Raw genomic sequence first — 71802 nt, forward strand, 5'->3', positions numbered from 1 at the left:
TTTCTTTCAGGAAAAATGCCCTCAGCTGTCAGCCCTACAGCCAGAGGGTTGTAGGTTGAGCCTCCTCGGCAAGGTGCTCACTCTCAGTCCAGGCTTGGTCAGTGACTCTTTCCCATTGTCATAGTTAAGGCTGGCAAGGAAAAGCCAGGAGCCATCCCATGACTCTTAGTGATGGGTGTGTCTTTCTTTCTTATTTCTTTTAAATGGTAGGATGAACATAGTCAAACTCAGCTGTAGATTACTTTCTGATGCCTGTTAAAAACTCGTATCAAATTATTTCATAGTTAAATGCTCTGTTGCTGAGAACCTGGAGACAGTCAGTGCACCATCCCCGGTCCTAATTTGCTTCTTAAAACTCCAAATTTGGGGAGGGAAGTCAGCCTCCTCAGACAACAGTCTTTAGAAAATACTGCATTTGTCAATAGTGTGTTGACATTCCTGGACATTTAAAGACATTACTCTTCCTGTAACTGCACCTTCCAGGAGTGTGAGGCTAAAGGGGTGTTCCTCCTGTCCTACTGATACCTCAGTCAGAAGCCACCACTTCCGCTCACCTTCAGTCTTTTGCAAATGCCAAGCTCCTCTCCCCAATATACAGGAGGCCTGGGGGAGGGACATGGTTTGTAGGATGGTGAGCAGGGTGGTTTGATTTTTTTTCCGTTCTTTGTTTCACCCTAGTGTGCTGGGTTTGGTTAGAAGCACAGTCACTGCCCCAACTCATGGGCCCAGGAAAGAGTGGGGGAAGGGACAGAGAAGCGGCGGCCCAGTGCTGTGTAGTAAATACTGCTGCTCTGGTTTGGGTGCAGTTTGTCCTCCGAGGGTTGTAGACTGAACCCTGGTGGGTCCTTTAAGATGTGAGAGGTGGTTAGGTCTTTGGGAACAGTGTCATCAGAAGGGATTAAGTAGTTACCATGGAGCCCTGATTAGGTCCCCTGAGGTTGTTATGAAAAATCTAAGATTGCCCCCTCCCACTCTCCTGCTTCCTGTCTCTCTCTCTCTCTTTCTCTGAATCTAAAGGAAGATTTCTCTTTTCACACACTGTCTCACAGTGAAGCCATCCTCTGTGACTTGGCGATCGGAAGGGGTCCTTGCCAATGCCATACTGCTTGGACTTTTAACCATCCAAACTGTGAATTACATAAAACTCTTCTTTATGAGGTACCCAACCTCAGGCATTTTGTTAAAGTCTTGGAAAGGGAACAAATATAACCACCTATTGTTGGGATGGGTGGAGCTGACCTTTGCTTTAGAGAATTCAGCATGAAACCCTCTGGCATGCCTTGGCTTGCTTTAGCACTGGTGACCTAGTCTGACATTTTAGACTTGACGTGGCAGACTGTATCTTTTCCTGCATGTCATTTAGCATTATGCCAGTCTGTCAGCAGAGATGATTCCTAGACCAACAAGCCCACACTGCTGACTGTTTCTTACAACAAACAGCACATCTCATTTGCTTGATGGCCTATGGGTAACCTCACAGCTCCTACCTTTCTCTCAGATCCACTCTCCCTCATGTGGGCTCATGGAAATAATAAGATATGCCTTCCCCCTCTCCAAAGAATACACAGAAGTTGGTTGGGGCAGAGGCATATCTTTCTTGCTCATTTTACTTACTTGTTCATTGTTCAAGACTCCCTTGATCAGAGGTTTACACTGGACCCTCCTCTCTTTAGAATGCTCTAGACCAAAGAGACGTGATGGCCTCCACAAGCTTAGTGCCCCTGACTCTAGAGAATTCAAATTAGTTGTTCTAGGCAGTTCTCTTACCACATTTTAATCTGGCTTGTTAAACTTCTAACAAAGACATCACACACAGACCTTTTTGCAGGCTCATCCAATGTCTATATCACAATTTTCTTTGAGAAAAGGGGAAAATAAAGTTCAAAATAAGAGATGCACGTGTGAAAGTATAACAGCAGAACCCACCATTTTGTATAACTGAGTTAATTAATGAACATATGTAGATAAGGAAGGCAGTTTACCAAGTCCTTTCTGACACACCTTCCATCTGACTAGGAAGTCTTCAGGAAGTGGACCTGAATATTGTTTCATTTTTTTCTGGAACATATTTCACGCCTCAAACTTCACCTAGAATATGGACCAAAAGGAAGGTTAGATACTTATTTTCTTTTCAGTGGAGCTTTCAGAAAGATTAGTTCTCAGAAAGCTGACAGGAAGATGAGAAAGAACCGCTGTTCTGTGTGCGCTACCAGACTTCCATGGGTCACCATGTGAGCTCTGTGACTTTGTCTCCCATTGTCTGGGAGCCACAGTACCTCTCAGCCTTACAAAGGAAAGCTCCTCAGACATCATGTGGTACAATACAGGAAGCTAACACCTCCTGGACCAAAGAGGAACTTCATCTGTCTTGACTTGTCAGGCCTTTGTGTGTTAGGATTGATGGAGAATTCCTCAGGGGCAAGCTAATGAATATGCATGCGTAATGGAGACACTTCATTAATGGCTTATGTAGGGGTGAATTGTTTTACTAATTTAGTTTGCTCACTGACACAGGTCTAGTGAGGAAGGAAACCACAGAACCTTTCCCTGAAGAGATGTCCTAACAAACTCCAGTCAATGCGGCATAATGCACTAGTGTCAACTATTGAATACAACATAACATACCCAGCATGGTGGTGCATGCCTGTTATCCCAGCTACTTGGAAGGCTGAGGCAGGTGGAGCAGCCTGTGCAACAAAGACAGAGAGACTCTGTCTTAAATGATTAAAATAAAATATATTGAAAAATCCCTTGGTACTTACCCAATGCGAGTCAATAATGCTGCTGATGTCATTGATCCACATCCATATTCTTACAGATGTTGACTTCTTATTCTTGAATATAAAAAGTACTGAGGGCCAGGGAGATAGCTTAGCTGGTAGAGAAGCATTCCCATAAGCCTGACAAATAAGTTTGAGTCCATGAGCTACACAGTGGGAGGAGAGAACCAACTCTCACCAGTGGTCCTTGAGCTCCATACATGAACTGTGGCATGCATGTAAACATCCACATATATGCATGCACAAGTAAATAAAGCTTGTAAAAAAAAATACTGGAGACTAAACGTTAGCCATAATTTTAGTGAACCGAAGTACTAATCAGTATACTGCCGTTTAGACAGTGACCAAACACTAATTCCTATGGCATTTGTACGTGTGACTGCTTTTGGAAATAATTCTCCTCAGATATCCATCTTAAGGACCAAAATCCTTTGTTAATATTTAATGTGACAAGCCTTCAAAAAAAAAATGGATTGAAACTTAGATACGACCACATTTCGTATCTTTTTCTCTCTTGTTTTGTCGTGTTGCTGAGGAGAGATTCCAGGTCCCATGGACACTAGATGAGTGGTGTGCTGCTGATTTACACCCCAACCTTTTTTGTTTGACAGTTAGATTGACTCTTCCTATATAGCCCAGGCTGACCTTGAACTCGTGAGTCTCCCCTCTCAGTTTCCTGAGCAGCTAACATTAAGTGGTATGCCACCATGCATGGCTTCTTGTTTTATTATCATGCTAGATTAAAGTACAATGGTTGAGTTCTGCCAAAACTACACTGAACTTGGCAGCAAGAAACTCTGATCCACGGAAACAGCTTCCAGCACACTTCCACCTGGACGTGAGCTTGTACAATAAACTGGACATTTTTAATGATGCGGTTTTATCTAAATGACAATAAAAAATAGTTTCCATGCTGCGATGGCTAATCTTGGCTCTCAGCTTGGTTAGATCTGGGATCAACCAAGGGACTTGTCCAGGTGGATCTATCTATTTGATGTTTCCAAAGGATTAACTGAAGGAACAAGGTTTTCCCCAAAGTGGCAGCATCTTCCAATGGCAGCTTAGATATAGAGAGGCATGAGGAAAAAGCAATGCTGCCTTTGCCCACAGGCCTTTGCTCCTTACTCCTGACTGTGTCCACACTGATGCTGCTGCAGCCATCCTTCATGGAGCTCAGCTTACAACGTGGACTGAAAGACCAGCACTAATAAATCCCCTTATAATACATTCTCATTCCACGGGTTCTGTTCTTCCAAAGAACCCTGACTAATATCCACACCTCTGGGATTTCATGAGCTTTTTCCCTACTGTCTTTCTAACGCTCTCCCATGCCTTCAACCTAACTTTTCCAAGACCCTTTTCAAACTTCTCTTTCAAACCACAGCTAAAAGTTCAGAATTAGAAGCTATAATAATCACAGTTATGACAAAAAATCATTCACAACTAAACAGTAACCTCAGAATAATATAGGTCAAAGGGTAGGGCTGAGGTGAAGACCTGAAGTGGACTGGATTTAAGGAACTCCACTCTGAGTGAAAACTGAGCGATCTGCTAAGTGAGAGTAAGCGCTCAACACTGGAATGGTGACTGGCTTGGTCTTATACAGGTTTTGTGCAGGCAACCACAGCTACTGAGGGTTCATGACTTCAGCAGTTCCTGTGAGTATGTGAGCAGCACAAGTCGGATTTGGTTGGTTATTAAAAATAAAACAAAAGAAAAAAAGAGGAGATAAAAGTGGGAAGGCTGGAGAGGTAAAGGGTGGATCTGGGAACAGTTGGGTGGAGGAATGGGGTGAATATGATTAGAGTATATTGTATAAAATTCTCAAAGAAGTAATAAAAACATCATGTTATAAGCAATGGATATAGGATGTGGAGCCTATTGGACCATGAAATTTTGACCCCTTCCACAACTGGCTGTAGACTGCAAGACAAGTCATTTGGCTCTCTGACTGTCAAATTCCATCCTGGAAAGAAGGGCACTGTATTTACTAATTTTCTATCACTACAATAAAAACCTGAAATAACCAGCTCATAAAGAGAAAAGATACATTTTGGCTCACAGTTTCAAGGGTTCCAGTCTATGTGTTATTGGCCCTATGGGTTTTGGTACATGGTAAGATAGCACATTATGATAAAAGCATCGGGCATAGCAAAACCATTCATTTCATGCTCAGCTTGCAAAAGAACCAAAGAGGAAGAGGCCAGGGTCTCAGGACCTGTCCCCAGTGACTAGGAGACATCTCAATAGGTTCTAGTTCTTAAAAGTTCACCTCCCAAAACACCAAACCAAGGATACAACTTACAGCACATGGGCCTGTGGGAGATACTCCATAATCCAATCTATTTGCAGACACTAATGTCTATTTTCAACCGAAGATAAATTTCAACCCCTGCTGCATGCTTAGGAGCTTAAATAAGATCTAGGATGTACAGGGGTCAAGAGATGGCCCAGAATTCCAGGAATTCTGGATGCCTGGTCTTATTTATTGCCTTCTCGAATTGCTCCCCTCTGCACTCTTCACTGTTTGCTTTGCTGCTCCGTCTTTGAATGCTTCCCCCAGCTTCACAGTGTATCCAGCTCTTTCTATGACTCCCTCCAGCTCATTATTTGTATGAAACCATCTGATTTCCCCAACTTAGATTTTCTTCATGTGGAGTTGCAGTTTGACTACCTAAGTTTGTTAGACCCATCATGAAGACAGAAGTCATGCCATGGTCTTGCTTTATGATCTTTCAAAATTAATTTAATATTTATAAATGTAATATTTATTATCTCAAGTCACTGAAGACTTAGAAGTTACAGTGTTTGGAATTACAGAAGGGAGACACATTAATTCATATTTTTCTCTTTTTAAAAATTGTGAATATGATGATGGTATATGTGTATGTGAGTGAGTGAGTGTGTGTGTGTGTGTGTGTGTGTGAGTGTGTATGTGTGTGTGTGAGTGTGTGTGTGTGTGTGTGTGTGTGTGTGTGTGTGTGTATGTTGTGGGGGACCATGTGTGTCATGGTGCATGAGGGGAAATCAGAGAACCCTGTGGAATCCATTTTCTCTGCCCTTACCTGAGTCTGAGCTCCAGGGATGGAACTCAGGTCGTCAGGCTTGTGTGACAAGCACTGTACGTGCTCAGCCACTTCACTAATGGAAAGAGTAAAGTTCTACAAAATTATAAATGATAAAGAATCAATTAGCAAGTGTTGGTATTCAAGTAACGAATACTTATTTACAAATACAAGAAAATAGGGGAGGCGCTGAGTTGCTAATTGCAGAACTCACATGAACTCAGCCTGGAGAGAAATGGTATGTGGGATTCAGCTTCTCAGTTTATGAGTCAGGCGTCTAGAAGCCAAGGCAGGTCTAGGTAAGGAAAAGAAGCTAAAATGTGATCCAGGCAGCCCGTTATGCCCGGCTTAGTCAGCTGTTGAGACCAACAGTGAAATGGATACTTTTAAATAAAATGCATGCATCCATTATAACATAAAAGGAATATTTTAATTAAAACAGGCTTTTAAAGAAATATACTGCACATTAACAAATGGGATGTATAGATATAATTGAGACACAATGGGTACGACCCTTTCAGTCATCTCTAGTTCTCTTCTGCCTTCCTACAGTGCTCTGTGGCTCACAATGCTTTTTACACAGGGCCATCTCTTATCAAGCAGGGACACTAGAAGTGGGTCTTTTTTTCCAAATATCATTTATTTATTTAGTATGTGTGACTTAATTATAACGATAGAACTTTATGCTTTCAATTAGAGCCAGTGAGATAGCTCAGCATCACACACACACCCCCAACCCCCCCCCAACCCAACCCCCCCCACACACGGTATGCCACAGAGCACATGCAGAGGAGGTCAATAGACACCTTTCAGGAGTCAGCTCTCTCCTCTTCCCTTGCTGACACAGGGTCTCTCTTGTTTCTGCAGCGGCTCCCTGTACTGCCTGGTAGGTGGCCTGTGAGCTTTCATGCTCCTGTCTGCCGCCCCTTTTACTGCAGGAGTCCTGGGATTACAGATTCATGTCACTCTGTCTGGGGTCTACGTGAGTTCCTGAGATTGAACTTGGATCTTCAGGCTTGCACACCAGCGTCTTTACCCAATGAGTCGGGTCTGCAGTCTGAGGTGGGTCACTCTTTTGCTTAGTGAAGCCTTATGAACATGCACTAGGGGGATGAGGGTGTGACTCTTGTGTATTGAGGCTGTAGTGGAACACTGGGACAGTTTCAGCTTTTACAACCTTCACTTGACTAAATTTCAAATGAGGAGGTTGAATCTGATGGCTGTTGGAGTGTTTTCTTCTCTGCCTGGTACAGACTTGGAGGGCGGATGTCCTGTCACCGTGTCTGATCAGTTCTTGATTGGGGTGCTATTACAGAGTCCTTACAAGGTAGTCATTGCACAGGCCTGTGGAATGATGGACTGACTGATGCCTGTCTTGGTGGGTGTAGGTGTGGTTGAGAGTCGAGTTTCACTTTAATCACTCCTAAAGTTGCTTTTATAGACTGTAACCATCCTGCTATGAGAACAGGACGTTCTGATTTAGAGAAGGCATCCAAAGCTTTGGGGAAGCCAGAGCGCTTGAGTAGGAATTTCTAGGTCTTGTCTGGGAAAGAGGCAGGCTTCCGAGAACACTTTTGAATGAAGTACTGGAGCAAAAGCACAGAGATGGAAGAAAGATAGGCGTGTTTATGACCTATGTGGTAATATGCTTCCTAGATGTAAATCCCTCTTTGCCTCCTCATGAGTTAAATGTTACTATCTGCAGAGCCACTTCGATATAAAAACTTCCCTGTGGTTGCCAGAATTCTGATCTGTTAAAATGTTAAGAGTTAAAATGTTGAGAAGCAAACATTAGTATGATGATTACTGTGACTTCTCATAAGACACAGGACAAGCCAGAAATCAGTGGAAGGACATGTTGAAATCGCTGCTGAGTGAGAGAGAAAGGAAGTTGACCTAGAATTCGCTAACTGGTAGAAATACCCGTCAAAAATGAAGACTAAAACAGAGAAGGTGGGGAGCCCTCCTAGATGCCCAGCAGCAGATGAATAGATAAACAAAGCAGGGCGATATATATGACGGGGTTTTCTTCAGCTGTAGAGAAGAGTGGAGCGCTGTCAGGGGGATGGGGGCATCACGTTAAGTGCAATAAGCCAGACATGACGTGCTTTCTCACCTATGTAGAATGCAGACTTGAGCAAGGGTCCGTGTGTTTGTTGTTGTTGATCATGCCTCTTTGCAGGTTAATTGACAGCCGGAAGCACAAACAAAACTGTGCATTTCCAGGTTGCCGTCCATGCTGAGGTAAGGTGTGCAGCAAACACCAGCAGCGCAAAGACAGGAGTCTGCCCAGCAGAAGGTCCTCGCTGAGGATTTTCTGTGGGGAGGGGGTAACAGGCTGTGATCAATTATGGATGTTGTGGCAATCACTAGGGCGACTGTTAAAAATGAAAATTTAAAAAGTCAATAGAAGGAGAAAACGGAATACTAAAGCCACCAAAATTTAATCCAAATTAGAAAAAAAAACATAAATAAAAGAATGAGAAACAAAAACCAGATGGGACTAATGGAAGTGAAATAGAAAATAGCCTCCTGAGCCAACTGTAATGGTTCCTGGGGGTTGGCTTCCTGCAGGAAAGTCCTAACAAATACTGCTACATCCACTAAATGACATTGTCGCAGCTCCACACAGACTCAATCGTCACATATATGATAATGTGTACTGATTAAATTAGTCTGAATGGGTTATTAATAATTTCCACCTAACATCTTGTACTCAAGAGGAAATTTTAGGGTGTTTTTGCCCAGCAGTATCAACAAGAGCCTTGGAGGTTCTGCCTTGCCACAGATAAAACACACCTTTAAACATTCTTTTCCCAATCCCTAAAGTGATTCTGATTCTGTGGGTGGAGTTTTACTTTGCTTGAGATGGGAAGCTCTGGGTTTGTCACTTATTTATACTCTCTTGTGCATGGCTTCTGACTATGGATGCCCTTGTCTCCTGATGGGCAGTGGAAGAGCTTAAACACTAGGCCGAGCTGCAGATCCTTTACTTGAACTCTGAGGTCATCCAAAAAAAATCACAACTGAAAGTCAAGTGCAAATTCCTCAATGAGGTGGGAGAGCAATCTGGAGGGTGACATGCGGAAGGACTGAGAAATTGTCATGGGTGCTGTAGACACAAGTAACCTCATCCTCAAAGCAGAGTTTTGTCTGTGATTGATAGAATCCTGGGACACGATAGGAAGAATCCTACGGAAGAAAGCAGTCGGAGAGTGATGCTGAGTTAGACTCTGGTGGAGGAGGGTTGATTCTGCTCACTTGGATTCTGCGTTTGCATTTTCTCACAGTCCTTAGGAATTATCCATTCTCTTGGACTGTACTCAGTGGAACACACTAAGTTAGTATGTTCTGGACAACAGAACAAGACGCTTTTCACCAGTTCCTCCGAAGAGAATGGCGGCATCCCATGGGGCAGATTGGAGAGCTGGTGTGGACACCTTCTCCAGTTCTGGGGCGTCAGTTTTAGAGCTGTTACCTGCAGAACATAGTGGGCTCAGAGTCTCCTTGTGTGGAGATGGAGACTTTCTTTAGAAATACCGTCTCAGGTGTGTTTCTGTTGCTGGTGTTGTAACAAGAACATGGGCAACTCAGCCTCTATGTGGTTGTTTTTCTCTATCTATAAACTGTGGAACATGATATTTACAATATGCCCAGCTGATGGGGAGTCTCATAAAATAAAGTAATTACAAAGACTTTTATGTGTGTGATAAAATAAAATTGACTCCATTTCTCCAGCCTTTAAAACAACGCACATTGAAGTCAATGTGCCATTTTACAATGACGAATGAAACCTAATTTAAATACCAACTTTAATCACTTGTAAAATTGAAAAGAAAAAGAAAATATCCAGGACTTACCTTCTTTGACATAATTGAAAACAAATACATCCTGTTTTCTTGTCCTCTAATGACCTTTCTGATAGTCACAAAAGCCAAGATATACCTACATCGAAAAAGGTAAGTGTATTATAGTTCTCAGAGGTGATTTTTAAAATCTCCCATGTTGATAATATTTCTGAAGAGACATTAAATTCAAAAGATAGACTCTCATCCATCTGTTCACAATGTCAGTTTTCTTCTTTTCCAGTGGAATTCTGACCATAACCATCAGATGACAGAAAAAACAAAAACAAAAACCCTCTCAGTTCTGATTTTACCCCCTGAGGTGTAAATGACAGTTTTGTGACTGCTGAAGGCAGTGTCCACGTGGCAGGAGGGTCCCAATGTCCACTGTCCTCCCTTCCTGTTGGCTTCAGAGAGGAAGCCAATCAAGCCGGCGATGGAGAAGTCAGTTATTTGATTATTTCCTGAGCCTAGCATTGGAGAGCTATATCTTACTTTGAAATGTGGCCAGCTCCCAATGCCTCTGAGCAACACTGAAACAAACACACCCACTGATGCAGGTCAGCAGCAATCCTAGGGCTCCACTCACAAGCCACACAGAGCAATCAGACCGGAACTGACTACGTGGCAGCAGCCCTCGTAGAAAGAGATGCATAAAGCGTTTGAGGTCAAGAAACCCAAGGCTATGGAATAATCTGCTCTTAGGTTTTCCGCCACGGTTCTGATTTTTAAAGACATGGGGATTCCCCGTTGCCTGTAGCTCATTAATCACAGTAGCTTTTGATTATGAAAAGTGCAGTTCCAAAGATAGTACTCCAGGACTTGGCAGGGAGATTCTCTGCCTGTCCTTTGAATGTGCCAGAACCCCCTGAACCCTGCCAACTCTGATTGCACTTAGTATTAATTGAAGATGCCGAGGAATAGAAGGCTTTCTGAGTTTAGCCACCTGGAGCAGATTAAAACCTTTGTCCTGCTGGTAAAGTGGTCCAGGGATTGGGAATACAGGGCTTTTTTAATCTTTTCCAAGTCAGGCTGTTTAGAAATACCCATACATCAAATGTTCATGGGTCTCATACGTTTTCCTTCTCAGGGGAGAATTCAATTACCAGTAACACGAAGTGGGATTAACTCATCGTGGTGAGCCATCTGGAGTAGGAAGGCCCACTGCTCCTGTAAACATGCTCAGAGATTTGCACAATGCTTGTGCAGTTGCTGAAGGCACTTCAAGCTGCAAATGATGTATTCTCTGAAAGACATTTCGGTTAACCTGGTGAAAATAAAATGCTGCTAGAGTCGATTCTAGCCTCCCTGTGTGCTGAAGTTTTCCTGGGCCATAATGGGCTCAAAGACCACCTCAAAAGTTCTTTTAGAGACAAAGAACCACTGAGAGAGCCTGAAGCTGCACTATAAACATTAACAGAAAGGTTGGTGAAATTGCAAATAGGCTGGCTTCCTTGAAGAATAAAGAAAAGAAGAAAAAAAAAAACCCAAAACAAACCAAAACAAACAAACAAACAAACAACAACAACAACAACAACAAAAAACCTAAAGTACTTCATAGGCTAAGGCAGGAGGATCCAAGCTCAAAGTCTGCCTGGGCTATAGCCCTTAAACCCAGCTGAAAGGAAAAAAAGAAAAGAAAGAAATTGAGATTAACTTTGGAAAGCAGAAGTCAAATGAATAGCTTCACTGCTCAATGAAAGAAGACCAAGTCATGAGGTTCAGGGGGGAGGTGGTCCTGGGCTAACTGGGGATGAGGAGAGGCAAGACAGTAAGGAGCATTTCTTTGTAGTCTCTGCTTCAGTTCCTGCATGCAGATCCCTGCCTTGGCTTCCTTCCATAGACGGTAGATTGGAGTCTATAGGCCCCAAAACCCTTTCCTCCCCTAAGTCGCTTGTGGTCATGACATTTATCACAGCAACAGAAAGCCAACTAGGACACGAGCAAGAAATTCTTAGCAAAACCATATAGCTCAGTTGGTAAGGTGCTTGTCATGAAAACGTGAGCACCAGAGTCCAACCCCAGAACCTACATGAAAAGCCTGCTGGAGCTGGGAGGTAGAGATAAGAGGATCCCAGAACAGTCACCAAGTGTAATTTAATTTTCAAACCTCAGGCCAGTGAAAGATCCTATCTCAAAAAGCAAGGTGGATGATACCTGAAGAATTAGGACACTTGAAGTTGATCCCTGGCCACGCTTGTGCATGTGTCTAATGTCACCATTTGGTATCAGAAGGTCTTAAGTACAAGGCCAGTTTATGGTACAGAGTAAGATCCTGTGGTGGTGCACACCTTTAATCTCAGCACTTGAGAGGCAGAGACAGGCAGATCTCAGAGTTTGAGGTCAGTCTGGTCTACAGAGTGAGTCACAGGACAACCTGGGCTACAAAGAGAAACCCTGTCTCAAAAAAAAAAAAAAAAAAAACAAACCAAACTGGAAAAACAAAAACAAAAACAAAAAACAACCTATCAACCAACCAACCAATCAACTAACCAATCAACAAACACCAACTAACCAATCAACAAACACCAACCCTACAGGCTCGGATTAAAGAGCTCAGCAGTTGCCTCGAATGGGCTTTATCTCTAATATTGAAAAAAGAAAGAAGAAAAAAACCCCTACAACCCACACACAAGCTAGGCAGTTGTTAAAAGCATTCCCTCCTGTCAGGCTCAGAAGCAAGGGGCCTGCTACTACTCTTTCTAGTCACTTTTATTGCATGCCTACATCAGTACAGTAACAAATTAAAGGCAGTGGCCAGGAAAGGAAATAAGGTAATGTGATGATAATATTATTTTTTATAGAAAATTGAAGAAATGCTTTAAAACAAACTGTTGCATGTAAGGAGAGGGATTGGCAAGGCTGCTGGAGAAAATACCAATATGCCCAAGTTTCATAGAAGCAGCAGAGGGTAAAGTGGGACACATGAATAAACCCACGCAACAGCAACACAACTTTAAAGGCTTCTACCAATCAACCTAACAGAAGAGTTCCTTTCTGGCTAATAGCTGAAATATAGAGAACACATAAATGAATGTGAAACTAACTACAGTACTCCATTCTGCACTAGTTTATCATTTTGATAATAAAAATTATTTAAAACAGCAATGATCTATCCCTTCATATCAAAATTCAGTGCAATTGTGGACAACATCTCCTTATTTCATGCTGTTAAATTTTACATAGAAAACAACTCTATGCTTAATTGGATGAATCAAGAACTAATACATTTTTGAAAAAGTGAGAATCATGTTTAGCAAATCCTAGAGTTAAATACAATTATAGGACTGAAGCAGTGTGGCATCAAGGCAGTGACAGATATTAGGCAATACAACAGAAGAGACATTTTCATGAATGGTTAATAAATGAATGTGTAGTAAATAGTTCTAAAAACATGGTCTCTAGTTAGAAAAAGGCAAAATCACTTCCTGTCTCACTCTACACATGCAAGTCAATTTTGTGTAGAATAAAAGTTTTAATCTCTGAATACAAAATAAGAGGAAAACCATTATTATATTAAAATAGATTTGAAAATCCATAAACACAATTTTTTGTTTTTGTTTTTTGTTTTTCGAGACAAGGTTTCTCTGTGTAGCATAAATACAAAATTTTTAAATAAAATGATGTTAGAAAAGTTAAGTTGGAGTCCAGTGGTGGTACACGTCTTGAATCCCAGCACTCACTCTCATTGAGTTCAAGGCCAGCTTGGTCTACAGGGTAAGTGCCAGGACAGCCAGGGCTACACAGAGAAACCCTGTCTTGAAAAAGCAGCTGTGGGGGACCCACCCCCACCTTTTTCCCCAAGGTACTTTTGAGTGAGGGATAAGAGATATAGATAGAAGGATAGAGGGGAGAGAGACAGATAGAAACACAGGATAGTCTGGGGAGGGCCTGGATCCTTATCTACTGGACCCTCTGGCTCTTTTAAAGGGCTTTTTAAAGGAATGACAAGGAGCAGGGCAAAAGACCTCCCCCTTGCTAGATCAAAGCATACCACACATCAGAGTGCAGACCCTTCCAAACACCTGGTAACCAAACATGTGGTCAAGTCATCTTCTAATGCAGCTCTGCTGGGTAAAGCAAGCTCAGATCTCACTAGGAAACCTTTGTGGGCCTCTACAATCAACCAACCAATCAAGGAACCAACCAATCAAGGAACCAACCAACCAAGCAAACAAACAAAAAAGTAAGTTGGGTTTACTCACTGGGTAAAACACTCAGTGCGCATGTATGTGGACATGAATTTGATCCTAGCAATCATGTTAAAATCTGGACATTGTGGCCTGTGCTCCTAATCCCAGCACTGAGGAGGACCTCCTGAGGGCTGCCTGGCCAGCCACTCTAGCCCAATGAGCAAGCTCCAGATCCAAGTGAGAGCCCTTGTCTCACAACACAAAGAGGACAGCCCTTGAGAATCAGCATCTGAAGTTGGCCCTGGGCCTCACATGCACATACACTTGCACCTGCATGCATACCCCTCCCCCAACACAAAGAAACCCAAGTTAAAACTAGACATGTCAGCACATCCTTACAATCCCGGTACCCAGGAGGCAGAGAAATGAGGATGCTACAAGTTTGAGATCAGCCTGATCTACACAGTGAATTCCAGGCAAGTCAGGGATACACATTGAGACTCTGTTTTAACAAACCAAAAGAGAAAAAGGGTGGGCAGGGAGGAAAAGGAAAAGGTGGAAAATAATACATAGTATACACATAGATGAATAAATATGATATCATGGCACGCAAATTATAAAGATAACCATCAATGAACCCAACTCCTTACAAACTCAGTCATTACATAGAAGATACAATGAGCCCTCTTAATTCTGTTAATACTTTGAGAAATGAACATTGAAAATGAACAAGATACCAGCATATTGGCAAAAGGTATTGTCTGTTAAGTGTACTCTCTGTTATCATCCTACTAATTTTCAAATTTGGGGTGAGTATTTCTTTGTACTTTATTGGGCAATTATGTATTGAATATTCAATCAATACTGAATTGTGGTCAGATGAAAGCAGACCATGTTTCTCTGAGGAGGAGGAGGATGGCTCAGAGCTGTCTCATTACGTTCTCCCAAACAGTTTTTCCTTTTTTTTCTTCAAGATAGTGTTTCTCCATGTAATCACCCTGGCTGTCCCGAAACTAGCTCTGTAGACCAGGCTGGCCTCAAACTCACAGAGGTCCACTTGCCTCTGCCTCCTGAGTGCTGGGATTAAAGTTGCACACACACACACACACACACACACACACACACACACACACACACACCCCGCCCCAAATAGTTTTAAGTAGAGAAGTCTATTGACTTTTGACCTGGTATCCCACTTTGGTGGTCAGCCCATCTTATTCCTTGGTGGATTTAATTATCATTCTGGTGGACATTCCATCTTATTCTTTTAGGGGCTTAATTAGCATTAGTTGTTTTTTTTTCCTCATGGATATAGTTGGCAGAACAGTGTGTGAGATATAAGGAGAGCTGATGTTGTAGAGCTTACTTAGCCTTTATTAGAAATTTCTCACAACCACACCCAGGTCAACTGCAGAGTGCATGTATCATCCTCACGGAAACACAATCACAGTTTAAACAAACATGGATTTATTTGCCTCTTATACAATGGGAAATTTTAGTACACACCACTCAGGGCTTGACTACTGCCCATGAAACCCAGACTCCATGTGTCTCCTATTTAACATCAGGGTGTGAGTCTTACCTTCATGCATACCAGAAAACTGTTAGTACTCCAGCCATTACAACTAACTCCTGAGCAGGAAGAAAAGGAAAGGGAAAAATAGTTAGGGCAGAGTCAGCGGCTCCCCAGCTAGCTTCCCTAGCAGCCTTCCAGTAGTGTTTGCTTCGATCTTTTTCCAGAAACATGTCACGTGATCGCCATGAGCAAAAAAGTGAGTACATTGTGACTCTCAACAAAACTAAAAAAATCTGTTTAAAATAAAGCAAGAGAAGCATGGCTGGCCAGGCTTTTAAGAGTCTAAGCCATCAAGTACTAAAATCAAGGGTAAATACTAAGTGAGTTTTGTTCAGGTTAAGACCGTATGGCTGGGAATATGAAATTAGCCCATGGTCTTTCTTGACGGTGAGTTGAACTTAGGCAAATTGTGAGGAGGACAGAAAGGCCTGCTCAGGGGTGAGGTAAAAGTTTTCAAAGCAGTGGAGAGAGGACACAGGGAGGGAAGGAGAGAGAGGAGCTTTCCTCTGTGTCTTCTGTGTGAAGAATGCTAGCTGATTCCACTCCTGGAAATGCAGATGTTAGAGTATTGGTGTAAACACATTGACATGTTGATTAACAGGAAAGAACAGAAAGTCCAGAAACAGACGCTTACACTGATTAAAAAATAAAACAAAAACCACTGATTATCTCTCCAGTGGTTGTGTGGGAACCTGAGGCCTCACACAGGCTAGACAATTGTTCTACCACCGAGCTGCATCCCCAGCCAAATACTGATTTTGACAAGGATTCAAAGGCAGGCAGTGGAGAACAAAAAGTGTTACCCCATTAAAACAAAACAAAATCTAACTCAGATGGGTAATAGACCAAAATGTAAAACTCAAAACTATAAAATTAGCAGAATAAAACAAACAAACAAAAAACACTTGTAGTCTTGGACTAGCAACCATTTCTTAAATATGATACCTCCAAGGCCCCACAAACTGTAAAAAAAAAAAAAAAAATGACAAAATGAATTTCAACAAAATTAAAAGCTTCTCATTCCAAGATACAAGTAGGAAATAGAAAACAGGACCCACAGATTGGAAAAGGGGAAATTTGTAAGGAAAATATTTGATAAAGGATTTCTACCCAGAGAATATATAAAGAAACTTGAAAACGTCATAACAAGTAATCTAATAATAAGTGGACAAAATAAAGTGTATAGATAATTTTCCACGGAGAGTTTGTGGTCCGCTGTTTAAGTACACGAAAAATGTTGGGTCATCAGACACTGAAAAATAATAGCGCACAAGAGACACCTATCACTGTGACTAGTTTAAGTCTTCCTGTGTAGTGATGCACTCCTATAAACTCAGTTCAGAGGCAGGAAGACCATCAAAAACAAAAACAAACAAACAAAACAACAACCAAAGAAAGGGCCTGGGTAATCAACTGTCGCAAGGGGTGAGCGAACAGGAACTTTCACACAGCAGCCGCTGCCCTTGAGACCCCGCCATTCCCTTCCCAGGTGTCCACACTAGAGACAACACCTCCATCCACCCAAAGACATGTACAGGAATGCTCCTGGCAGCTTTAATTTTGATGTGAAAAGACTAGAAACAGCCTAAAGTAATGCGTAACTGGCTGAATACAGTTTAGTACAATGGAATACTACTCGGAACAAAAAAGGATTTGTGCGCAATTGTAACACGAAAGGCCAAGCAGCCATGTCCAAATAAGTATGCTGAGTGAAGGAAGCCAGGAAAAAACCAACTGTCATTGGTACGATCGGGCTTTCACACACTCTGGAAAACAAACTGAAACCCAACAGGTTTTAGGCTAGGAATGATCCCAATCGGAGGGAAGGAGGTCCCTGCGGGAGGAGGCAGGAGTTGGAGGAGGCAGCGAGGGGTTGGAACCCGGTGTTCCGAGGCGGATCCGGAAACGCAGGGAAGGTCAAGGGCAAGCGGGTGCCAAGAGCAAGCGGAGAAGTTAGGGAGTGGGGGGGGGGTGACGCACCAGCCAGAAGGGAGAGCAGGGAGGGGGAGAGGAAACCTGGGCGGAGGAGAGGGACCCCGCGGAGGGGAGGTGGGGTAGAGTGGGAAGGGAACCCGTGACTGGCAGCGTCATGGCGCGCCTGCTGCGAGCTCTGCGGGGCCTGCCCTTGCTGGAGGTGCCTGGGCCGCCAGCGCGGGCTTGTGCGGGGTCGGGACACGGGGACTCAGGTAGGTCTTCTGTCGCCGCCGCCTCGTGGCTTTCGGTTTCACCGCCCTGGCTGACCCGGGGCCGTCTCCGGTGAGGCGTTGAGAACCCGGTCCCCGTGGCCCCGTGGCCCCGAGGCCCCTTGCAGCTTGAGTTGTCGAGCACCGTGGTGGGTGAAGTTGGTGTGTTGGGGGAGCACTGATCCGGCAGAGAATCCCCGGAGGGCACGAATTCACTCCCACGCTTGCACACAGTGCGTTGATATGTTACGTTTTAGTTGGTGCACGAAATCGTCAGTGTCCCGGAGCCATAGTCAGGGACCCAGTGGCGGCCAACAGCTGTCCCTCGAGCGCCCCCCCACCCCCAGCAGGAGTTGGTCCTTTGCCCTGTACACCCCCTTTCCGAGGACTGCCAGCTGCCTCCTGTCCTGTGTGAGCGGCCCATCGGCCCACTGGGTGCTTGCTTGCCTTGCATGCTGCATTGGTCTGTGTGGATCTAGGACCTAAGATGTGTGCTAATCATTCTTGTGTCCCCACAGTCATTATTAGTGGATGAGAGACAGAACGGGGGTGGGGTGGTAAGTGCTTTTGATCCCCATTTGTGAGTTGAGGCAGTTTTCCAACTTACCGGGGAGGAAGGAGTAAGAGTCATCAATTTCGTGCCCCTGTGGTTTGGCACTGGGCAGCTGCTCTCTTGACCTCCTTTCCAACCCAGTTTTATATTTTATGCTGCTGAAGGGTACCAATTCTTGTAGAAGTCTTTTTAGACCCTTGCTACTTTAGAATTTTATTGTTCAATAAATGTATGCCCCGAGATTGTGGACTGCTAACTGATCCAACACGACTTCCGGCTAGAGCTTTCCTCACTTCTTTGGTATCTCAGCGAGACCCTTTGCAAACCTCGTCGGCTGAAGCTGTGTTAGTCCTTATAGCTGAGTGACTTCAGCGGAAACTTCTTGGAACTGGCGCTGTCAGAAGCAGCCTGATGAATAGCCCTGGGAGCTGAGAGTCTTCAGCCACGTTAAATTTGGCTAGACACCAGTACTTAGCAGGAGCTGTGTAACTTACCAGACAGCCCCTCCAGGGAGTTTATTCGACGGAAATAATTCAAAAGAACAAAGCTGTATGTGCAAAGACCTTCTTAACAGCATTACTCTCAGGATGGGAAACTGGCCTCAACCCAAACAGTTAAGGACTACTTAAGTAAAGCATGGAGGTCCAGGTCAACAAACTGCATCCATTAAGAATGAGAAGCATGGTTCTGTGGTTACAGCCTCGGTTGTTCCAGCCTCAGCTCTCTGCTCCTTCCTGACTTTGATGTGTGAGTGGGGTCATCCATGACAAATACTAAGTAGGGGGCATAAGCAACATGTATTCCTTACAGTTTGGGAGGCTGAGAGGTCGAAGGTCAAGGAGACAGATTTGGTTGCCAGTGGGGACCCACTGTCTGACTTGGAGATGTCCCTCTATCCTGTGTGTGTTCATCTAGGCTTACTGCGGAGCCAGTGGAGACAGAAACTCACAGGGCTGAAGCCCCTTTCCTTTGCTTCCCTTTTGTCCCCGCCCCCCATACCTCTTCCAGCATTGGAGATGAAGATATGATGATCTTTAATGTGTATGAACTTCCCAACAGAGCGTCAAACTGTCGTGAGAACGGGTGCAAGGAGAACGAAAAAGGACCCACCATCATGGCTGGAGTGCACATTTCCAGGCGGTGGCTATAAATGGAGGGGCACAGCAGGCCTACCTATGGTGGAGGGGAATCAAAGTTTGGGAGTCTGCATCCCGGGCTGGGATTTGGAGATGTTGAGGGCAATATGGAGGCAGAAGGAAGCCTAGGGCAGGACCCCTCCTCCCCTCAGGCGGGTTTAGTAGTCATTTGAGTCTGTCTTTTCTTATTTGTAAGTTAAAGTGCTGAACGGTGATAAACTCCTTCCAATGTGGAACAATGGAAACATTTATTATCAGAATTAGGCTTTTGGTCTGGATTGGGTTTTGTTTGTTTAGTTGTTGTTATCCCTGTTAACCTGACCCAAGCTAGAATTATTTGAGAAGAGGACCTTCAGTTGAAAAAAATGCCATGAGAGACCACCTGTGGGCAAATCTGTAAGGGCATTGTCTTGGTTGATGATTGCTGTAGAAGGGCCCAGTCCTCTGTGGGTGTCTGGGGGCAGGTGGTTCTGGGGTGGATAAGAAAGCAAGCTGAGTGCGTTTGGAAGAGCAAGTTAGTAAGAGGCGCTCCTCAGTCATCTCTGCTCCAGTCTTCCTAACTTCCTGACTTCCCTCAATGATGGAGGGGGACCTGAGTTGTGAGATAAAATAAGCCCTTCACTCCCAGCTTGCTTTTGGTCATGGTGTTTTATCACCCAATAGAAACTCTAAGACAGCTTTATACCCACCTTAACTAAATATAGTTTTGTCCTAGATGCTTTGTGTACATGTGTCCATATAAATATAACAGGACAGAAGTAATAAAGAACAGGAGAAGGAGGAACAAAGGATGGACAGAAATCATGAAGCACAGTGACAGATTGAGGTTGAGCAGAAGTATCTGGAGGTCAAGGCCAGTCTAGACTACACAGTGGGTGTGGCAGACCTTATCTTAAAACAGATGTAAGCAAACAGATAATAGACAGATTCACAATAGGGAGCTCTATGCAAGAGAATTTTTAAAATACAGACCCCTCTGGCAGACAAAATTAGTGATACCTTTACAAGTAGCTATTGAAGGAGTTTAATAACTCCTCCCTCAAAGATCATCTCTATCCATTCCCTCACTGCTCCCAGCTGGGTCCTGATGGAAACCACTTTTCAGAACTAGCTAGCATGTGGCCCATCTGCACCACCCCTGGGCACATAGCTAAAGGATTCGAAGTCCTACCTCAGGGCTATTTGCATATCCATGTCTGCTGCTTCGCTATTCCCAATAGCTAAGAAATGGAATAGCCTAGATGTCCAGCTGTTGAATAGATAAGGAAAATATGGTATTGTTGTGGAGTTCAAAACCACCTGGAAAAGACCACCAGACTCAATTCAGATGGAAAAGACCACCAGACTCAATTCAAATAATAATTAGCCAAATTGATTAAAACTGGTAGCAGGGCCACTGTCTCTAAGTGCCATCTAGAGGTAAGTGAAGGAAACCTTTGGCTTTTAAAGATAGGTCCTCGAATATCTACAAAAGCAAGTTAGGGAGGCCAATGAGCTGTACTACTCTGCCAAGAGTCCTTGAATATCTGCATAAGCAAGTTACAAAAGCCAGAATCAGGAGTTACTCATATCATTGCAAGCAGATGGTCACTGCTGCACCGTTTTGAGGGGTGGGCAAGAAATCCAGAGCTTGGAGGAACCTGAGTCAGAGACACACAGCTATTAGATACCAAGGTGGAAGCCTATCATAAAATGGAGTTTCATTAGCCATCACAGTATACACTCTCACACACACACACACACTGGAACTTTATTCAACTCTAAAGAAAATGAAATCATGGTATTTGCCAGAAAATCAATGGAACTTGAAATCATTATGTTAAGCAGAGCATCCCAGACCAGGAAAGAGACCTGCCTCACACTTCCTTTCATATGTAGATCCTCTATTTTAATTACACATTTTAATATATTTGTGTGTGGGGGGGTCAAGGTACAAGTCATAAAAGTAGACAGAAGATGTGGAGTTGAGGAGAGGTCTTAGAAGGTTGTGGGGGGGGTAGCAGAATGTGTACAAGCAGAAGGAAGGTAGGGGACAGAGATGGGGAGGAGAATCCGAGGGGCAGTAACAAAGACAGCATATGTATGGGAATGCCTTAAGGAAATCCATGACTCTGCGTGATAATTTCTGTAAGTAATTTTTTTTTTAATTGCAAAAATGAAATGGAGGCATGAAAAGCTTTTTCAAAGTCACAGGACTAATCAGCAGATCCCAGAAAGGTCAGGAAGGGTCAGGACGGCCAGAAAGACTGATGTGCCCGACAGCAAAGGGGTTATTATACGCTCTCTAAGGAAAACTAAACCAAAAAATACTTGAAATTGTTTAATGCAGAAATGGGGGAAGAATCCACTTCCACTGTGAGGTACCTTGGAGAATTTGTTTGGCAGAATTTCCAGCCGGAGCCACTTCTTTGGGGTCAGTGCCCCAGGAGGAGCAGACAGGCACTGGCTCTCTGCTCAGCACAGTTCTTGTTAATGGGATTTAGCTCAGTGGTAGAGCCTTTGCCTAGCAAGCACAGGCCCTGGGTTCGATCCTTAGCTCAACAAACAAACAAACAAACAAACAAAACAAGCCAGGCGGTGGTAGCTCACGCCTTACTAGGGAGGCAGAGGCAGGCGGATCTCTGTGAGTTCAAGGCCAGCCTGGGCTACCAAGTGAGTTCCAGGAAAGGAGCAAAGCTACACAGGGAAACCCTGTCTCGAAAAAAACAAACAAACAAAAAATTAAAAACAAAAAACAAAAACAGAACAACAAAAAACCAAAAACAAAAAAACAAAACAAAAAAACAACAACCAAAACCAGTTCTTGTTAATGAACTGGGTGAGGAGGCATCTTGGGCCTGAGCCTTCTGTGAAGAAAGAAGCCACAGCGGAGAGAGCAGGAGCTGGCCTCGTTCCTCGGGGTGACATGGGGAGGGACAGTGCTTTATTTCAATAAAACCAATTCCCTCCTTAACAATGCAGGGTCGCTCACGAAGTCCAAGCTCTCGCTCAGCAAGACTGACTGGCAGAGGAAACTGACCCCCGAGCAGTTCTATGTCACCAGAGAGAAGGGAACTGAAGCGGTAAGCGGGATGACGGGCAGTATTCTGTTAAGATGTTCTGGGGGCGGGGGCTGGAGTAGAGGTGCCTACACCCCTTCATGGACACTGTGAGGATCTGGTCAGCCTCCAGCAGTCTCTATATTAGGCCTACAGTTTCCACCCACCTAAAGAAACGAGAATCCTTCTCCACCCTTTAGTGCCACGCATGCGCTCTACTGCCCGATCCCTGCTGACCAGGCCAACATCCTCAATCCACCTCCTTGTATCTACTCCTCTCTTCCTGCTTTCTCTCTACCTTTCTCTCTATATATATCACACACTATATATAACACACACACACATACCCAGACCCAACTCAACCCCTGCCTAGGCTGCCTCTTCCGTGTTTTCTTTCACAGCAGTTGCCCCCGTGTTCTCTGTTTCCTGGTACTTGCTCTGGGTGCCTGGCTAGAGGAGGCATTCAAAACAGGGATGCCGGTGAATGTTGTATTGGACACACCCAACTGCACCGGTTAGTCTCAGCCTCTGTTCATTTCCACAGGCATTGTGCTGGCACTGTGACTCACCACACGTGATGCCAGGACCAAAGTTAGCCACTGGGGTTTTACTGTTGAGCTGTTCCTGCGAGATGCTTTCACTTTTGAAGTAGATCCCCTGGGCCTTCTTCAGTGTTGTGTGACCAGACTGTTGGTACCCATGCAAAGTACAGGCAGCTTTGGTCCTTTAAACGTGAACGCAGGTTCAGACATCACAGCCAGCAGACAAGCTGGCAGATCCTTACAAATTCTTGGGAAGTGTTTTTTTGAAGTTCTGTTTTTGTTCAACTTCCTGTGGGTGGGAATGAGACTTTTTCTCACTGTTGTGAACAGCACAAGGGAAGCACACATGATGCATGTCCTAAGACCAGCCTAATTCCCAGGTAACCAGCCAGGCGGGGTTTGGTGTGTACAGGGAGCCTGGAGATAGTCTGCCAGATGTTTAGGAGAATAAATCTGTGGGCTTCTGAAGCAGATGGTGCAATATCCTTTGCACTTGGCCCTTTTACAAAATGAGCATCATCCATTATTTTAACTAATGTTGTAAATCCCTTCCAGTTGCTCCATTTCCACATTTAACTTTAGAATTGTGTATAGCTGGAAGAATCAGCCAGCTTCGTTAGTCCAAGGGAAGAGAGGCTCCCAAAACCTCCTAATTGGTGACTCCTAATTAAAATTCAGTTGCACGTGTGTGTGTGTGTGTGTGTGTGTGTGTGTGTGTGTGTGTACTAGTCAGGCAATGGTGGTATGTTAGCAGTGCTTGCAGCCAGTGAAAGAATTTTCACCCTGGCTGAGTGATAACCAAGAGTCAGGTATCAACAGGAGAGGAGTTAGTTTCTCGGGTCCTTCTCTGCCCTCTGGGTCTGGTCTCCCTGCTTTGAACCCCACAAGGAGGATCAGCTTTCTTGCCCTGAGGCTTCTGATTGACATGAGGCTCCAGGAGACACCATGAGCCTCAGAGAACAGGGTAGAGAAATCAGTCAGGACCCAGCATCCTCTCTATGAGGTAGCCCACATGTGCATTCCTGGCAGGCTCAGCCTTACCAAAATCTGGTGATTGTCTCTTCACTTGCCCCATAGGCCTACTGGGGATTGTGTCCTCACAGCCACCAACCCAGGGGCTCCTCACCTTTTTCATTGGTTTCCATTTTCTCTGACTCCTCCTCTTGAATAAGATTACCTGCATGCAGCATCCTTTCAAACATGTCCTCTGCCTCTATCATGGGAGAACAAATAGAATCAAAGGAGAGGGAGCTGTCGCTGGTCCAGACATACTTGAAATCGCAGAGTGGTGTTGACGTTCATTCTCTTTCTGGCCCTGTTCCCTTCCCCTGTGCGGGCAGTCATTTCAATTCTGGCTTCTGGATCCTCCCTCCCTCCCTCCCTCCCTCTCTCCCTTCCTTCCTTCCCTCCCTCTCTCCCTTCCTTCCTATCCTTCCTTTCTTCCTATCCTTCTTTCCTTCCTTCCTTTATCCTTCCCTCCCTCCTTCCCTCCCTCCCTCTCTCCTTTCTTTTTCTTTTTCCCTTTCCAACTGGAGTAATAGCACCACCCAGGCCTGGATTAATGATTGACACCCCCTAATCTTCTCTCTTGCCTCTGATATCTCTTTGCCCTTCCAGTCATTTTTGTTTTTGATTGTGTATGGTTGTTTCCCCTCCCTCCTCTACCCTTCCCTCCTTCTTTTTCTCCCCCTCTCTTTCCCTCAGTGCTAAGCGTGGGCACAACTCTGACCATGAGCACAGCCAGTGAACAAGTTCAAAGTGTGCCTCTCCAACGCCTGTGTTCAGCAGGAGCTGGTCTACATTCTTTATCACAGTCCACTCACAGCCCAGTGTGATCTGGCTTCTCCTACCTTCCCGTATCATCGATATTTGCATGTCCTCTCTGTCTGAAACACTCCATTTCTCATTTGCTAGGTTATTACCCATTCTTCAAAGCTCAACTCAGTAGTGCTTGGCATTTTTCCATAACTGGCATCTATCAGCTACACACATTCATAAGGAAAGGTTAAAAGAATAAAGATACCCCCCCCACACACACACACAATCTGCTCACAAAGCTTCATGGACGCTGCTTCCAGGGGAGGGTCCTTTGTTAGTTCTCTCTCATGGCTATCATCACAAAGTATGACTGTCTTCTCACAGGGTCTTGTCATCAGGGCAGTACAAGAAACTTTGGTTTTAATTTGGGAAAGGTAATTAACTTTTGAGTCAGTTTTTCCCATCTGCAACATTAGCACCCAGTCCAGCACTGATTGTGTTCAGATTATCAGTAAGTAGTAGGACAAACAGATAAAACAGAAGCTGTTCTGTTCCTAATATGTAAATGGCTTGGACTACATCAGGGAGTTGATGAGGAGACATTAGGAGCCAGACAGTGGGTAGCAGATAGGCATCATGGCGGGACATAGGTTAAGTAATTCCTGTTCATTTGGATTATTCAGTTTACGTACTCTCACAGCAACCTCCTGATTCTGTTATTAATGAAATTGTGCTTTTAATTTTGTAGGCTGCTTGGTTTCTGAGGACAGGGCATGTTGATCAGCCTTCATGGCAGGGATGTCCACAATGTTCAAGTCAGGTGTCACTGTGAATGAACAGCTCACTAGACTCATTCAGACTTTTGTGGCTAAATGTTCTATTCCTTCCTCCCTTCCCTCCCTCCCTCCCTCCCTCCCTCCCTCCCTTCCTTCTTCCCTCCCTCCCTCCCTCTCTTCTCTCTCTCTTCCTTCCTTCCTTCCTTCCTTCCTTCCTTCCTTCCTTCCTTCCTTCCTTTCTTTCTTTCTTTCTTTCTTTCTTTCTCTCTCTCTCTCTCTGTCCCTCCCTCCCTTCCTTGCTTTTTAGACAGGGTCTGGCTATGTAGTTCAAGCTGGTCTTGAGCTCATGATCCTCTTGCCTCAGCATCACCAGTGCTATGATTGCAGCCATGTGCCACCAAGCTAGACTTTTAAGACTTTTGGAGATCAAGGGCATCCAGGTGTGTCCATCTGGTAGACTCATGAAGTGGATTTGAACATCCCCCAGGAAGCTTTTTTAAAATAATGCAGTTAGCGCTATGGGGAGTTTTTAAGTTGGTGACTCTAGAGAGACAGGAGAGCTGATTCCCTGGCAGTTCTGCCACTCAGCCAGCATGCCATGCTTTGAATCCTGTTGTCTGTGTGGTTGGGTAATGCTTGTCACCAGGACATGGCTTTTACAGTTAGCCTGTGCAAACTCTCTTTGTAATTTTGTTGACTGAGGGGATGATAAAGGGATTTGACAAAATTTTTTAAAGATTATTTATTTTATTTGTGAGCACATGAATTTATGTGTACCACGTGTGTGCAGGTGCCCAAGGAGGCCAGGAGAGGGCACCAGGTATGGACTGCACTCATTCACTGCTCTAATTCCCCTTGTGCCCCTTTCAGCTGTTGAAAGCCTACACCTTCTTTGAATCTTGTGGATGTAATGCTTTCATCTACACGATGACCAAGCACCAGGGCCCTGGCTCATCATTTAACCCCGATTGACTCTACACAGTGCTGACGCCGCATGATGTGTGTTAACGGCACAACCCCAAAGTCACTGAACAATGCTTTTGGTGTATTTGTGTTTTCTCTTCCCTTCTCTCTCTCCCTCACCCTCTCCCTCCACCCCTCCTATCAGGGATCCATCTCAGGGTCTCTGCATACAAGTGAAGTGCTCTACCACTGAGCCCTTTATATTCCATCTTTAATTAGAGAGTTCAAAGTGTCCTAGATGAGTGTTTAGACTCCTGTTGCTTTAGCCCTTTGGAGATGAGAGAGAAAAATCTTCCAGGATGGCAGAGGATGGGACTGGTGTTCATGCTTTTTCATGGACTTTGATGTTCTTGGATGAAAGGTGGTACATAAATACAAAGCATTATTAATGTCACAATTTGAATATTTGGCATGATAAGGGCAGGCTGTAAAGAAGCTTGCAGGCTGCTTCCTTGGTTGACTGCAGTTTTTCTCTGCTGATACTTGCACGATGTCAAATGAGTGCAATTCCTTGACTGGAGCTTTATTGTTTGTTTCTTGGTCGATCATTTTTTTTCAGTGGTGGGGATTGCGCTTAAGGCCTCTCGAAAGCTGGGCAAACACTGTAGTACTGGGCCAGCACACCCTCAGCCTTTACTGCCTGAGTGTGATGACGTTCCTCGATCTTTGACTTTCAGCCTTTCAGTGGGATGTACTTGAACAACAAGGAGACAGGGATGTACCATTGTGTGTGCTGTGATAGCCCACTCTTCAGGTAAGACGGCGAATGCAAAGAGATCTTAGATAAATAATACTTAATAAATAATGCTCCCTAGTTTCTTATTTTTTTGGTGCTGAAGACTGAACCCGAGGGCCTCCTGTATGCTCCCAGCCTTCGGGGGCCATTGATCACCTTTGTCCTCTCTTACTACCGCTGGAAGGAGCCTGCTCATGCAGGATGTCTGTCTGTCTTGATTTTTTTCTGGTATTTCCTGCAGCTGACTAGGCTTCCCAGCTCATGTTCTGCCTTTATGTATCTCTGAGAAAGAACAAAGTTCTGATGGGGACTTCATGATAAAGCCATTAGGATTTTTTAGAGGGGAAAGTATGTAAAGAAATCTAAACCCTAATAGTATTTGCGAGGCCATATGATTAAAACGATACCTCTCCCAGGGAAAATGAGTTTATAATTTAATTTAGCAAGCGCAGACTTCTATGAGGCTTGATTCCCCACAGTGCTCGACAGAAGCAAATACCGTGCCCTCGTCTACAGAGCTAAAAGTAAATTTAATTGTCCCTTGATTTCAAAGCCTCTTTTAAGTCAATCAGCATCTCAAATCTTTCAACAAAGGCTTTTTTTGTTTAGATATGCAGGAAATAGTCTTTAAAAAAGTAGATTCAAGGAAGAAGAAAGGAAACATCTTTGAAGTCTTGTTTTTCAGAACTTCAAAGATGTTTTCCTTTCTTTTGCATCAACCTTAAATTGGTTTAGAATAAAATATAAATCAAGCCAGCCCTGTGAATCTTCCATTAGGCAGAGCCTCCTTCTGTCCTCTGGGCTTTCAGTGGCCCGGCTTCTTGGCCAGCCGGCTGCTAATACGCGCTGCATTAAGAAGGCAGACCCTTCCTGCAAGGATGGGCGCGATTAGGATCGATTTTCCCGCATGCTCAGGAGGTCAGGCCATGGCCCAGGCGTATCGGTGCTGGTGAGGAGCTACCTGGAAGAGCCCACTACCAGTCACCAGCCACCAGCTCAGGAGCACCAGGGAAGACCAGAATGAAGTAAGTTCTCACACAGTAGTGTTGGAAGAACACATGACTTTCCCTGTCAGATTACAGCAGTCAACACAGACTTCTGTGATCACAAGAGGTCTTTTTTTTTTTTTTTTTAATTCACTTTATTTTTAATTGTGTGTGTATGTGTACGTGCATATGTGTGTGCATGTGTACACAGGTGCCCTCAGAAACCAGAAATGGCCCAGCATCTGGAGTTACAGGCTATTGTGGGCTATCTGACGAGGATGCCGCCAGGCATACCTATCATCTACAAGTACATCATGTGCTATTAACCATGAGCTATGAGCCACCTCTGCAGCCCTGACATCAAAAACTGTGAGGCCTTTTGTCCTCCAGCAAGCAGTCAGCTCTCCAGCAGAAGTAGGCTGAGGGCATCCTCCAATTTAGTTCAGACCTGACCTTGTCTACTTGGAGACAGTGTCAGATCCTGGGGGCACAGTTCAGTCCCCATGTCCTGTACTCTACAGTACAGCATACTTGCCTGGTCACAACCTGTGCTTCTGGCCTACCAGCTCTCAGTCAGGCTTCCCACACTCTCCCGTGTTCCCCGTTTCTCTTGAGTAGTACTGGGACTCAGGGAAGCACTTACATTTACCACTGCATTGAAAAGGGTATCACCATTATGAAAGATACAGTTGAAGAGATCAGTAGAATGGGTGTCAGGGAAGGATACTGGATTCCGTGCCCTCTCTGGGAAAATTCTCTAAACCCTTCCATGGATTCAGTTACCCAGACACTCTCCAGACCCTGTCCTTTTGGGTCTTATGGAGGCTTCATTCCAAAATCATGGTCATGTGTGATCAGCTATGTTGGGGGTGGGGCTGAAAGGCCCAATACTCTAATTATGCCTCGGTGACGAGTCCCCATCCTGCATCCATCCATTAAGCTATTAGACTACAAAAAGATACTGTCACTTTGAGGATTATGAGAATTTTAGGAGTTTCATAATGCTAGAAAATGACAGAAAGAACCAAATAAACAGTTCACAGAATCACAGCAGTAAAGCTTGAGGCTAAGGTTTCAGAGAAATTGCTTATTCCTTCATCATCGTTTCTGTCAAAAGGAGAAGTCAAAGGTTAGGGTGACTAGCTTCCTTTCAGCTGTGGACCTTGTAAAAGTGTAAGACTACATTCTTACTATTTAGCTGCTGAATAGGTGTCCTGTTTCTCAGTCTGGAAGATGAGAAGTCATCCTTGTAGGAATGCACTCCTACTGTCCAATCTCCAAGGTCCTGGTGACTCCATTGGTGTCCTTGTTTCTGTATATTGCCAGAGGAGGCCTTCCCACTATCCAATGGCTCCTCTCCCCTTACCATCCAGGGTCAGTCACAGCATCAAAAAATAAGAGAGCAGAGAGAGCGCAGATGTGGGAGCCCACAAAGATTCCAACTTGTGGTTTGACTCAAGGTCAGAGTGTCAGAGTTTATGTTGCTCTCCAAGGCTGCATAATAGGGTGCAAAGGCAGTTACCAGGTGTCTTATACCTCAAGGCCTAATCATAAGATGCTTTGCCATGGGGCGTGGTGACCAGGTGTCTTGAAGAGTCTACACTTGGTGTATGTTGTGCTTTGCTCTTGAAAGGGGGAGATCTTTTGCCTCTCCCTTTGCTAGTGTATAAAAGGCCCATTAGAAATAAACTTGAGGCTGCTGGGTATTGACCCAGAGCCCTCCCAAAGCTATCCTGTGTCTCTATCTTTTTTCTTTGTCTACTTCTGTATTTCCTATCTAGCATTTCTCAAATTCTTCACTTCCCTCTTCAAGGGATCCTTCAATAGGTTGGGGCTGAACCCCAACACTGAACCCCTACAAGCAGAGTGAAGGGCTCTGGCCAGCAGGGCTTGCAATGGTGAAGGACACATTCTGTGTCTGCACTATAGATTTGATCTCTATAGAAGCCTCAGGTTCCATGTGGATGTTGAGCATCCAGAGTATAGCCAGTGTAGCCTAGAAGCTGGGCTTGTTAGGATTTTTAGCAAATTTAAGCTTAAGGGGCCACATGTAGCTGGTAGTTATAGTGTTAGCACAATGCTAGTTAAATTAAGAAAGTTATGTAGACAACCCTGAGTCACAGTGAAACAGGCCATATCCAGAAGAAACCCGATCAATATTCCAGAAGCCTATTTACCAAGTAGCCAATTCCCTGAACCAGCAGTTAGTTATTTCACGGACCTCCATTATTTCTTTTCAGTCATTTTAGTTTTAAAGGCAAAGTATCCACCCCCCCCCCCCCCCCCACCCCCCGCTTTTCTTTTTTAAACAACTTTTGAGTTTTTGTTTAATTTTCTTGCTGATACTGAAGCTAAGAATAAGGAAAATAAGAATATATCCATCTTGCTTCCTGTTACTAAAGTGAGAATATATCTACCATGGGTTCCCCTATCCTCCCCCCTCCCGCTCCTGCTCCCACCTTCCCCCCCAGCCCCTCCCCTCCATTCCCATCTCCTCCAGGGCCAAGACTCCCCTGGGTATTCAATTCAACCTGGTGGATTCAGTACAGGCAGGTCCATTCCCCTCCTTCCAGGCTGAGCAAAGTGTCCCTGTGTAAGCCCAAGGTGTAAAATTAAAACACAAATATAATAAAAAAAGGAGAAAAAAATAAAAAAATTAAAAAGTAAGAATATATCTGTCTAGCTTCCTGTTACTATAAGAATATATGTCTAGCTTCCTGTTACTATAAGAATATATCTGTCTAGCTTCCTGTTAGTATAAGAACATATCAATCTAGCTTCCTGTTATTATAAGAACATATCCATCTAGCTTCCTGTTGCTATAATAACCACAGAAGGTAATCAGCTTATAAATATTTTGGCTCACAGTCTTGGAGGTCTCATTTTTATGGCAATAGTGTATGGTAAAGCAAAACCCCAACTGCATGGACAGGAACAAAGGGGAGGAAGAGGAAAGAGCTAGGCTCCCACAGTCCTCTTCAGGAATGTACCTACAGTGGCCTAAAGAACTTGCACGAGGCTCTATCTTTTAACAGGTCCACACCTGCCAGTAGCACCAAACCGTTAACATTTGGGCTTTAAGGGAGCATTTGTTTGTGTGGGAGCTCCACCTCAACTCCTGGCACCCTGGCACCCCTATTCCCAAAGAGTCTGGAATGTTTAAAGGAGTCTGGTGGAAGACCCTCCCCATCTCTTTCCCTAAACCCGCCCCTTCAAAGCCTGCCAAACACAGCTCCTCCCCCAGAGAGGCTCAAGACCACTCCCACAGGGTATATAAGCAGCATCCCTGAAAACAGACACATGGTTCTTCCAGTCTGGCATCCCTGTCTCCTCTCTGTGGGCCGGGGAATTGCCCAGGTGTGCTTTACCCATTAAACCTGGGCTTTCCAATTCAGTCCGATTCAGTTTGCTGCATCAGCAGAGAGGCCTTCAGGAGGCCAAAAACTTATCACCAAAATCAAACAAATCATAATAATCAGTTCCATTCTAGACCATACTCTTCTTAAAGAGCATCCATTTACAGGAGTGTTATAGCATGAATCTTAAAGGTACTTGTAGTAGGAATCTTCAAAGGTCTTATTAATAAACCAAACCTGAGGCCAGTTATTGGGGTGAATGCTGGAAGATCAGAGAAGCAGAACAAGCCACAGCTATCTCACCTTGCTAGTTCCTCAGGTGATCCTTTTTCCTCAGGCTGGAAGCTTCTGAGTCCTCATCCCAATGGCTCTCAGCTGAGCTGTGTTGCTCCAAAACCTAAATGCTTAACCAACCAAATGCTTAACTAACTACATGCTTTTTTCTCCTTTAATTCCTGGTCCTCACGCCTTATATACTTTTCTCTTTCTGCCCCCACTCCTTGGGATTAAAGGTTGAGTTTCTGGGATTAAAGGCGTGGGTCACCATGCTTAGCTGTTTCTAAAGTGGCCTTGAACTCAGAGATCCACCTGGCTCTGCCTCCCAAGTGCTGGGATTAAAGGTGTGTACCACCACCACCCAACTTCTGTTAGGGCTTACTCTTCCTATTTTCTAGCCACCATTTTTGGCTTTGTTCTAGTGGCTGTCTGTTCTCTGACCCCAGATATGTTTATTTCAGGGAACACACAATATTTCAGGGAACGCAATACCCACCATAGAGTGTGGTAAAGGCTGGCTAGGTGTCTACATCTGTTCCCTTGTTGGGTAACTGGGTAAATTTCTTAATGTCTCTCTGCCTTGGTTTTTTCATTTACCTGTAAAATGGCAGTTCATAGGGTTGTTGGAAGTTATGAGTATATATATATATATACATATATACATATATATATGTATGTATATATAAATATATATATACACACACACACACATCACATATATTAACCTGGCAAAGCAAGGCGTAATACATACTAAGCACTCCAGACTTACTAACAATGGTATATTATTAGAGATAAACCTTTCTCAGGGATCAACACTCAGTGTGTCTTTTATGATGAGGAATTCTGGAGAATATGTTCTAAACAGCAAAAAGATAAATGAAGACTGTATTATTGAACATTCTTTATTTACTATTTTTTATATGTATGGGTGTCTTGTGGGCATGTGTTTCTGTGCATGACATGCATCCAGTTCCCATGAAAACTGGGAGAGGGCATCAGATCCCCCAGGACTGGAATTACAAATGGTTGTGAGCTGCATGTAGATGCTAGGGATTGAACCCAGGTCCTTTGGAAGAGCAGCCAGTCCTCTTAGCTGCTGAGCCATCTTTCCAGCCCTTCCTTGAGCATTCTTACCATTCAAGAGCATAGTGTTAGGAGTATATTGTTCTCTCTCTCCTATTAGCTCTTTATTTCTAGTCTCGAGCTTTTGTAGGAAGTAGGGCATACAAATGCCATGCCTGCAAATGTTTGTGTAGAGTCATGTAGCTGAAAGATTTCCTGTGTCCCGGCCGGCTGGTGGTCAAGACAAATCTCTCCTACTCGTGTCCCCCAAGTAAACATACAGAAGCTTATATTAATTAAAACTGTTTGGCCATTAGCTCAGACCTACCACTGACTAGCTCTTACATTTAAACTCAGCCCATTTCTGTTAATCTATATGTGGCCACTTGTTCTGTGGCTTTACCTGTGCGTCATTCCATGCTGCTCCCTGCACAGTGGCCTGGTGTCTACTCCTCTGATTCAGCCTTCCTCTTCCAAGAATTCTCTTTGTCTGTTTATCCCACCTATACTTCCTGCCTGGCTACTGGCCAGTCAGCTTTTTATTTATCAACCAATCAGAGCAACACATTTACAGCATACAGAACACCCCACAACACCTCCCCTTTTCTGTCTAATCAAAAAGGAAGAGTTTAACTTTAACATAGTAAAATTACATATAACAAACAGTTGTCAAGCAAGAATTACAGTTACAATATCTAGTCTATTTGTATTTGGTAAAATTAAAGAAAATATTCTAGATATCTTATATTTGTGAGTCTAAAGTTTTATATCTAATTTGTCTTTTATCATAACCAAGGAAAATTATAACTATCTAGTCTTCAACCACATCAAAGCCCTCAGAAGGATATAGTATTACCTAAGTAAACAGAAAGAGCATTGTAAGCAACTTCCAAAAATCTAGAATGACAGAGACAACTGGCTACCTGGAAAGTCACCCAAAGTTCCTCTGCAACGTTGGGGCATCCATTCTTCAGCCTACAGGCCTAAAGTCTCTCAGTTGCTTTTCTTTGTGTCTTGTAGAATATCTGGCAATTTCTTCTGTGAAGCAGGAACCTGAAGGACTTTTGTTGCAAAGGTCAGTGGTCACCTTCCCATGGGTCCTGCATGTCTAGTTGATCAAGCAGTCCAGGCAGTTTCTTGCCCAAATGGGTATTTTTGCCAAGAAGGAGATAAATTCCATATAGAGTGTCTTCAATGCCCATCTTTCTCTTTGAAGTAAATCAGTGCTGCCAGGAGCAGATGTGTCTCATTATCCAGAAAGTCTAAGTTTTTAAAACATTTTAAATGCCATATTCTGTAGGTCTTTGAAGTGTTTGAAGATTACCTATCTAACTGAAATACATCTTTGTATACCTAGAAAACTTAACTAACATGACTATAAGTTTGATTATCATAGATGACTACTTATTGATCTATTTCTTAATTATTCATTACAATTTCAAATGAGCTGCACAAACATAATACCTTAAACAAGAGTAGAAATATACATACAGTATAAAAAAATTAACTTTAAATTTGTATCAATAAACTAAAATCTATACCAATGTAAAACATTTTAAACACGTTGTTGCTCTTTAAAAGTAGGTTCAATAATCTACCCTTTTCATCCTATCATATCTATATGATCTCCTTCTCTTCTTTAAAAAGAGATTGCATTCATAATCAATAATAATTTGTAACCAATAACCTAAAAAAAGACAAATATATATAATCCATTTTTTGGGAATGTGGGCATAGTTTTCTAGGCTACTTCCTGCTATAAAGGGCACTGTATTCTTATGAAGATCCTGAGAAAATTAAGAATATGGCCTGGCTAGCTCAGTTGGTAGAGCATGAGACTTTTAATCTCAGGGTCATGGGTTCGAGCCCCATATTGGGTGCCAGAGTCAGAATGAAGGGAAAAGTTTATCAACAAAAACTGAGTCAGAGAAATTAAGAGACAAATTTAGGAATCTTGGCTTCTTTCAAAAGTTGGTGGTCATGCTGTATGTGCTCACCCTTACTCTGTACTGACTTAAATTCCTTAGGGCCTGGGTTTCTACATTAGGCCTTCTTGAGAACATACACTGCATTTGACTTTTTTTTTTTTCAACTCTTCTAAGTTGCTGTTACTGTGTCAGCACACAGTTCAGAGCTTAAGTGCTTCCCATTGGGCCAAGCATTTTATTTAATGAAGGAGATGAAGCTGATGTGCTGTTTGAGGCCCTTGGGCAGTTAATGTTATGTATATACATCATGGGTTGAATTGTGTGTCCTGGTTAGTTTTGTTGTTGATTTAACACAACCAAGAGCTACCAGGGAAGAAGGTGTTTTAGTTGCATTTGTGGAAGTTGTCTTGATTTGTGTTTGATGTGGGAGGGCCCAGCCCACTGTTGTCTGTACCAGCCTTGGGCAGTTGGTACTGGGTCATGTAAGAATTTGAATCTGAGCACAGAGAGCGCATGCAGTAAGCAACATTTCTTCCTCCATGGTTCTGGCCCTGACTTCCTTCAGTGATGGAGTGTGGCCTGGGAGTTGTAAAATGAAATAAATCCTCTTACTCCCTATGTTCCTTTTGATCAGAGAGTTTTATCACAGCCACAGAAAAGCCAGCTAGAGCACCGAGTCTCTGAGGAAGACATGTTGAAGCCTTTATCTCCAGAAGCTGTGAACATGACCTTACATAGAAGTACGGTCACTGCAGATGGAATGTGTTGCTTTAATCCAATGCAACTGGTGTCCTAATAAGAGGAGAGGAAACAGGACCAAAGAGGAGACGGCACATGAAATGGACACAAAGAAATGGAGCAATGCAGAGGATTGCCAGTCACTTCCGGATTTGAGGAGGAGGAACAGAGGGCTTCCTGGGGGCCTTCTGGGGGACATGGCCCTGCTGAGGTCTTGATTTTGGACTTTCAGCCTTCAGAAACATAAGAGCACCCCACCCATTTTGTTGTAATTTGTTAACACCAGCCAGGAAGCTAACATGATGTGCTCCTAACAAGCTTCTTGGCTCATCCATCCATAGCAGCTTCTCTGCTGCTGAGCAGCCCCAGCATTGCTGATGTCACCTGAAGACTTGGGTTATGAATTCCCTGTGGATCAGTAACAGAAGTCATATTTTTGAACTCTTACCTTTTTAGAAAATGTCTTTATTTTTATATATTGTAAATTATCAGTATGTGTTTGTGTACACACCTGAGTACACAGATGCCAGAAGAGTGTGTCTGACCCCCTGGAGTTCCTGCTGGTTATGAGCCTCTCTGAGAAAGAAGTATGTGTTTTTAACTGCTAGCCATCTCTCCAGCTTCTTGGACACTTGTCCTAAGCACGGGGTTCAGTACAATGCAAGCTGTCACCTTTGATGAGGAGTTGCATGTGTCCATGTAATAGATGTTGTAACTGATGCTTCAAGTCTTTAAAGAACTTGCTGAAGGCCCTTCTGCCCGAGTCCTTTGTGTTGCTGACACAGAACACCTGGTATCGGTTACTTTATTGAGCAGCTCATTTGGGGCCCCAGGAGACGGAGAAGTCTGAGAGGATGATGCCATAGCCCCTTGGGTTCAAAACAGAAGGCCAAGGGGTGTGCAAGCACACAGAGCTAAAACACAAGAGTGGCCTTGTTTTACCAACTAGCTGTCTTGTGAACTGGCCCGAGCCTGTGAGAACTTCAGTCTTCCCTCTTAAGACCCAATCACCTGTCAACACTGCCACAGAGCAAGGAACTTTCAGCTTAAATTGAAGTCATGTTCAGACCCCAGGAGTCATACATCTGTTAAGTGCTGGCACTCAGCCTGTGTTCCACAGGAACTGGAAGTGTGTCAGCGCCAAGGCCACCACCACCTGCCTGACAGTTTGCTGTGTACACCCTCACTTCAGCAGAGCCCTCCGCAGCTCTTGGTGGTGGTCTCTTCTCACGTGAGGAACTGAGGCCTGGCAAGGTTAAATAGCTTACCCAGGATTCCACTGCTGCCAGCCTTCTGCTAGGCCCCACTTTATTACCCAGGTCTCTGTAAGCCACTCAGACAATGCTTTGACTTGGTGTCTTCACCTTCTGGTGCCAGCCTTCCAAATCACAACCACAGGTCCCTAGGGAGACACTACCAGACTCTAAAGGTACACCTGGCCAGGTTACCCCACAAGCTCCCTTTCCGGAGCCTGGTCCCCAGCCATGCCCAGCAGAGCTCCCATTGTCCTTGTCCAGGTTCTGCCTTGTTGCAGTGAGTGGTGTCTACTCATGGAGCCTTGTCTCCACTAATCCGAGAGTTGAGTTGTGGGTTACCAAGCCGACAATACTTTGCAGTGTATTACCACTCCCTAGAGATCTAGAATCAGCTTGTTAACCTCAGACTCCAGTGACACTGTTCTGCCACTGCCTCCTCTACCTCCCTTCTTTCCCCCATGAGCTGTTTCTGGAAGGGTCTGGTGCCAGGAGTGGTGGGGTGTATCTGCAGTCCAAGTGACCAGGAGGCTGAGGCAGGGGAATCTAGAGTTCAAGTTGCCAGACTGGGTTATACAGTGCTGTGGATATCGCTCTGTATAAATAAATGCTGTTTGGCCAGTGGCCAGGCAGGAAGTATAGGCTGGACGAGAGAGAAGAGAATTCTGGGAGGTGGAAGGCTGGGGCAGGAGAGACGCTGCCAGCCACTGCCATGACAAGAAAGAGATAAGGTACTGGTAAGCCATGAGCCATGTGGCAAAGTATAGATTAATAGAAATGGGCTAAATATAAGAGTAAGAGCTAGACAATGGCAGGCCTGAGCTAATGGCCAGGCAGTTTAAATAATATAAATGTCTGTGTGTTTATTTTATAAGTGGGTTGTTGGACTAACAGGGCTTGGCGGGGGCTGGAGAGAAGGTCTGAGTGTCTATGGGCCTGGCGGGTGAGAGAGATTTGACCTGACTGTGGGCCAGGCAGGAAAACTCTAGCTACAATACAGCGAGACCTTATCTAAAGAAAATCTATTTCAAGATTATGTATTTTATGGTTATAAATCTTTCTTAAATTAGGAGCATTTGAGGAGCCTGATAGTAGTTTGCTTTTCATATATATATTTCACCCTGATGTCCTGCATGTCCCAAGTAGCAATATAATATTGTTTAAAACTTCATGTATCCCTGCTCAGAAATGAATGGGAATGCTCCTACAGTTACATTTAGAATTATCATCGGATTACCTACTGCTTCTGCTGTTGCTTATGGGAGGCGCTAGCTATGGAATATCCAGAAATACAGCAGAGCAAACTCAAAGAGCAGATACAAAAAACAAAGAACGAAAAGGAAAAAAGAAAGAGAGAACTCTCTCAGAGTATTAGAGTATATGATCCAGAGGGGCTTAAGTTTGTGAGGAGTGAGCCATATAACCTGCTAATCAATTAAATATGTATCTTGGACTTATTAGTTTGCCTTCATACTTATACTGTTGGTCTCCGATGATGTATCTTGGGCTTCTTATATTACTCGGTAAAATCTCCAAGTTTCTGCCAATTCCATCAGTAAAGGTTTATTGTTTCCCATAAAGCCAGTTAATGACTTTTTATTAGCCTTAGAGTCATTTGTCGATTTTAAAAAGAGCTTTATTGCATTCATAATTCTCTACCAAAATCCCTTTAGTAGCTAGTAGTGCATATAATGCTGAGGGCAGGAAGAGACAAGAGGTGCTTAGAGTATTTTTTTCCTAGGACGAAGTATTCAGGTGAATTTGTTCTCTCTCTCTTTCCCTCTGTCTCTCCCTGTCTGTCTGTCTGTCTGTCTCTTTCTCTCTCTCTGCCCCTTCCCCATGCTAGGGATCAAACTCTACCTTGTGCATGCTAGGCAGGTGCTCTAGCACTATCTATAGAAGTGATCTCAGCTGAATAATTTTACAAAGAAACCAATCCAAATGTGCAGCTGCTTCTAGCTGGACTCAGGGTTGCTCATATTCCATAAGCATCTGTTATTGGCAATACAAAAAAAAAAGTTAAAGTGAGTGACAGTGTGTTCCAGGTATCAGGTCTTATTCTGAACATACTATGTACCAAAGCACCTCAGTAATTCTTCCTGGCAACCTTGTGAAACCATCATTTTACTGTTAGCCCATGCTCCATGAGTTGGTAGCACCAGAGGATCAAATAAAATAACACTTTAAGGACACAGATGTTATGGAGTGTGGCTTCCCACCAAGACCTTTTGGAAGTCAAGCTATTCCTTCAGAGACTCTCAAAAAGAAGCCCTGAGGCTTCCTGAGATATTTCTAGGGGAGCAACGAGTTGCTGAAACTTGAGCCCCAGACCTTGTATGTGCTAAGGATACCCTCTACCACTGAGCCACACCTCACTCCAGCCCCTCATCATTATGTGGTTTAGTTAGAACAATCTTGGGGTACAATGAATGCAGAGTCACAGATATCAGTTTGTTTAAATGTTTTTGAACCAGACAATAAAAATGTTGTGAAAATTATAAAATAACACAATTATGAAGTACCTAGTTGTATTTGGAAAGTTTTCCTATGTCCCACCCAGTCTTATAGCCGCTCAGACCCAAATAAACACACAAAGGCTTATATCAATTTTGAATTGTATGACCATGGCCTATGGCTCAATTTTCTTGCTAGCTAGCTCTTATAACTAAACTCAGCTCAATTCTATTAATCTATATGTCACCACGTGTTCCGTGGCTTTACCTGCGTGCCATTACATGCCGCTCCCTGGACGGCCGGATGGCTTCTCCTTGTTTCTCCTTTCTCTTCCTGTCCATCTTCTTGGATTTCTACCTGCCTCTAAGCTGCCTTGCCATAGGCCAATGCAGCTTTACTTATTAACCAATGGCAACAACATATATTCAACGCACACAGAAAGACATCCCACAGCACCTATTTCATTGTAGAAAATATAATTGTCACAAAAATGTTCTGTTAATATATAAAGAACTTATTATGTATTAAAATGAAGTCAAGCATGGTGATATGTACTTGTGGTCCCAGCCCTCAGTAGGCTGAGGCAAGATCATGAGCTCAAGACCATCTTGGGCTACATAATGAAACTGTCTTTAAAAAAAAAAAAAAAGTAGTGTGATACTTACATGTTTTTAAATTCCAAATCATGTTTCTCACTTGCTAAATATTGGTCAGGGACCCTTAATAACTTGGGGGCACAGAGGGGCCCTGAGGCCAATGTTTGCTTTCCTGTCATGTGGCCTTGTTGCCCATGATGCTGTGTCCAGCTGAACTAGGCCTTCATCACTCATTTGTCCGGTCTTAGGCAGGGTTTAACTTCAAATTACTTCTTTCTTCGGGAGAGATGATGGTCTCTGCTGTCTGTAATTTTCTTTAAGTGTGTGTTTCTGGTGTGCTTTTACAGCCAATCTTCTGTGTGGGTTCTAAGAGAAGGATGCGTCCTTTGTAATGCTGGGAGTCAAACCCAGGACCTTGTGGGCCCCAGGCAAATGCCCTGCCACTGAGCTGCAGCCTGGTCCTGAGGGTGAAGTGTTCTGGGGGCAGGTCTCCACTCCTCAGCCCCTTGGCCCACTCCAGTGATTAGCATCCTTTGTCCCCAGGAGACCACCCCAAGCATCCGGCTTTGCCCAGTGATTAGTCAGAGTGCCAGGCTAATTGATTAATGATGATAATTATAACGAGCGCTCATGAGCACCTGCCACGTGCCTCGCTTCCCACCTGGCTCCACCGAGGAGTCTCCTGAAATCCTCAAAGTGTCCTCTCAGGGCAGATATTACTGTTCCAGGTGAGGAACCCACCATGTCCACCCGAGATTGAGTAGCTTGCCTATCACACCTCTGAGAAGTGGCATGAGAGCTTTCCTTCTCCAGGACAGGCAGCCTGTGTTCTGGTAATAGAAATGTCCATTGTTACACACTGTCTCATTAGCTCTTATGCCACCGTCCTGCAGACCCCCCCCCCCCCCACTGTTCTTTCATTTTCATCCCTTCCTTTCCTGCCTTTGGAATGCATGGATTCGATCTGTGGTTCCTCACATGCAAAAGAGCTCACATAGCCTCAGTGGTTTTAGTTCTTTTAGGTCAGATGTAGAGAAAGAAGGCATTAGCACCCCAGGAACAAGACATCCTTTCACTATGGCCAGACAATGTTTTGAAGAGCAAAGGGGCAGCAGGAACAATTCCCTGGCACTGCGTATTCAGGAAGCCCAGCTGGGGATCTGGCAGAGGGAAGTGGGAGTTCTGTCCTGCTTGGAACAAAGGGATGAGGCCTAAGAATTTTCTGATACGCCAACAGCCATGTGTCTAATGCTGTGTGTCTCCACTGTCCTGTGACAGCTGTGTGTCTGCACTGTGTCCTGTGACCACTGTGTGTCTGCACTGTGTCCTGTGACTGCTGTGTGTCTGCACTGTGTCCTGTGACTGCTGTGTGTCTGCACCATGTCCTATGACCACTGTGTGTCTGCACTGTCTCCCACAGTTCTGAGAAGAAGTACTGCTCTGGCACTGGCTGGCCTTCGTTTTCTGAGGCTCACGGCACAACAGGCTCAGATGAAAGTCATTCAGGGATCCTGAGACGCCTGGACAGTTCCTTAGGATGTGCTCGCGTGGAGGTAGTCTGCAAGCAGGTGATGTGCTTTGCTTTCTCTGAAAGGAAAGGAGCTGCCCTTTTCTTGGTGCCTCTCTTGTTCTTCCATGGTGAACTTCGTCATCAGAATGCCCTAGATTTGTACCCACACCTGTGATGATCCCTCTCTCTCATCCCAGCAGGCACTGAAAGTGAAGGTGGCATCTCTCCACCTCCTTCCTACTTAGCAGCATGCCACCAACAGGCAGGTTCATTAGCTCCTTACTCATTGGAGTCTGAGGAGGAGGAGCTTGGGTCCAGACAGAAAACTTGGCTTGTGTTTTATTATTGTTATAATTATTATTACTATTATTATTTGTTGTGTTTGCATGTGTGTGTGTGTGTGTGTGTGTGTGTGTGTGTGTGTGTGTGTGTGCATGAGAGCACAAGCCCCATGGCATGTGTGAGGAGGTCAGAGGACAAATCTCAGGTGTCAGTTTCTCTTCCTTCCCCCTATGGGTTCTGTGGATTAAGTCAGGTTGTCAGGATCTCACCTCAAGTGCTTTTATCACTGAGCTGTCTTGCCATCCCAAGGAGACTCCTTGTTATGTTCTTTAGTGCTCATGTTTTCTGTTGCATGGGTTTCATAAGACGACAGCAGCTAGCAGATGAAAAGGACTAAGTTTTGTCTGCAGGAAAGAGAAGTGATTGTTGAGTGACCACCCAGATTGTATCAATCCTTACCCGACTTGTGCTGGGTTGGCTTCATAATGGCTCTAGTGTGTGGGTTATGGTTGTGATCCCCATCTGATAGATGAACAAGTCAAGACCTAAGCTTAATCACTTGCCCCCGTGCTCACTGGGAAAGTAGCGCTGCCTCCTGCCAGAGCTCTCTGTGTATATCCCTATATCCATTTTGAACCAAATTCTAGTACAAAAGCCATGTTTCCCAGCTGCCAGGCTCTGGGGTGGGGTGGGCCATGTGGAGTTGTTTTCCTAAAGAGTGACTAAGGCGTCTCTCTCTCCCCTGCAGTGTGACGCTCACCTCGGCCATGTGTTTCCTGATGGACCGGAGCCCACTGGCCAAAGGTTTTGCATCAACAGTGTGGCCCTGAAGTTCAAACCAAGCAAGCACTGACCATCTCCAGGAGGCCCATGCTTTGCCCTCCATCTTGTAAATTCGGACGGACACCGTGTTTCATTCATGATACATTTAAGCTAAGGTTGTTACTGGCTGCATGGGCGCCACAGCTTCTTAGTCACCTGAAATCAACTCAACCCCAGCTTCCTCTTGAGCTGTGGAATTTCACAACAACAAAAGTCAGCCCATTCTTCAACTGGCTTCCAAGGCTGCGGGTAGGACCTTGGCAGGATTTGAACTGGTTCGTGGGCTGACAAGGGTCCCCTAGCACCTGAAGTGACCTGAAGTGGTCGTTGAAGTTAATTCCTTCATGGACATCCACAGGTGAGGGTTCACGGGGGAGAAAAAGGAAAGGTTGGCATGGATGAGATCCCAGTACTGAGAAGGAGGACGGGAGTGGCCGAGTGTGGGAAACAGGTGCAGTGATGGGTGAGATTTGTGGTTTCCTGTCAAGAATCTCACTGGCTGAGACATGCGACTTCCAACCTCACAACCCACAAGTGGGATCCGTGTGAGTGGAGTCAACTTCAAGGGACAATGCTCTCCTTCAACTCTGTACTGCAACACTAACCTTCAAAATACTCAAATAAAACAATGAGATTGATGTTTACTTTTCGTCTTAGTCTGTTAATTTGCTCTTCTATGAACATGAACCTGAATCAAAATGACAAAAGAAAAAAAAGCAAAAGAAGCCAGCAATTGGACACAGGAGGACAATAACTACACAGATGGTTTACAGATTGGGAATCTTCAATTATTTATAGGTAAAAAGTATTTAAATAATTCTTTTTGTGTTCTTAGAAACTTAGTTACCCTCTTTCCTTCTTCCAATTTGCTACATATTATTTGACATTTTATTAACTCTCTAACATGCAAATCATGACTTCATTTGGCTCCTAAAAGAATGCTAACTTAGATCACAGATTCTAAAAGAATGCTAACTAGAACACAGATTCAAAAAAAAAAAACCTGACCCAGAAACCAGAGCCATTACTTTGTGTCACTATGGTCAAGTAACTTAGTGTTCCATGTTGTGAAGGACTAACCTCAGAGCACCATCTTGGGGCACTCACTTGTGCCCACTTGGAACAGATCATCCCAGCTGGGCCTGCTGACTGTTTACATCCCCTCACAGAGGCGTGGGGAGGGTCAGGAGACTCTCACCTGCGCATCCCTCCCTCTCTCCGTCCCTCCCTCCCTCCGTCCCTCCCTCCCACCTGTGTGCCTTAATGGCATGTGACCTAGAGGGGAGCTAGAGTAAATAGACCACAGAAGGGAAGGGGGTGCTCCATCCGCACTGGATAGAGACTTTCTGGTGAAGCCTTTTGGGGGAGAAATAGACCCCTGTAAGTCACTCCTCACTTACGCTCTGCAAGGAAGCCCAATAAGCTCACTGGTTCCCCAGAGTGAATTTTGGAGGAATTGTGCTTTCAGTTTGTCATTGGGACTTTAGGAGAAGGAGGCGATATTGTTTTTGTCTCCCTCTGTAAAGGGATTTTAGCAACAATACATTTTTCTTAATTATAGTTATTTAGTGTTTGGTAAGGGTGTGGACACTCATATGCCTTGGTGCATGCATGGAGGCCAGAGGACAGCTTGCTGGAGTTGGTTCTCTCCTTCTACATGGCTCCAGGGGATCAAAATCAGGTCATCAGGCTTGACAGCAAATGACTTTGCCCATCGGGCCATCTTGTCCACCCTAATTTATCATATGTCTTAGTCAGCATTCTGTTGTTGTGAAGAGACATCATGACTTCTGCAATTCTTATAAAAGAAAGCATATAGCTTCAGAGGTTTAGTCTGGTGACGCACAGGCAGACATGGTAACTGCAAGTTCTATATCAGGATCTGAAGGCAGCAGGAAGAGGAAGATATTGGGCCTGACATGAGTATTTGAAACACCAAAGCCCACCCCGAGACACACTTCCTCCAACAAGGCCACACCTTCTCCAACAGGGTCATAAGTCCTAATTCTTTCAAATAGCCCCCTCCTTATAAGCCTATGAGGCAAACAACCATATCACATGACATTCTGTAATTATTATTAGTGTGTAACATTATTTATATATACCTGCATATTTGCCCTGTTTATTGCTCTTTTGTTTCTTTAAATTGCATGCTTTTTACTTTTCTTGGGTGTGTGTATGGGGGGTATGCATGTATGTGATACACACACTCATATGTGTGCAGAAGCCAGAGGGACAGCTGGTGTCCTGCTCTATCATGTCCACCTCATGCCTCTGGAACAGTCTCCTGCTGCACCTAGAGTGAGGCTTACATTCAACAAGGCCCAGTGATCCTCCTGTTTCTCTCTCCCACAGCCCCCAGGTTACAGGTACACACCTGTAAAAAGCCATATACACATACATAGAGCTCTTGATATGGCTGCTGAGATCTGTGCTCAGGTCCTCATGCCATGCATGGAGCAAGCGCACTTCCCACTGAGCCACGCCCCCAGCACCCAAAGTCCATGTTTCCTGGTGGGACTGGTTTTCAATTGCCCAAAGAACTTGGTTTTTCTTTTGGCTTGTTGTTCCCTTAGTTTCTGTAAAGTGTATTACTTCTTTCTTTTACATCTTTCCACTCACCCTCCCTCCTTCAATTGGCCAGCTCTTGGTTTTCAAATAAAGTTCAGCTGCTAAACTGTATGAAATATGTCATTTTCTTCTTGCTGTTTTCAGGGTTTGCTCACTCTCGCTGGGTTCTTTTCTTCATCTGCGTGTTCTGCTGTAGCAAACACCACTGGCTGAGTAATTTATAAAGAACTGGGATTTATTTTCCTACTGTCCTTGTAGAAGCTGAGAAATCCAAGCTGAAGGTCCCAGCAAGTTCTGAGTCTAGGGGCTGCCTGTCCTGGATTCCAGGATGGTACCTGTGTCCTGCTGTGGCCTCTTCACAAGGTGGAAGGGCAGAGCAGGGAATCTGGGCAGTGACATATAAGAGTCTGAAGGGGACTAACCTACATCCTGAGTCCTTTCCTGAGGGCTAATGTATCATCCCTGAGGGCTTTACTTCATAGTTAGTCACGTGTTAAAGGGTCGCCCCCTAACATAAGCTTATTGGTAACTACTTTTCAACATAAAACTTGGGGGCATTTGGGATGACAGCGACTTTTGGTAAGTGTGCCTTGGTGTGGGTGTCTCTTCTTTTCTCTTCTGCGATTCTGCGTCTTTTGTCCAGTGTCAAAGCTTTCATTGTTTCTTGTCTTCTCTCCAGCACCCCATCTTTTCCTGGTATTCCAGACACACGCCTTAGCCATCACTGTCGCCTGTCAGCTCCCCAACCTTCTTGATTTCACTTTTCTCAGCCTGTTTTTCCCCAACTCGGTTCTTCACCTTGGCCTCTTTCCATTAATTTACCCTCAAGTTCTCATATTCTTTCCTCTGCCGTAGCCATCTGCTCTGGGGAGTATCAAGTAAGTTTTATTTTAGACCCTGCATTTTCTTAGTTTTCAATTTACGTTTTTGTTTTCTATGCTGTTTCTATCTTTGTTGAGGCTCCCTGCTACGCTGCTGGTATTCTGAGTTACTGAAACAGGGGTTTTGTGTTATTTCATTGAAGGCGTTAGATCAGCCAACTCAAAATCCTCGTCTGTTAGATCCAGTCCCGGGTTCATCTGGGGAGGAACCTGGTTTTCTTTTCTGTTGACTATGCTTCCCGGTTGTTGTTTTGTGTTGATCTTTTTCCTTTGGGTATCACGTGACTTTGTGGTGTTAGTTCTCTCCTTCTGTATTTTCATAGGTTCTGAGGATCAAACTCAGGTTGTCAGAGTATGTCAGTGGTTCTCAACCTGTGGGTCACAACCTCTTTGGCAAACCCCTATCTTCAAATGTATTTACATGACAATTCATAACAGTAGCAAAATTATAGTTATGAGGTAGCAACGAAAGTAACTTTATGGTTGGGGGTCACGACAGCATGAAGAACCGTGTTGAAGGGTCGCAGCATTAGGAAGGCTGAGGACCACCAGATTATGGCAGGTGTCTCTACCCGATCAGCCACCTCTCCAGCCGCTCATGTAATTTTGTTCTGCTGGGTGTTACAGAGGTCAATTTGTGGAGACTGTGAATTCTTAGATTTCCCTTAAAGAATGTTGTTTCCTTTCTGTGGGCAGATAATATTCTTAGGTAGACTTGAATTGTGAAAAAAAATTTAAAACACCTTCAGTCTTAGTTAAAATTTTGTGGTTTTTTTGCTTTTAGCTCAGCCACACTGAGCTGGCAACAAGAAGGTTAAATTTGAGGATGTTTACTTTGTCTTTTTTCCCTAGTAAGATCTCTTTTTCTCTTTGTCGTGTTTATAGTTTCCTGGCTTCGCTTCTCTAGTAGTCCTGATCAAACCGGTTACGGATGTTGTCACGTGTGCTCCCCATTGCCACTCTATGTACCACACAAACTTCATCAGCCTTGGTTACGGTCTGGACAGGCGAGAACGGACTGGCACTTCCTGTCACCCATCCCTCAAGAGAGTACAGACTCCTCTCTCTGGCCACAGGCACTGTGCTCTTGTTGTGCTCCTGTTGTGCTCCTGTTGTGCTCCTGTTGTGCTCCTGTTGCCCCACACTGTGACAGATGGTTTGTTCCCTGTTGTTCTGCAGAAGCACAGTGATCTAGAAAGGCCTCAGCCGCTGGTGTCAGAAGAGCAAGGAGGACTTTCTTTTCCCACATAATGTTCCTTCATTCACAGCGGGCTGTTTCGGTAAGCCCATCATACATCGAAAGCATGTATGTGGGGTCAAAAAATGCCTTTAAAGACCTTAACTGCTGGGCTTGATGGTCCACACCTTTAATCCCAGCACTGGAAGGCAGAGGCAGGCCGGCAGATCTCTGAGGTCCAGTTCATCCTGGTCTACAAAGCAAGTTCCAGGACAGCCAGGGCTATTACACAGAGAAGGCCTGTCTTGAAAAACCAAAATAAATACATAAATAAATAAAAGACCTAACTGACCAAACATCACAGCTTTCTACTCAAATGATGGCAGAGACTATGAACTAAATAAACATAGTGTAATAAAAACATGAAAGATCATGATTTCAGAGAAAACAATAAAGCCACCTAATGGTTTTAATAACAAAAATCATATAATACAGTATAAGAATAGATGTGGAGAGTTTTAGCTGTTGTTTTATGACAAAATACCCAATGTAAGTGAATTAAGAGAAGGAAGTCTCATGGTCTCAGAGGTTTCAGTCTATGGTGACAGCAGAGATGTGTGGTAGGGGTTGTTGGCCTCCTGGTACTCAGGAAGTAGAGAGAGCATAGGAAGACACCACAGGAAATACAGACTCAGGGACACGTTCTCAGTGTCCTACTTTCTCTAACCACATCCCACCTCCACAAGTTCCTACCACCTCCAAAATAAATGTCACCAGCTGGGAACCTAGGCTTCAGGACATGATTCTGTGGGGAGCACTTTGTGTTTGAAATATGATATAATAGGGCATTTCAATTAGCATATACTCAATGAAGCTCAGTGCCAATGGCTGGAATAGATGATGTTTGCAGAAAGTATTAACATTTCTAGAAAAAATATTGGGATATAGCTGAATGCTAGAGAATATGCCAAGCAAAGCATGTGTGAAATCCTGGGGTCAACCCCCCAATAACACAAGGAATAATCACTGAATAGAACAGCATTCACAGAGAAACTCAAGATTCCTCGGAGTTGCCTCCACCAATGAACTCCACACTGGAGACAATTTCGAATGTGTTGTTTCAAATTTCTAGTAATCCCTTGGCTGTGTGTGTGTGTGTGTGTGTGTGTGTGTGTGTGTGTGTGTGTGTGTGATGTTGCTGGGGTGGGGAGTGAAGGATGAAGAAACCAGAGTGTCTTTTCTATTGTTTCTTTTTCTTTTTTGAGACAGGATCTCACTATGCAGCTCAGGCTGGCCTTAAATGTTTGATCCTCCTGCCTCAGCCTCCCGGCCCAGTGGTGGGTGGGTTACAAAAGTAAAACTCCTCCAGTAAAGGAACTACTGCAGGAATGTGTGGATCGCAGACATACACACAGGCTGACCTGGCCTGGATGGCCTTCAGGCATGGCTTTCCTCTCTCCTGACTAGGCTGTGGCAAGTTAGTTAACGCTAACCAGGGCATGGGTACTTCCTCACTGGAAAGACCTCACACAGATTCCCTGGGCAGTGGAGTTAAGGATGCTTGTGATAGGAAGGGTTAACTGTGAATTTCTAAGGCTGTGCCTCAAGGAACCGGAAGCAGTGCACCATCTCAGAGAGGAAGGTAGAGATGAGGTAAATCTGTTTTTTAAAAAAGTTATTTATACTTCAAGGAAATGGAACAGTGATGGCCAGGATACACAGTGACCTTTCTTGTCACGTAATTCACTTTGGCTTGAGACGGAGCTCAAAACACAGCCTGACAAGCAGTCCTATGGTAAGGATGGTGGACCCTCCGTCTGCAGGACAGTCTGGGGACAGCGGCTCCTCGGGGTGTTCTTTCTGTAGGTCACAGGCACGTTGGAGGCCACCATCCATCTGAGTGATTTTAAGTAAGCCTGTCTTTTAGATGATGCCAGGGTAGCCTCACGGGTGGCTGTGGCCTGACTCAGCTTTGGTGTAGGCCTTAGACAGTGTTATCATCTCCCCATGATGACCAATGATCTCAGGATCCTTAGTCTGTTCCAAGGTGACAGTCAAGCGTCCCATGAGACACCACAGAGGCTTCAGGACTCAGGGGAATGGCATTTTTAATAGCCTATATGATCTGTTCAAAGTAACAGATTTCATTTTGAAATTTTCATACGTGTGTGTACACACACACACACACACACACACACACACACACTTTGGTCACATTTGTCACATCTGTCCCCTCTTTCACCCTCTCTTGCCCTCCCTCATTTCTCTCCCAGTCTCCTCCCGTGTCTCTAACAATCCTCCCAGAGACCATGTTTTAAGAGTTCGAAAGTGAGGAAATCTACAAAGAGCAAGCGGTCCTTCAGCTCATTTCTGGTCTGTCTGCTGTGCGTTCTCATCACTCCTTAGAGGCTTCAGACCACGTGACTCCCGAGTTCTCCAGGCCCCATCCTGAGGAGCAGCAGGAATGTGGCCAGGCCAAGGTGTTTGGTCCCAGCTGCCCCCCTGCTTCCTGGCCCTCGCTCCTCATCTCTGTCTGGAGCGCCCCACCTCTTCCGGGGGCTGTGTTGTAGTGATAGGTTTGTGTCTGTGAAGTGATCCCAGACGTGGTCCTGGTGTCTCCTTCAGTCTAAACCTTCATCCTCTTCCCTCCGCCGAGTCGCGAACAAAAGAATAATTCATGTTGCATTTCGATGCTGATTGTGGGGTGTAGGGGCTGGTAAGAGAGGAGAAGAGAGAGGGTATTTCCAGTAATGGGAGTATTTGGCTGATTGGTAACTGTTTACAGACGTGTGTCTTTTTACCGTATACCCCTTGAAATCATTTTCTTTGTAAATGTTAAAAGCCACAAGAAAAAAACCAACAACCCTGATTGCTCCTCTTTGTACTTCAATCAGCCGCGTGTCAGTGGCTGAATGGACTGTAATTCCTTCACTGTGCCTGTCAAGGAGAACATTTAGGCCACGTTTTTAAAAATATCTTGGTAGGGGTCTTGAGAACAATTAGCAATTAAAATAATCTATTTTCTACATTTTGCAATATAAACACGGCTGCGTGATTGATTTCACAGTCGCAGGCGCTGCTCCGCATCCTGTTTTCTCTCTTTGCCAGCTCTCAGACTCATCCGAGCTGCCTTAACTGCAAGGCAGCTCTCAGCCACTCGTTAGGGCATCATTAACTCTAGAATACAGCTTGATGTCTTCTCAGGGGAATGTGCTTCTGAACATGTCCAGCACACTCTCCACACGCCATTGCTCAGGGCTGGCATCTCAGTAAGAAGCCACCTGGCCGGAGGGAATGGCTGATGAAGATCTGGAGTGCCTGGGCATTCTTGTCGCTTTTTTCATGGCTGTGGCAAATACCTGAGAGGGGCCATATTGAAAGTGGAAAGGTTTTTCAGAGGTCCCTGTCAATGGGAGGCAATTTCATGGTTGCTGAGCCTGTGTTAAGGCAGAAGATCACGGAAGAAGGGCATGGCGGACAGATGCATTATGGGCAAACAGGAAGTGGTGTCAGCCAGAATAGATTCTTCAAAAAAGGCACAGCCTCTTCACTGAGGCACAGGCCTAGTATACTCCTTCCTCCAAGAGACCCCAACTCCCTATAGCACATTCAGTATAAGTTCCTCAGTAGAGTAGCCCACCAACACAGCTAGCCCCTATGTTATCTGTTTTAATATGAGCACATTTCAGCTGTAAGTCATAACACTGGGCTTTCTCTCAGGCCCCCAATGGTGATACATGATACACTTTGCCTAATGATGTGATCCCATCTGGGCCAGAGGAACAAACTCAGAGACCACAATGTGATACAGACAACAAGGAGGAAGAGTCACCATGCTCAAATTCTGGACTTCAAAAGTAAGGAAACTGAATCCTAGAGAGCTCAGCCAGATGGGAAAAGCCATGGCCCCAGGCTCTGGAATCCTCACACTAGCCTCTGCTCACACGTTTTTAATGGCTAGAAGTCAGGTTAGGAAGTTTATATTTGGGGAAGCAAGATGTCACATTTGCAAAAACAGTTCAGAAATGGGCCGATGTCATACAGAAGAATGGACCTAATGAGAAGAATGGTCTTCTCAAGGCCATAGTCCAGTCAATCCAAGACTCCCTGAGAGCTTCAGAAAATGAGATAATATTCTGCAGGCTACTGTCCTGCTTCACTTAATTCCCTACCTACCTCCATGGAGCCCAAAGCCTGGAACCATGGAACCTACCTCCATGGAACCCAAATGCTGGAACCTTGTAGCAGGGTCAGGACGAGGAGGAAGCAGGAAGGGCATCTTACTCTAAGATCCTTCCAGTTAGTAGCCTAGGCAACTCACTTATCTCATTCTTTTCTCTGTAGGGCTTCCAACAAACATAAGAGCAGGGAAATGAAAATGGTGAGCCTGAGGTGGCACTGACCTGAGGAGAGTCACAAGATGGAGTGTGAAGGAGAAGAAACCATCCCTGGCAAGCAGGAACAAAGCCAACTACAACCAGATCCTGGGTCTGAGTTGTGAATAGAAATGAAGCTCTTCGCATAGAACCACCAAAGTGGCCATTTCCATATGGACCCAATAAGGCAGTGGGTCTCTGTCTATGCGTTGCAACCCCTTTGGGGGTTGAACAACCCTTTCATAGGGGTTGCCTAATACCATTGGAAAACACAGATATTTATATTATGATTCATAACAGTAGCAAAATTACAGTTAAGAAGTAGCAATGAAAATAACTTTGTGGTTGGGGGTCAGCACAACATGAGGAACTGTATTAAAGGGCCACAGCGTGAGGAAGGTGGAGAACCACTGACCTAAGGCTTTTGCCAATCCTGGATCTCATGTTAAACTGTCATCCCTGGACAGAACAAAGGGTTTCTCTGTCTTAGGAGTCAGGGGCCTCTGAAAATGCTAGCAATGGAAAACAACCCAAGGGGCTCTTGTTGCTAAGATAAATTGAGGTTATGAAATGTCTTTGGTGAGCTGGAAACATTCAGAATGGTACTAAGTTCAGCAACATAGAATACTTGAGGTCATGGCACATGATTTTGCCCAGGAATCTCCATGACTAGTTTGTGTATAATAAAAGTGGTTCTGGGCTAAAGAGATGGATCATTGGGTAAAGTTTTTGTTATACCAGTGTAAAGATCTGAATTTGAATCCTTAGCACCCATGTAAGTGTGGTAGCACACATGTGTAATCTTGATGCTTCTATTGTGAGATGGGAGACAGAGACAAGAAAATCCCCAGAAGACATGGGCCAGTAAAACAGTAGACCCTGTCCCAAGCAAGGTTGAAGGCAAGGACTCACACCCAAGGTTGTCCACTGACCTCCAAGCATGTGCCCTCTCCTGCCACTGTGATGAATGAAAAGAAGGAGGTGGGGGAGGAGATGACAAGGAAGAGGAGAAGGAGGAGGAGGAGGAGGAGATTCTGATTTACTTGAGAACAAACCAGTGGATGGTTTATGACTCCAGATAACCAAATATTGAAAAACACTGTAAAAAAAAAATAAAGTTTCCAGAAACTTTTACATTTGTATCCTTGAGCAACATTTTTAACTCACTGTGAACATGTTTTTGAAATATCAAGGGAAATAGTAAATTTATGTGTTATATTACTTTACATATTTCTTAGAATATTTTTAGGCATATCTTTCCAAAATTAGTTAAAATCATTCTGCTCTCCTTGTTTAACAGTGTTTTCCATGAATTTCATGTTTCCATCTGGTTCCTGAATAAATCTTTGAAAGTATATTTATCAAAATGAATCTTTGAAGAGATTGGAGAGATGTCTTGGCAGGTAAAATTTTTGTCATGTAAACACGGGAACCCGAGTTCCAATTCCCACTACCCAGGTAAAAGCCAGGTGTTGTGACACCTGCATATAATCCTAGCCCTGTGGGATGGGGACAGGAGACTTCCTGGGCCTTGAGTAGGTCCCAGTGAGAGACTCCATCTCAAAAAATAAGGTAGCTCAGCGTGATTGAGGAAGACACGTGATGCGCATGCGCAGGCCTGTGTATTACTGAAACAATGGGATTACCCATGCAGGCCACCTTCTAATATGAGCTTTCACACTCATGTATCTGTCTGCTTCAAGGGTCCCTATGGGGGCCAGTGCTCAGCAGCACCAGGGATGGCCTCAGCTCTCCCACTGGCCTCTCAGAAGAAACTCTTTCCTTGAAATCTCTGTGAGATACTCACAAGTTGGAAAGCATAAACAGAGAATGAGCTCTTCTGGAGACACCAAGGGGATAGACACATGCTTGGAAGGAGAGGGCAGGGGATGCAATAGCCTTGTTGAACATACTAGCAAAGATGGTGGCTGGGATGCCGAGTGTTGATGTTCTCACAGAAGTCTCTATCAATGTGGTAGTGAGCCCTGTGGACATGTTAGAGACCCTGAACTGTGGGGAACTTAATGATGTGGAGGAAAACATGGGTCCTGCCTCTGTGCTGACTGCAGCAGAGGGGCTGTCTTTAGGGTCTTCTTTGGAGACTTCCCCAAGGAGCTATGAGACACAGGATAGATATGCCCTTCTAGAATTGTGTTCATTGTAAGCAAGCCATAGCCCTGATCCTGGATGTCTTCCTGCATCCATAATGCTAAGCTAATGAGAATATCAGCTAAACAAAACTTTCCTTACCGCTTTCTTGTAGTCTCTGTGGTCAGAAAATTATTTGAAGCACGTTAGAACTTGATAGGGGTATTACTTCTTACCCATGAAACTGGCAAATGACTAAAAGAAAGACAATGGAGAAACAGATGCTGGCATGCATTGCCAGCCATGACATGAGACCACCTGGCATAACCCCAGTGCAGAATGATTTCACGTCTAGGAGCTAGTACCACAGACACATTGTGACAATAAGAAAAAGCAAGTTGAAGGCTATTTATTGCAGCCTTGACCATAAATTCAAAAGCCTCGGGGACATCCACGCAGTCCTGAGTAGGTGAGCCACACCACGTATCACTGCCCTATTATGAAAAGAAAAGGAACCCAGGTCTGTGGGTCATTATGGCATGAGTCTTCTGAGTGAAAGAAAATGGGACGGGAAGAAAAGTGTGAAGAAGAAACTACTCTCCTACTCTCCCTAACCATGGGAATCGTTTATGTAATTACACAACAAAGTTAACATTTAAAAAGTAATCCTCAAACTACTGGGAGTGAAGTGAACCAAGTTAACCTAACTCTGTTGTTTTAGTGGAATTACCACACTAAGGGGACTAGTTGTAAGTAGAACTAAATCCTAGTGCTTTCCAGTAGACACACAGGTCGGGGAAATCTCAGAAGGCCCCTCCCTTATATAAAGAGCAACAAGCAATCAATGGGAGTTAAGAGAGGGAGAATCAGTCATCTCTAGAGATGAGCCCCCTAGTACATTATTTAATTCAAGTGGTCAGCCCTAAACACATGCGCATGAAAGCAACACTAAATGAACTCAGGTGTGTGTGTGTGTGTGTGTGTGTGTGTGTGTGTGTGTGTGTGTGAGAGAGAGAGGAGAGAGAGAGAGAGAGAGAGAGAGAGAGAGAGAGAGAGAGAGAGAATGATAAAGAAAAAGAAAAGTCCATGACCTTGAGGTGGAGTGGAAGGGGATGAGAGTAGCTGGAGGGATAGGAATGATAAAGATGCAGTACTCGAGTATGAAATCCTCAAAAAAAGGTGGGTCATACCTGCTCTCTGTAATCCCAGTACTCATTAGCCTGAAGCAAGAGGGCCTTGAATTCAGGGCAAGCCTAGGCTACACAAGGAGACTGTCTGAAAAAGCAAAAAGAGGAAAAAAGAAAAACACAATACAAAAGTTGGCTCAAAAACATAAATACTTGGAAATGATTTCAATTTCTTCATTCAGTAAGAACCTGTTTGGTAGGAAAAAGAGTTGGGGTTACCAGGTACTTCCACTAGAATGGCCAAACAAGCTGCCGTCTAAAGTAGACCATTCTAGAGAAAAGAACAGACAGCCGACACAGGTGGGGGCCGTCTGAGTCTGGTGGCGAAGGTCATGCTAGCTGTGAGCATGGGAAGCATTTATTCGGTACATAAGCAGACTGCTGACTGTGGTCCAGTCAGTCAGTCACTGAGTGCTCACCACCTCCTCTGGGCCAGGCGTTTGCATATGGGAGAAGGCAGCCAGTAACCAAACAGACCGGCCTGTCGGGTGACTGAGCTGCCACTGCTGCCAAGGGGACCAGCCAGCCCTGCCTTCATAGACCCTTAGATGGTAATTCCTTCTTCCTCCTCCTCCTCCTCCTCCTCTTTTTCTTCTTCTTTCATCCTCTTCTTCCTCCTCCTCCTTCACTTCTTTGGAATGCCGGGTCTTATACTTGCTAGGCAAGTGCTCTCCTATTAAACTGTATCTGCAGGTTTTGTATTTCACCTTTTATTTTGAGACAGGTCTCTTTCTGTAGCCTAGGCTGGATTTGCACTCACCCTCTGTAGTAGCTAGGATCAGGGGCCCATGCCACTAGCTGAGTGACATGTTGGCTACACACATGAGACCTGCCATGTGTATCTGCCCTTGAATCGTCCGTGACCATTGAGATCCTGAAGGATGGAGCTGAGCCGAGAGCTGAGGGGTATCGAGTGTAAGCATGGCAGAGGGAGGGAAGGACCATGCAGAGGCCCTGCTGGGTTTGAGCAGGAGTCATGGGCACTCACATGTGGAAGAGCCTGTGGAGCTAGAGAATAAAGATGAGAAGAAGCCAGGAAACTAGGTTTGTTTCTCTGCCGTCCTGTGTCTTTTCCCAAAGGAAACATCATATCCTGTTCATGCCAAACACATTTCACTTAGAGCGGCATACATAGCACCAAAGTTTTTCTGAAGGTTTTTAAGAAAAATAGTTTTGTTACATTTTGCTTCAGGGGCAGAGAAGGGCATGGTGGCCAGGAGCACACCTGGTGAGTTCTTCCCTGAGAGGGAGACGGAGAAAAGTCTTCTACTTTTGCTGGGAAACACCAGAGCGCTCTTGAGCTGTATTTCAATGGTCCCCTCAGGCTGGCAGCTGCGGCCCATCAAGGGTCCCCCAGTGCATTTTTACGAGCTTGCTAGCTTTGATATCGCCAACTCCCTCTTGCTGTTCCCGGGTCAGGCTTAGAAATCCTGTATGGTGGGAGTGGAAATAGGGGGATCGAGTCAGGGGTAGCAGCTTGATGGGGCCCAGCTTGTGGAGTGGACCAGCAGGACAGAGGCACATTTGGAACTTATGTAAACAAACATCTTAGCCCGGCATGGTGGTACAGACCTGGAATTTCAGCACTCAGTAGGCTGAGGCATGATTCATGACATGCGTACATACACATGTGTAGCACACACATACATGTAATCTATACTTGCACACATGTAAAACACATAGTACATGTAGCATGCATACTTACATGTAACATGCATACACACATGTCTACATACAAGAGCAATAGGAGTGCATAGGTAATGGCTTGACACAGAAATGTGTAGCTTAAACTAGCCTGTACCAGTTACCAAGAGAATTAGTAAATAAGAAGGTACTAGTATATTCTCTCTTCTCTCTCTCTCTCTCTCTCTCTCTCTCTCTCTCTCTCTCTCTCTCCCCTCTCTCTCTGTGTGTAAGTTAAATTCTGCCCCTTTATTCCTCTCTGATGTTCTCATCTCTCTTCTTTCCTACAAGCAACCAGCACAGAACTGTAGATGCCTTTATATTATTATACTTTATTTATTTTTATTTTTTTATTTCAAATTTTGTTTTTTATACAGATATTTGTGTTTTGATTTTACATATCAGCCATGGGGTCCCCTGTCCTCCCCCTCCCGCCCCCACCTCCACCTTCCCTCTAGCCCCTTCCCCCATTCCCATTTCCTCCAGGGCAAGACTCCCCTGGGGATTCAGCTCAACCTGATAGATTCAGTACAGGCAGGTCCAGTCCCCTCCTTCCAGGCTGAGCAAAGTGTCCCTGTGTAAGCCCCAGGTTCCAAACAGCCAGCTCATGCACTAAGGACAGGTCAGGGTCCCACTGCCTGGGGTCCTCCCAAACAGTTCAAGCTATTCAATTGTCTCACTTATCCAGGGGGCCTGATCCAGTTGGGGACCCCACAGCTTTTGGTTCATAATTCATGTGTTTCTATTAGTTTGGCTATTTGTCCCTGTGCTTTTTCCAATCTTGGTCTCAACAATTCACACTCTTACAGTCCCTCCTCTTTCTCAACAATTGGACTCCTGGGGCCTGGCTGAGGATCTCTGCATCCACTTCCATCAGTTATTGGATGAGAGTTCCAGCATGACAGTTAGGGTGTTTGGCCATCTGATCACCAGACTAGGTCAGATCAGGCTTCTGCATATTGGCCTACAACTTCCTACACCCACACTGCATTTTTATGAGGTGGCTCATCAGTTAAGAGGGCTGGCTGCACTTCCAAAGGATCCAAGTTCAATTCCCAGCACCCACATGGCATCTCACAACTATCTATAACTGCACTTCAGGGCCTCTTCTGGCCTCTGGGGGCACTGCACACACGTGATACACAGACATGCATACAGAAAAACACATTAAATTAAAAATTTTAAAGGTATATGTGGCATTAACAGATTTGTTTAACTGGCTGGGTGGTGTCTGCTAGGCCAGTATATCACATTCTATTTATTCCTCCATTGTCAAAATTTAAATCGTCTCTAATGTTTTATTGTTATAGCAAATGTAGTACAGAGACTCCTTTCTTGAGTTTCTTTGTGTGTGTCTCTCTGATCCTGGGGCTTCCTGCATACTAAGAGCATGCTCTACCAATGAGGCATCATCAGCTTGTCGGGGTTGCTCAAGACATGTATTTAGAGATGTATTTATTGGGCTGAGGGGCACACACATTTCAAAGCTTCCAGGTTCATTCCCTCTGCACATTCCCTCCAACAGTAGATACAGCTTCCAGCCCAGCCCAGCCCATCACATTGACATTATTAGATTATTTACACTCTCATGATCAGCCTCAAAGCCTCCAAGTTCTGTTCACTCTTCTGCCTCATTATCGATCTCCATAGGAGCGCAAGTCAGTGGAAATGTTCCCTGCCTTTGAAGCAGCTTTCCACATTCACTACATCTTGAACACCTTTCACATACGGACTCTGTCTTGTGCTCTTTGGGCACGTCACTCAGTATGACTGGGCCATGCGGGGCTCACAAATATTCCTCCATTGGACACGCCCTCTTCTGCTTCCAAGAGTCTGCCATTATAAACTGCACCGGAGGCTACTCCAGTACAGGGTAAGAAGTTAGATTTTAGAGACAAACCCTGGCTTTCTCTTAGACCTCCTACCCCCTCTCTGCAACCCTAAACAAGTCTCTCAGAGGAAAACACGACTCTCATCCCCACACCAGGGTCTCATAGCTCCGCAGTGTGGCTGAAAATTGAGCCTCTAAAGCTGCTACTGTGTGAATCCTGCTTCACACTGAATAGCTGTGTGAGCTCAGGGAGTTTTGAAAAGACTTCTCTGTACCTCAGCTTCCCTGTTTGTAAAATCATGGATGATGAAAACCAAGACTTACCTTAGAACGTTGCTGAATGACTTCAGTAAAAACAGATGTTTCTCACACTGCCTCATATGGAAGTGTAAGTCAGAATTGCTATTTGCATGCTATTGGAGTGTAGTTGAAATAAAATTGAATTTGGGTACCAGACAGGACCTTTATAATTAATTCCAACTTGCCCAGATGGGGAAAACCGAATCCACAGGAGCTGGGATTTGGCCTGTGGTTCCCACAGCTGGTTTCTGTCAGTTTAAGGAGTAGAAATGAACCAAGGACAGCTGCTTCATAAGGACCAGTATGTGAGCCATAAGGACCAAATAAATCGGCAAGAATGCATACCCAGGAGTACCATCCATCCGCAGGCCTCCTTCACACTCCCAGCATGTTCCCAGCGGGGCCTGGCATCATCTGTCAGCCAACAAATACTAAGCTGGATGCCGATGTGTTCAGAGCACAAGATAGGTGCTACTTCCGGTGTGTAGACTCTGCCGCCAAGCCTGGGAGCCAGTGCTGAGACGCACTGTGTTATACTTCTGCCCTGGTAGAAAACTGGATCCTGCTGCCAGGCCAGCCTGTCTTCAATTCCCTTTAGAGACTGTAGCCACTAATAAATCAACAGCTCTAATTGTCTGTCAGCAACTTCTCGGGGGGGGGGGGGGGGGGGGAGGGCTGATGCTCAGAAGCAGGCAACACTTTCTGACCCAGACGCCCTGTACCTAATCCTAGATATTCCTCTCACCTAGGGCAAGCCGAGGCACACCTAACCTCTAAGCCTTGGCCAGGTCCAACAGCCAGTGTCGGCAGTCAGAGGGCTCTCTGTGAGGCCGTTGTGAGTCCAGGAGCTTTCGCCTATGCCTTTGACCCACTGATCTATTTTGGTCTAGTCTTACAAGGTATTCTCCAAAACATAATGAATATAGTTTTGGGGAGGCAAGTCACCTTCATTTCCAGAAAGAAACAGCCATGTTTAGTGTGCTGGTTAGTTTTACGTCAATTTATCTGAGAAGAGGGAACATCAATTGAGAAAATACCTCTGTAAGACCAGGCTGCAAGCAAGCCTGTAGGGCATTTTCTTAATTAGTGGTTGGTGGGGGAGGGCTCAGACTATTGTGGGTGAGGCCATTCTTGGGCTGGTGGTCCTGGGTTCTATAGGAAAGCAGGCTGAGCCAGCCAAGGGGAGCAAGCCAGTAAGCAGCACCCCTCCATGGCCTCTGCATCAGCTCCTGCCTCCAGGTTCCTGCCCTGTTTGAGTTCCTGTCCTGACTTCCTCAATGATGGACTATGGTGCAGGAGTGTAAGACAAATAAACCATTTCACCCCCAATGTGCTTTGGTCATGGTGTTTTGTCACAGCAATGCTAACCCTAGCTAGGATATTTAGGAATAATGGCCAAAGACGGAGACCCCAGGGGCATCTTCCCACCTCTCTGCAGCTCTCCAGACAATCTAGGAGAGAGTTCTAGAAAGCTATAATGATGACACATCAACCTGCCTGCACTGTCCTTTATGACATGATATTAACAGGTATTAGAACCCATGATGTCATATATTAAAAACTCCACAGTCTGCAGACGGCTCAGCAGGTGGAGTACTCACCGAGAATGCCTGATAACCTGAGCTAACTCCAGGATCACAGGGTAGGAAGACAGAACACTCTCCTGTGATGTCCATATGTGTGCTCCCCCTCGTGTGTGTGTGTGTGTGTGTGTGTGTGTGTGTGTGTGTGTGTGTGTGTTAATCTCTTTCTTACACACACACACATGTATACAACTACCCCATATAACAATAATAGTAATAATTTCTAAAGTCTCCCTTCTGACCTTTTTGGTGAAATATGGATATGGGTTATATGTATTATTTACTCCTTCTCACCTCCTTTTCTCCTCTCAGATCCTTCTCCCTCTCTGTTGAGACCCATTTTTACAATTCAAAGTCAATCACTAAAAATACAGTAAATGAGTAAAATGGTCAATGTGTCCAATTAATCTCTTAGTGTTTTTTTTAAACAACAGTGGTTTAAATAAGACTTGTATTTGTAGGGCTAGAGTGATTGCTCAGTGGTTAGAGCACTCGCTGCTCTTGCGGAGGACTGGAGTTTGGTTCCCGGCATCTATTTCAGGGCTCACAACCTCCTGTAACTCCAGCTCTAGATCTAATGCCCTCTCCTGTCCCCCATTGGCACCTGTACGCTTCCTCTCTCTCTCTCTCTCTCTCTCTCTCTCTCTCTCTCTCTCTCTCTCTCTCACACACACACACACACACACACACACACGCACACACACGTAAGCATACTAACTATTTTGAAAGAGAGCTGCATCTGAGAAAGGGGAGAGACTGTGACTCAGGGAAAATGGGGTGTGTTTCTGGGTCTGCATGTGAGAGGCCAGAACAGCAAAGGGCAGAGGATGGGGAGGAAACTAGCCTGGAGGGAAGAGAGACTCGGATTCACCGACTGAAGAAAGAGGAGTAGACTGAGGTGAAGAAAGGCCGGGAGGGCAGGGCAACTTGTCACCTCGTGTTCACCCTGAGGAGACTGGGACAGACTTGTGGGATTGTGGGGGACATGGAACTGTAGGGACATGGAACTGTAGGGGACTGGGAATTGTAGGGGACATGGAACTGTGGGGACATGGAATTGTGGGGGATGGTAACTCTGGGGGATAGGGATTTGTAGGGGACAGGGAATTGTGGGGGACAGGGAACTGTGGCGGACAGGGGAGCAGGCTTGCAGCTGCTCTGTAACAAGTACAGAAAAGGAAGAAGGTGGCTTGTGGGCTCCGGTGAGGAGGCTTTGCCCATCAGAACACAAGTCTGGAACAGTAACCTCACCACGCAGCCCCATAATCAGCAGGGAGGGTGGATACATTAGACATGATGGTAGATTACAGCGGCCACAATTCCATTCGGAATTAGAGAGCTCAGTTCTCCTTCTAGAACCCAGGTAAGCCCAAGCAACCAGCAGAACATGGCAGAAGCCACATTCCATGGCTTGTGATGGTGCTGCGTCTGTTCTCTGGGGGAGGCCAGCTGACGTTAAATACATGCTACCCTCAGATAGTGAGGCTGGACTGCCATACAAGGGCACTATGCTCAGCTCCAGCTCAGTGCAGCCTTACACTACCTTGCTGAGGCACCAGATATGTGAGTGATGCTGTCTGGAGCTCTCTGCACCATGCACCGGTTACCACTACAGTGACTGGATCCTTGCTGCGTATGGGGCTGTGGTCTTGTAATCTCAGTTTCCCCCAAGGTAAAGCAATAGGACCACAAGTTCAGGGCCAACCCCAGACAGGGAGCAAGATTTGGTTTCAAAACAAACAGCAAACACACACCACCAAAACAACAACCAAAGAGCAGTCGTCTTGGGGATGGAGAAATGACTCAGAACTAAGAGATCTGATTAGTTTTCCTCAGGACCCAGGTTCAGTTTCCAGCACCCACATGGCAGCTAGCAACCACCAGTAACTCCCATTCCAAAGTATCTGATGCCCTCTTCTGGCCTCTCTGGGTACTGCATGCATGTGGTGCATAGATATAAACCCATCCATCCATACCCATGAAATCACAGTAAGTAAAATCTCAAAAAGTATTTTTTTTTTTTTTAAAGCAGCAGTCTTATATCACACGGCAAGAACACCTCAGGTGAATTTGTCTGGATTGAGGTCAACAAAATAGAAGTAAGCGAAACGGGGTTGCTTTAAACCACTGCATTTTGGGATAATTTTCTAAGTAGCAGCCCATTACTAGATCACATCACATTCCTAGAGCTGAACATCCTATGTCCCATCACTGTCACACTGAATGAATATCTCATAAAAAAAAAAAATCTGTCTTTGCGTGCCTAAAAAGACACATGCAGAGACGGCCAGAGAAGTGCTGCTGGGGTAACAAGCCCCATAAGAAACAACCCCAAAGCAGACAAGAGGAAGATTTCCTGTCTGCTAGACCCAGCTGGGGAGAATTAGAACGGAGCAGAGGGATGATAGCATACACACTCCCGCCGGCTGTTTATGATCTAATCATGGCTGTGCATGAACAAGGATGTCACCCACTGTCACAGACTACTGCCCACTGGAAAGAGGAGGCATCCACTGCCCACCTCCCTCCTCTCACCTCCCTGGGCCTGTGGCCGCCAGCCCTGTTCCTCACCTCATTCACGTGTTTTGAAACTATTGCAGGCCTGCATTATGTGGGTACTGTGCTGGATGAAAGAAAAGAGAGAAAACGAGAAGAAGGAGAGAGACTGAGAGGCACAGGGGTGGGAAGGGTATCCTGGTTAGCCTCTGTCCGCTTGACACAGCCAAGCAGAGGAACCTCAACCAGATTGTCCTGTGGGCAAGTCTGGGAGGCATTTTGTTGGTGAAATGATTGGTGTGGGTTCTCAGACCACCTTGGGTAATGCCATCCCTGGGTTGGTGGTTCCGGGTTGTATAAGGAAGCCGTCTGAGCAAGCCATGAGGAGCAAGCCAGTAAGCAGCACTCCTCCACGGTCTCTGCTTCGGTTCCTGCCTTGAGTTCCTGCCCTAACTTTCCTCAGTGAAGGATTGAGATCCCTGCGATGAAATAAACCCTTTCCTCTCCAAGCTGTTTTTACTCATCCTGGTGTTTGAATGAGAATAGCCCCCTTGACTCCTATGTGTGAATGCTTGGTCCCCAGTTAGTGGAACTCTTTGGGGAGGATGAGGAGGTGTGGCCTTGTCGGAGGCGTGGACTTTGAGGTTTCAGAAGCCTGTGCTAAGCCCAGACTGGCTCTCTTTGCCAGCAACTTGCCAGAATCAGATGTGTGTGGAGAGAGAGAGAGAGCTCCAGCACCATGCCTGCCCACCACCATACTCCACCATGACGTTCATGAACTAACCCTCTGAAACTGTCATCAAATCTCCAAGTAAACGCTTTCTTCTGTAGGTTGCCTTGGTCATTGTGTCTCTTCACAGCAATCGATCAGTGATGAAGACCTGCATGGTGTGATCACAGTGATAGACAGCAACACAGGATGGGAGGGCACCTAGGCAACAGATCCGTGGAACAAGACATTGCTTTGGTGAGTTCCGTCTCCAGTGCGCACTGCTTTTGTGCACATCACACAGGTTGCCTTTTTCTGGCCTCCCACTTTTTCTACGCCAAGGTAAAGAAAAGCCCTTGTTAACAGAGTGTTCAGGATCCAGTATAAGATGCCCGATACATAAAGACATAAACACCAGGTTTTAAACAAAAAGGTGATTTTTTAAAAACGCAGTATGAGCAAAGATTTTCTTTAAAAAAATATAGCCAAGAAATAGGAATGAGGTCTGTGGAGAAAGGACCTGATTTTTCTGTAACTCTTTATTTTCATTTCAATATAATTTAAAAAATAACAAGGGGTTGAATCAAGCCAAAGAAACAAACCCTCACAGGGGTAATTTCTGAAGCCACCCTTAAGGTGTCTTTGAGCAGATGTGTATCTCCCACCTGCCTGACGACCGGTTGGAACGGGCCTCTTGAGATGCATGACAGTGTTGAGATGTTCTGGGAAAGTTCGAGAAACCATCTGTAAAGCCGGACTTAGCGGATATGGCGGCGCACGCCTTTAATCCCAGGACTCCAGAGGCAGAGGCAGGAGGAGCTCTGTGAGTTCGAGCACAGCCTGGTTAAAAGAAAGAAAGAATGAAAGGAAGGAAGGAAGGGAGGGAGGGAGGGAGGGAGGGAGGGAGGGAAGGAAGGAAAGGGGAAGGAAAGGGAAGGAGAAAGGGAGGGACAGAGAGAGGGGTAGGAGGAAGGAAGGGAAGAAAAAGAAAGCAGCTCTGATGCCTTCTCCATAGAGTGCCTCCAACCCCCCAGCGAACAGAAACCCGAAGTCTGAGGCAGCAAAATGCATGCCCAGACTAACGTCTCTTCCCCTGCGACCTGTGACTGCCATTACAACGAGGAGTGAGCTCAAGCTGGTGAAGGGAAAAGAAGCCCTATGGAACAATTCTGCAGTACCGGCTCCGACCTCCAGGCGGCGGGCTCCTTGGACCCCAGCGGGAAGGAGGAAAGGTTAAAATGTGCGTCAATTTAACTGTTGTTATTAGTAAACCCGTTGTAGATGTGTAACTAATATCTCGTGGAGGGGGAAAGGGTTTCCAACTCGAAACGGCTGAGAAACAGCCCCTGCGTGGGCATGGCTTCCGAACAAAGGGAAGATTCACTTGTGGGACTTTATCGAAACCGATGGAGGGTGTACCTCACCTTCACAAGTCTCTTAACACCCTGTGGGAGAGGGGAGAGGGGTTCCTGAAAGTTTTACTGTGTGAGGATTTTGTTTAATGCTAAGGCATAGCGGCATAGGAAGTGATAACTATCAAAGCTAGCTGGGATATTGCCAAAAATGTCACATCCTTTTAGCAAAGAGCTTAGTCATTTTAATCACTTAAATTAGGTCTAAGGAGGTTTATTTAAAGTCCTTAGCCATGTCTTCCATTCTTATCATACAGCAAAGGGCTATGGCTAACTCATTTAAGATTACTTCTCTCTTTTCCAAACAAGGTGAGTTCCGTGCTACCTGATTCTGGGTAATTCTGTATGAGTAATTCCGTACTACCCCACCAGAGGGAGCCAAAAGACTGCTTTAGAATGTTTAACCCGCTTTCCTAAGACTTAAGCTTCAAATCCATTGAGTTGCCCTCCTTCCAGCTCCATCTCCTCCCTCCACCCAGGTGGAGAAACAGTTCTAGAAATGCAAATTCCCTATTTTCTTACTTTGCCCACAGACATTAACAAATAGTACTGTGATATTTAAGCGTGAATGCTGTCTTCTTAGTAGGAAATAATTAAAAAGCTCTTGCCTTAGGAACAATGTGAAATTGTAGACAAATTGTGAGGACTAAATCCAGTTAAGAAATTATGCCGGGTGGTGGTGGCGCACACCTTTAATCCCAGCACTCGGGAGGCAGAGCCAGGCAGATCTTTGTGAGTTCCAGGCCAGCCTGGTCTACAGAGCGAGATCCAGGAAAGGTGTAAAGCTACGCAGAGAAACTCTGTCTCGAAAAACAAAACAAAACAAAACAAAAAACAAAACAAAACAAAACAAAACAAAAATTAGCCTGTGATGGCACACGCCTTTAATCCCAGCATTCAGGAGGTAGAGGCAGGCGGATCTCTGAGTTCCAGGAAATCCAGGAGAAATCCTGTCTAAAAACAAACCAAACCAACCAAACAAACAAACAAGGAAGGAAGGAATGAAGGAAACTATCCCGAGGATGTTTCCTCACATGTGTTCCTGAACAACATTCTAAATGCCAGTTTCATTTAGGGGACGCTTGGCAGTGGCTTCTCTTCTTGCCACAGGATAGGATGAACTATGCATTTGAAGCTGCCCAAACACATCTCCCGCTTTCCATCTTACTTCAAGCACACAAGGCTGTCTGTCTGTCCTATGGCACATGCTGAGACTGGACATTCTATGCCCAGAATCAGTAGGGGAAAATGACATGAAAATGTCTTAGAGAATCAAGGACACTTTTATTTCTTAATTCATAACTCCAGGCAATGGTTTCTCAGAAAGGACACCACACATATAAGCAACAAGAGAAACCCAGGCAAAACTCAGCCACACTCAAACTGTGTTCCCAAGGGCATCATCAAAAAAAAAAAAGCAAAAAACCAATCCGGGCGGTGGTGGCTCACGCCTGTAATACCAACACTCAGGAGGCAGAGCCAGGCGGATCTCTGTGAGTTCGAGGCCAGCCTGGTCTACAGAGGAAAATCCAGGAAAGGCGCCAGAAGACAGAGAAGGGAAATACCTATGATGACCTGCCATTCTCCTTTCTCCCTTTTTATTCTTTCAGGGATCCCAGCCCGGTGATGGTGCCACCCATAGTCAGGGCAGGTCTGATCCATTTGGTTAATCTACAAAAGCCTTTGAAGACACACCCAAAGACAAGCCCCATTCACAGACAGGGAGTATCCAATCAGGATGACTATCTAAACTAATCCCTATGCTGTCTGAATAGATCTCTAAAGTCCATATTCAAATGGCCAATCAATACAGAAGATGCTCATCATCATTAGCCATGCAGAAGTGCAGATGGCCCATTATGAGTGAACCTTTCACACCATCGTTGGCGTGGGGCCTATTAAGAAAAGAGCTAACAGAATACTGGGCTGGAGAAACTCAGTGGGAGAAACACCGGCTGCACAAGTGCATTGTGATACACACCTGTGACCTCAGAGACCTGTAGATTCCTGAGGCTCATTGGCCAGCTAGTCTAGCCAGTCAGAGAACTCCTAGCTCAAGGAGAGATCCTGTTTCAAAAACTAAAGCAGAGAATGATAGAGGAAGGGATATACTCAAAGTCAACCTTTTACCTGAATACAAAAACACACGCACATGCGTGCACAAACACACACACTCTTGACCTGAATACACACACACACACACACACACACACACACACACACGATGAATAAGTAAAAAAAATAAAATAAAAAAAGATTTAAACCAGGTATATTAGTGCACAGCTGTAATTCAAGTACTCTGGAGGCTCAAGGGTTAGTTCAAGGCCAACCTGGACTTCTTAGGAAAACCTTGTCTCAGAAGAAGAGGAGAGAAGAGGGCAGAGGAAGAGGAGGAGGTTAGATCATAAGACGTGTTGGATATGGAAAAACTGAAGCACCACACACTGGCAGTGAGATCCAAATGGTTCCAGTCCTTAGAAAAAGTTTAACAGAGATTTATCATGTTCTACCCTTTGATTTATGCCCCCACAAAGAATACATTGTGCTGGTTAGTCTTACATCAACTTGCAGGGGGCAGTATGTTGTATACCCCGTATTGAATGTAGGTTCTCATGGGTCCATGGAACCAAGAGACATAGACACAGAGAGAGGATGAATCTCTAGCCTTTCCCTATGGATTGGTCCACTGTGTCTTAGCAATGGGCCCTTTTATTGTTCTCCAATTTACACCTTTTAGCAAGTTAATCTTCGTCCCCAACACCTCCCATTTAAGCTTCCCAAAGGGACAGTGTCAAATGAAAATTGACAGCTGAAGAATATCTGTGTTATACTGGTTCTTCTTCAGCCAAATTTGCACAGGCTTTGCATCTCCAGAGACTTCAAAGTGAACAAGAGAAACAAAAAGTGGATTAAGGCTAGGTGCTAACCCTCTGGAGCCAATCCAGGTGTGGCTCTGTGGGAAGAATTCCCACAGACGCACAAGCTAGAGTCATCTCAAAGGAGGTACCTTAACTGAGAAAATGTCTCCATAAGATTCGGCTGTAACAGGACAACAGGATAGGTAAGAGGAACTCCAGAGGGAGCCCATTACTGATGGTGTAGCAGAAGCCTAAGACTTGTGGTAATGAACACTTGCAAAGAAAGACAGACTAAAGGATAAGCCGGGTGACTCAATGGGCCTTACTATAGCTTCCAAGCAATAGCCTTCTCCTTTTTTTGTTTGGTTTTGTTTGGTTTTTTTCTGTATTCTGTTTGGTTAGAAGGGGGGATGCAAGGGCAAAGGGCAGATGCAAGGAGATGGGGAGATAGCGGGATCAGAATTCATGTTGTGAAATCCACAAAGAATCAATAAAGGTTAAAAAAATTAGGCTGTAAGGCATTTTCTTAATTAGATGGGGAAGGACTCAGCCCATTTTGGGTGGTGCCATCCTTGGGCTGGTGGTCCTGGCTTCAACATGAAAGCAGGTTGAGCAAGACATAGGGAGCAAGCCAGTAAGCAGCATCCCTCCATGGCCTCTTCATCAGCTCCTACCTCCAGGTTCCTGCCCTGTTTGAGTTCCTGTTCTGACTTCCTTCAATGATGAACAGTACTGTGGATGTATAAGCCAATTAAACCCTCTCCTCTCTAGCTTGCTTTCTGGTCATGGTGTTTTGTCACAGCAAAAGAAACCCTAAATAGGAGCTGCAGAGATGGCTCGGAGGTTAAGAGCACTGGCTATTCTTTCAGAGGTCCTGAGTTCAATTTCCAGCAACCACATGGTGGCTCACGGCCATCTGTAATGAGATCTGGTGCCCTCTTCTGGCATGCAGGTATGCTTGGAGGCAGAATGTTATATACATAATAAATAAATCTTAAGAAAAAAGAAACCCTAAGCCATACATGTTCACATAAAAACATATACAAGTATTTTCATAGTATTATTATTTCTGTCAAAATGTAGAAACAAACTCAAATGTCCATCAGCTTCTTGTGATATATTCACATAAAGAGATTATTTTGCAAAGAAAAAGGAATAGTGTAGTGATACTTGTATGGCTGGATGAGACTAAGTGAAAGGAGCTAGTCACATAGAGAGACATACCACATGGGTCCGTTGACATGAACTCCCCAGCATAGAGGCAGAGCAAGTGGAACCATGTTTGCCTGGAAATAGGAGTGGCCTCTGGAGCGGCAACCAAGAGCTGCAGGGTTTTACTGGGGGTGATGAGATAATGTAAAAAGAAAGACTGTGGATGGCTATAGTATGTAGTGAGTGTACTAAATACACCAAATGCCCTGGGCTTGCACACTTAGATGGGGCAATTATCTGGTTGGCCTCAGTCCTGTGACATGGATGCCGGGTATCAAGCCTGGCTGACTTCTATTCTTGGGGCACCCCACATTGGTCACTGATGCCAAGTAGAGAACTGTTGGCTGTGAAGGGAATCTGCTTTAGCAGTTAATGGCAGCTGTGTGGGCACAATAACCAGAGAGGAAGTGAGGTGGAGGCAGCCAGGGAGAAAGTGAATTTGCAAAGGAGAAAATCCGAAAGTGCAGATACGGTGGCTCTCTGTCAGTCAGTCCCGCAACACCCACAAATCCCACTTTCTTTTGCCTTTTTCCTTTCCAAAAATAACCTGAGGACAGCATGAAAATGAGAGCCCCAAGAGGGACTGGCTGCCTGTGCTCTTTCTCCTAGGGAGAAAGACTACAGCATGATTTAAGCAAACATTTCATTGTTCTTTACTTCATTGCAATTAGTTAAAAAGAATAGTTCTAGTTCAAAAAGGCATGGAGGATTGACTCACAGAATAGCTGAGGAATTTTCTGATATGAAGTTTTGCACTAATGATAAATTGGGAGGAAGTCAGTCCTCAACAAAGGAGGCAGTTTTTTGCTTGTATTTACGAACGCTGATCCTGTATTTCTGATCTTTGGGCAGTTTCTATCAGAGGCCCATATGCATTAGAAGTCAGTTTAAATTACCTAATTTGTGACCTAATTTCTGACATCTCGATGACAATGTCAACAAGAGTAAACCAGCAACTGTGCGTCTTCTTGTGGGGCTCCCGGGATGGCTTCTGAAGTAAAGGAGCTGGGTGTCCGGTTTCTGGAAACTAGTTAGGAAGCAACACACGTGAAATAATTTAAATGTGTTCAAAATATGCCAGTGTCGATGCGGAAGGCACTTAGGGTTTCATCTTACCTTCATTGCATGAGAGTCCCAGAAGGAGAGAACCACAATTGGAAATAAAAAAGAGTCAGAGTGATGGCCCAGAGATGGCCCTTCTCAAGAATTCAGCCCAGCCTGCTTCATAAAGAGGGCACAGAGTGTACACCGCTCAAGCAAGGCTGGTATGATGCCAACGAGGCCAGAGGCAGAAGCAGCCAGGAAGCTGGCCTCATTACAGGACAGCATCCCCCACAACAGATGCAGCCCCACCCAAACAAGAGAGTTTGGGGACAAAGGAGAGCTAAATCCCTCAGCCACTCCCAACCCCCTACCCTTCCCCAGCAAGGCTGGGGCCTCAAAGGGGCCAGGTGGCACCTAGGACAGTGATGCCATCAGGGTCTGGGAACGGGCATCTTCAATCTGCTCAGTCAGGAATGTGAGGACTTCTTGTTTCCTTTTGCCAGGCTTCTTTTTGGTGGGGAGAAGGTGCAGGCAGAACAAATGCTCTGTGAGGCTTAACACAGCTGACAGGCAGATGATCTCTGACTGGGAGACCTCTGAGGTGCCCAGGTCTTCTTGGCTCCCTTCCGTGAGTCAGCCCCAAAGGTCCATCCATACATTTGTTTGCCTCTACTTTAAAAGAGCTTAATAATAAACAGCATCGACTTTTGCTGAGTGAGTAGATGTGTGTCCAGAGCTTATTCTTGGTGTTCGGTTATGGACCTGAGTTAGTGATGAGAATGACTTTGCTGGTAGTGTTTCAATCCCTACCCCTGGGATTTCTAGTCTTCCACTCCTTGAAGCAACATCTAGGCATCTCTCATTGTGGTTTGGACCTTAGGTGTCTCCCTAAGGCATGTGCGATAAAGATTTGGTCCCCAAGGAAGTACTATTGGAGATGGTGGACCCACTAAGAAATGGGGTCTAGTGGAAGGAAGTTTGGTCATTACAGAGCACTTGAACTGAGCTCCTTCTTTTGGTTTGAGTTTTCTAGCTGTTATAATTTGTAGCCACTTCCTAGCTACATGACCGTGAATGCGCTGTCCCAGCAGTCAGGCAAAATACTTAGTCACCCCAGGGCCTTACATCCTATGTAATTTGTGCACTGCATGGTCACAAAATCTGTGTGCACTCATATGTACATGTGTGTGCGGGGTTGGGGGGGGGTGGAGGATAGGAGAGACCTATAAAAGCAGATTCCACCCGTTTGGAGCTATTTATTTTCAGTGGGCCTATTGCATGTTCCCTCTTTCTGTCCCCTAATAAAACTCTTGTAGTGGGTTTCATTGTTCCTGGTGTTCTCTCATGCCCAGGAAATAGTGCTGCAAATAACACTAGCCACAGCCAGTTGAGAAGCCTCCTCTGTCACACACCCTGACATGGCACCCCAAGCCACCACCTACCCAAAGCAGTGGGGTCAGGCAACCATGAACTGAGGCTCCTGAAATCATGAATCAGCATGAACATTTCCTCTTTTTAAGTTGTTCACAGTGACATTAAGCTAACACATCTCGTCTATGTAAAGTGAGAAAAGCTCAGATACCCGTGTGAAGAAATGCTCCATACATCATTGTCTTGATGACCGTTCAAGCCGTTGCTTGAAACTTTCTGGAAATTCACGGACTTGGGTCAGGAAACTCAGGGATTCAACTTTCAGACTGGAGTGTACAGTCACATCACTTATACTCTACCTTATTGGGGAGAAGTAGGAAATTGAGGGAGCAGTTTGTACCACACTACAGCTCAGTCTCTTAGTCCCACTAACAGCCAGAGCCTTTTCCCACTTCTGCAGCTCAAGGCTGACAGGTAGACCATTTGTATGCAAGTTTAGAATAATGCCCTCTTAACATGTGCACACCTAATCAACTCCTGTGTGAATGGGCTAGGTTGCAGGGGGAATTAAAGATGCTGATAGAAAACAAGTTGCTAATCAGCTCAACATAATACGGGGTAATGTGATTAAATTGCTAGCAATCCACAGAATCAGCTTAATGATCTAAGGAATTCA

At 44.9% G+C, this 71802-nt stretch overlaps 1 protein-coding gene and 1 non-coding gene across 4 annotated transcripts; both read left to right on the forward strand.

Annotated features, from left to right (window-relative positions):
• The first annotated feature begins 17420 nt into the window (after window positions 1-17420).
• Msrb2 (methionine sulfoxide reductase B2) lies at window positions 17421-42992 on the forward strand. 3 transcript variants are annotated; one of them, XM_036187424.1, is made up of 5 exons: window positions 17421-17585; window positions 22233-22333; window positions 27026-27102; window positions 41154-41301; window positions 42274-42992. In XM_036187424.1, the coding sequence occupies exons 1-5, from the start codon at window positions 17489-17491 to the stop codon at window positions 42376-42378; spliced, it is 528 nt and encodes a 175-aa protein (XP_036043317.1). In that variant the 5' UTR covers window positions 17421-17488; the 3' UTR covers window positions 42379-42992. The 3 variants fall into 3 exon arrangements, with proteins under 3 accessions (XP_036043317.1, XP_036043318.1, XP_036043319.1); XM_036187425.1 differs by lacking the exon at window positions 17421-17585 and adding an exon at window positions 17594-21398; XM_036187426.1 differs by lacking the exon at window positions 17421-17585 and adding an exon at window positions 17594-18882.
• Window positions 34572-34644, forward strand: Trnak-uuu. The gene has a single exon. It is a non-coding gene; the product is annotated as a tRNA-Lys (tRNA).
• Window positions 42993-71802: the final 28810 nt, after the last annotated feature.

Source organism: Onychomys torridus, chromosome 5 (assembly GCF_903995425.1).
Source record: "Onychomys torridus chromosome 5, mOncTor1.1, whole genome shotgun sequence".
Taxonomy (NCBI): domain Eukaryota; kingdom Metazoa; phylum Chordata; class Mammalia; order Rodentia; family Cricetidae; genus Onychomys; species Onychomys torridus.

Bases quoted from the DNA above. Each gene is read 5' to 3' on its own strand.
- Msrb2 (XM_036187424.1), top strand. From the start codon at position 17,489: ATGGCGCGCCTGCTGCGAGCTCTGCGGGGCCTGCCCTTGCTGGAGGTG. The intron at 17,586-22,232 runs GTAGGTCTTCTG...TTAACAATGCAG, and splicing joins GTCGGGACACGGGGACTCAG to GGTCGCTCACGAAGTCCAAG. The intron at 22,334-27,025 runs GTAAGCGGGATG...TTTGACTTTCAG, and splicing joins GAGAGAAGGGAACTGAAGCG to CCTTTCAGTGGGATGTACTT.